This window comes from Rhipicephalus microplus, unplaced genomic scaffold, assembly GCF_043290135.1.
Source record: "Rhipicephalus microplus isolate Deutch F79 unplaced genomic scaffold, USDA_Rmic scaffold_49, whole genome shotgun sequence".
Lineage (NCBI taxonomy): Eukaryota > Metazoa > Arthropoda > Arachnida > Ixodida > Ixodidae > Rhipicephalus > Rhipicephalus microplus.
The window spans coordinates 2,021,593-2,093,681 of record NW_027464622.1 but is presented as its reverse complement, the minus strand read 5'-3'; the positions used below and the strand labels follow the sequence as shown (position 1 = coordinate 2,093,681).

At 44.7% G+C, this 72,089-nt stretch overlaps 1 protein-coding gene across 3 annotated transcripts; it reads right to left on the bottom strand.

Annotated features, from left to right (window-relative positions):
* Positions 1-18,012: 18,012 nt before the first annotated feature.
* On the bottom strand, positions 18,013-69,176 carry LOC119162321 (uncharacterized). Of its 3 annotated transcripts, XM_075884858.1 has the most exons (7): positions 68,971-69,176; positions 44,062-44,461; positions 41,179-41,291; positions 32,420-32,520; positions 27,973-28,134; positions 21,804-21,901; positions 18,013-19,064 (listed from the first exon to the last, which is right to left on the bottom strand). In XM_075884858.1, exons 2-7 carry the CDS (start codon positions 44,454-44,456, stop codon positions 18,695-18,697), a joined length of 1,239 nt encoding a protein of 412 aa, XP_075740973.1. In that variant the 5' UTR covers positions 44,457-44,461; positions 68,971-69,176; the 3' UTR covers positions 18,013-18,694. The 3 variants fall into 3 exon arrangements, with proteins under 3 accessions (XP_075740973.1, XP_075740974.1, XP_037270653.2); XM_075884859.1 differs by lacking the exon at positions 68,971-69,176 and having other exon boundaries at positions 32,420-32,517; positions 44,062-44,852; XM_037414756.2 differs by lacking the exon at positions 68,971-69,176 and having other exon boundaries at positions 44,062-44,851.
* Between the last annotated feature and the right edge of the window lie 2,913 nt (positions 69,177-72,089).

Below are 72,089 nucleotides of genomic sequence, written 5' to 3'. Positions count from 1 at the left end.
TTTTCTTCGGAAACAAATATCTTTTATAGTGTAATTAACGTAGCCATTAAACTAACGAATAAAAACCGCTTGATGCCGAATTGGTTACCACCAGCTGAGCATGTTTCCGAGATCTTTGAATGCCAAAAACTGGCCTTACTACTGGTGGCAAAGCATTGCGGGAGCTTCCACTTGAGCAATTTTTTAAAATCTCCTTGGTCTGAACGCTCAAAGAAACGTGAGCAACCAGAGGAAGAGGTAAAGAAGAAGAAGAAGAGCAGCAGTCACGGGTGCTCACTCGTGCGGTTGGTTCCGATTGCTCTTTGTACGTAGAATTCTTCGTGCTGGTCTTATCTTCTTGTATTATTGGCGATAGTGAACCTTAGTGCCGACTTGGACGACTCATCTCTCGAAAAGGCGAGTTGTTTACTCGAGTCGTCATGGCCAGCCAGTCGGACGAAGGGCTTACGTGAGTACGATTTCTAAAGTACTTGGAGTGAGTTTGGTCGTGACTCACATGGTAGAGTCGCCGGTATCGGATATTCCCAGTTTTGTTCTCCTAGCGGCAATGACATTACGTTGGTGTTAATAGCACCTGAGAAAACGCAGCGCAAGCATGGTGGGCCAGCTTCGGTACGATGGCCTCTTGTGATTTTTAGCGGTTGCACCAGGCAAGGGGTCTTTACTCCTGTTTCGCCCCCGTCACGCTACGTACTTTTAACTAGCAGTTGATATTTCTAGAGAAGCATTGCGGCGTAGGTGACCTTGCACACGAAGTTTACACGTCCACATTGCCAATTTTCTTTTGTTTATTTTATGCACTCCTCATGCGCTTCACACTTTAATAAACGATCAATTCAGTGTACATTGTAATCCGCCGTGTTGGAGCAGTGGTTATTGTTCTCGGCTGCTGTCCCGAAGATCCCAGATTAGATCCCGGCCACGGGGTTAGCATTTCAATAAATGCAAAATGCCAGCGGCCCGTGTACTGTGCCATGGCCGTGCACCTTAAAGAATACCAGATTGTGAAAACAGCTGGCACCCTCCACTCTGCCACATCTCATATCGTATCGCAACATTGGGGCATAATATTGTTACTCAGTTATTAGAGCATTCATCGCCATGTCGGTGCAATGCGGCGTTTTTACACTATTTAACTGGCTTAGCTGAGTTAGTAAGTGGAACACTGATATTCCATGCAATACCACCACTTTATTGAATCAGAGAAAAAAAAAGATGACAGATTCAGACTAAAGGCTTTAAAGAACTCCGGCTTTCTTCCGTCTTTCCTGCTTTGCACACTTTTCTTGTTATTTATGTGAAGCACTGAGAATTCACGAACTCACATGAACGCGTTTGTTGATTTTTGGTGGACATACAAGCGTGAACGAACATAAGATTTTCTTGTAGCTTTAAGGGCCAGTAAACAGCCCTGAGATCTAAAAATTTTAAAAAGAAATATATGTGAAGTTTTTCTTTGCGAACATGCTACCACAAAAATTTTGGGAATACGTGCTATAATAAGGGAATTCCAGGGGTTAGAACATCGCTCTAAGCGAGTATCAAATTTTCGCGTGGCCTCACCCCTCTTCTGCCTTCCATGAAAGGAAAGGCGTAGCCCATCGTCGTGGCTCCACCCACTTCGGCAACGTGATACCACGTCAGTGATTGACGTCATCGGCAAACGCGATCAGTCGCAATGCACTTCCGCTTGCTGCGAAGCTAGGTTACAGTAGCCACTGTAGCTTGGTTGTTTGTTTACCGTTTGCCGCACCAGCCGCGGGTCAACCATGTAACCGTCAGGAGCGAAGTGTCGACCACAAACGATCAGGTTCCCGACGCACGTTTCTCGATGGCCGATTCGCTTCAGACATGCAGCGCGCAGGCCCCATCGTGAGGCACGCGGTGCCGATGCTTCTCCGCTGTCAAGTCGCTCGATTTGCAGACGATGACTGAGCAAGGCTTTTTACCCATGTTGCTCATGTCAAGGGCGAAGTACGTTCGTACGTGCGCACAGGCGCTGTAGTGGAGTGAGGAGTGTACACGTGCACGCGACAACTGTGAGGCTGGTTCTTTCACCGCAGTGCCAAGAAACAAGGGACTGTTTCGTTGCTGTGGGTGGGAACAGGAACTGACGTTAACTTCACTACTGATTTTTCACACCTGATTTAGACCAATCGGTGAGCTGCGTGTACGTCACGTCATCGATCGCCGAGCTGACGTCACTGTGTGTGCAAGAGGGTTGGTCAGGCGTAGGAAAGATGCGCTGGAATCGTTTTTCAAAACAGAGGCTCTGCGCGGCGCGCAACGCTGTAGAATTAAAAAAAAACGTGATTGCTGCGGTCTAATCTACGAATTGCTGAACTTGTATGAGGGTGTAAAAAAAGTCGTAACCTGTTTACTGGCCCTTTAACATAGTGGGTGATAAAGAGAAATCGTACAACAGAAAAATATTGAAAAATGACGCGCAGAAAACACACATTGCTTCTACGGGGTGTACCTCGCTGCAATTCGTAACAGCAACCATTTGTCATACCAGTCTCGCTCAACAAATATAATCTGCTCTGAGCGGTCCCTCAGACTAGAGTCACCGAAATTGCCTCAGTTGGACACACTCGGACTCCGAATCACCAGCATATTACTCGCCAGGGCTCGCAAGGACTCACACTCAGTGCGAGGCAAGACACTGAGTGAGTTGACCCATAAGTTCGTGAGCATAAAATTGTATTTCTCAATGAGAGCGTCAATCATATTTAATGTCAATATCTCACAAAAAGGTGCTCTATCATACCCCTCTTGATAAAATACGGGTTATCAGTTGCTGCGATGCCCTAAGGTCATTGTTATGGAGTACGCGTGACCCTCGAGATATTTTCAAGAACCTCAATGGAAAGAAGTAGGGGAGCAGGTCGAATATGTTACCGCCACCTCCTAAGTCGGGCCTCTCAGAAATAAATACTGAAGGGGCACGTAAACGCGAGAGCGTAGACACATGTGTCAACGGACTTTATTATTACCGTAAGCCAATACATGGCTCATAAGAAGGCTGCGGAAGACAAGTAGATGGCACTCTTGCTACACGTTCTTTGGTGCTTGTAAAAAAAGAGCTATTGGGCAGAACTTTTCTGGAACAAAGAAATAGCCTTTACAGAAGAACAGCGAACTTGCCACAACGTGTTCATGCTTATTTTTTAATGCAGGTCCAGGCTTGTGGAAGATGCGTGCGAAGAGATAAGAACAAAGATACATCACGTCACTGAGATATGGAAACAAGTCGGGGTGGACTCCAATTACGCTCGTTCACGCCTGCACTACGTGCGCAAAAGAATGTCGAGGATCCTTGCCGAGACACTTCTTGAGGGCATCGAAGACCGCGATGATCGTCCTCAGAGAAGTCCTGCGGAGCCGATTGACTCCGATGCTGTGTGAAGTTGATTAAAGAAGGTCACTAATGACTTCACATCTAGGTCATGCATAGCAAATTTCCAATAACTATTGTAAATGTTTTGAGCTTTCACAGGGTGGGGAGCTTAATAATTTGCTAAACATCGCCAAAACAGGAAGAAAAAATGAACAAAACGTAGCTCATGGGGTGTATTGCAGACCAGAGTAAGTAAATAGTTGTAAGACAAGCAGATACATTTCTAGCCGCATTTGTCCCCTTTCAGCACAGTTTTATTATTCGGTGCCTACGCAAGTCATTGTAATCATCATTATCAGACTGACTACGCCCACTGCAGAGCAAAACCCTCTACCATGATCCACCAATCAACCCGGAGTTGTGCTTTCCATTGCCACGTTATATCTGCAAACTTCTTAATCTCATCAGCATAACCAGCTTTTTGTCTCGACTTTGTGCATTTGCCTTTTCCGGGAATCTGGTCAGTTACCCTTAAAAACCAGCGGTTATCCTGCCTATGTGCTTGCTCAGCCCATGTACATTTCTTCTTCTTGATTTCTACCATTATATTCTTAACTCTTGTTTGTTGCCGGCAGACCCACACTGCCCTCTTCTTTTCTCTAAAGGTTTCTCCTATCATATTCTTGTATATCGCTCGCTGCGTCGTCTTCAATTTAAGCTGAACTCTCTTTGTAAGCCTCCAATTTTCTGCTCCGTAGGTAAGTACAGGCAATATGCAGCTGTTCAATGTCTTCCTCCAATGGGTAAGTGGCACATTACCATTCGTGATTTGAGGACGCTTCCCGAATGGGATACATTCCATTCTTATTATTATAGTTATTTCACTCTCATGGTTCGGCTCCGCGGTTACTACCTGTCCTATTTAGACATAATTCTTTACAACTTCCAGCGGCTATACACCCATCGAAATTTGCTGTTTTCGGCCGAGACTGTTGCACATATCTTTAGTTTTCTGCATATTAATTTTTAGACCAACTTTTTGGCTTTCCGTGTTCAGTTCAGTAGTCATGATCTGTAAGTCGTTCTCCGAGTTTCTCGTGAAGGCAATGTCTTCAGTAACTTTACGAAGATTACGAAGGTTACGAAGACATTCTCCATTAACTCTTATCCCTCACTCTTCTCATTCTTGTGTCCTGAAAACTTCCTGTAAACACGTGGAGAATAGCATTGAACAGATCATGTCTCCCTGCCTTACAGCCTTCTTTATCGGGATTTTGTCGCTTTCTTCATGAAGATCTATGGTGGCTTTGGATCCACTAAAGATTTCTTTCATTATGCTTATGTAGGGTTCTTCGATACTCGGATTCTGTAGTGCCTGCATTACTGCTGATGTCTTGACTAACTCAAACACCTTTTGTAATATATGAAGGATATGTATAGACATTGAATGTATCCACGAATTCCTTTATTACCTGATTTATAGTATGAATAAGGTCTGTTTGGAGTAGCTCGTACGAAATCCTTCTTGGTCCTTTGGTTGATTGAACTGTAGTGTCACATTAATTATAATAGCTAATATTTTTGTAAATAGTTTGCATAGAACGAAAAGAAAGCTGATTGGCCTGTTGAAGTCTTCGACTTCTTCTTTCTTATAAATACAGATTAACATTAGATTAAGGTTTTATTGAGGTAGTTTTGATTACATTTCACGAAATGCACAACACTGATTAGACCTATACCCAACACTGATTAGACCATAGAAAGATTATGTTGGAGTTCTTTGAAAATTTTGGTTCCCTTCCCGTCAAGAGACACTTCGTATATATAATGGTGGCCAGTTTCCTTAACCCAATTTTCCGAAATATTTCAGGACGCCGTTGTTACTTTATCCTCACCAGTGGCTTCTCCTTTACATACTTTCTAGAACATTTCTAACTTCTCCGGTCGTTACTGGTAGGATGTCGAATTCTTGTAGACAATTATAGTTTCTTACGATATCATCCTGGTTGTTTCGGCTTCTGTACAGCTCTTTGTAGAATTCCTCCACCTCCGTGATTTCGACAATTATACCTGGTCTAATAAAGTATTGTTATTTTTTCTAGTGTGGTACAGTTGGTAGGAGTCGTGAACTCATGCCCATTGTGTTCCATCAATTACCGGAACCAGCGACAAGATGCAGCTAAGCAGCAGCGTCTCCCCTCAAGCGCCAGTGCTGTTGCGACAAGGTGCTGCGGAAGAACCTCGCAAACACATGGCACTTTTTACCCACCCTAGCGCACACTGATGGTGGAAGTGATTCAGCTTTTTTTTAATTCACTACCATCGGAAGAGATGGAACATTTTCGTGCTATGAGGCAGCCGGCACCTAGCTTGAGTGCCCAAAAAGACGAGCGCCTGATTAGGCGCATGAGTTCTGAGACCAGCCGAGAACTGTTTAAGAGACTGCTGTGCTTCTCATGAGGACGCCCGCGCTTTTGTTGGCAGTGCATTCGCTCTTTTTTTTTCTTTACTGGGTGTGTGTTTTTATTTGCTGTCTGTTTTTATTTGGTACTTTGTCAAATATTCACTCGGTAGTCTTTATTAGACGCCAGATTTTCAGGCACTAAAAAGTGTGTTTTGGGTGCCAAAGGCAGGCAGGTAAAACACCGTTTGAGGCCCTAAAAGTCGTAATTATAGGCACAATAAACTTGTACAAAAATTGAAATATCACAAAAAATGACATTGGTGACTTGTACCTACGGCAAGAAGCAAACAAAAATGATATTGTTTAGGATAGCAAAAAGATACCAACGGTTCAACATAGGCATGCATTTTCCCCGCAATTCGCAGTATGTGGTTTTTCGTTTTAGTGTCTAGCATTGTGCGTTAAATTTCCACCATTCAATTAACGCCCTCCTGGTTTTCTTTCGTTTCGTTGTGGCTGGGAGGGCAGCGCAGGAGCCAATAACCAGACCACTGACACCCCAGAAGAGAGGGATCCAGGTTTAATCGCGTTAGAGTCATTTCTCTCCTATCGGTGAACACCATAAAGGGCTCCTCAATACGTTTGGGCATTTTGAGCTGACAAGCGTAATGGTGCACTGCGCCCTCCAGATCATTCCTGTTAAGATTTGCAAAATTACATGTCGCAGAAAAACGCTCGACTTCTATAGAATGCCACTTGCCCTACTCGCGCACGTGAGCCTCAAGATCTAGGAAGTGACGTACAGCAAAGATTGGTCCTGTTTTTACGACGCTCCTTTAAGTTGACATTGGAGGGTTGACGTTACATACCGTACGCTCTTCATCAGAACTTCAGTAAGTGCTAGCTATGTTCAGAAAAAATGGACAAAAAATATCCCGTCTCCTGATTATATCTTTCATATTAAACGGTGCCTCATTAAGAGTGCTGCACGTGACATTAATTAATATTTGTGCTCTGTTGTGTAGCATGAATGAGGAGTACTTTGGCTTGGGCTAGCTGTATCATATCATATTGAAAGGGAAGCGCAAAGAAAAGGGGAAAAGAAAAACAGCGCTCTTTCTTTTTGTGTCTTTCTTTTCCCTGTGTATTTGCACTGCCCTTTCAAAAGCAGTATAATAAATGAAAGCCGACAAAAATAATAAAATGGTCAATTGTGAAATGTGAAATGAAGTACAGCCGCAGCCACGTCTGTGTAGAGCATGCGATCCGTCAGTTTTTACTCTGCGGCACGAAATCTTGAGGGAGCATCGGACTCTGACGCAGTCAGCCTGACAACTAGACCATGCATGCTCCTTATACCCCACTTCAGAGCCCGAAAGTGCCTCAAGCTTTTGCGCCTCCAGGCGAAATCTGGCTGCTCGCGTCTTCTACACAGTTGTGGTTGTGGCTGAACATTGTCCCTTCAGGGGGCCAGAAATTTCAGCAGCTGAGATTGAAAAAACTTCGTCGTGCCAGAGGCACCAGAATACCATAAATGCTCTTTGAAATGTTCGACATCACGGATTACAAAGTTGTGAAAAATTTAAAAATGAAATTTAGATCTTGATTTTTTTCTCCTAATAATAAATCTATGGTGATGAAGAGAATGACACAAGAGCTCACCGACCTCACTTTGTCAATGTAAACCCAGTCATTGTTTCTTTTTAGTGTCCTTTTTAACCCGCTGGTGAGTCAGAAGGTTGGCCTTTTTAATTTCTAAGGTGTGCTTCGTATACAAGTAAACGTTTCCTCAGTCAGTGTCTTGTGCATTGACTTCACAGTAAAATTTACTCATTGCCACTACTTGACGTCACCATGTGTTGTGCCAGAAATGAGGGATGAATATAAGTTTTGAAGGATTTACAATGTTATGAATAACTTGCAATACATCATCAATGGAAGGAAAGAGTTCAATGCCTAAGTTACTTGTTGGAATCTTGTACTTCTTCATGCGCTGAATAGCTCATTCAATATGCACACATGCAGCGGCTATGCTTTGATTTCTTTCGGTTCCACGTTTTGCGAGTCGCTTAGTCTTACGCAAGAACAGTGGTCTCACTATTTCAATGTGGTAATCTAGGCAAATTCGGTCAATTAAAAAAAAAAAAAACTCTTCACCATCACACTATCGATAGACAGCAGAAACTTCTCCATAATATTACTCTTTTTTTGTGATGAAAGAGTAAGATGCTCTTCCGCCACACACCTGGCTTACGTAGCTTATGTGGCCTCCAGATGTTTCACATAATAATAAATTTTTGTGCAGTCTAACACTTCCCTTCCACTAGTGTATTTTTGAAAGTGCACAGGTAAATTCTCCACAACAGTTTCTTTGCTTTGCCAATACACAGCTTTCGCAAAAATTACTGCTAGAATTGACACGGTGGACTTTAAAATTTTCGATGATGTGTCGATGTATACCTAAATCCACAGCAATGACCGAAAAGGACATATTGTGGCGTAACCTAATCGGGGTCATGTCACCACATTTTCATTGGAGAGGCAGATTTTACATTGAGAAAGTGTGCTACTTTCTGTGTAAAGGACACAATTGTTATAACTCAAAGCAAGGGAGCCCAGTGAGTACGTTGAGCTCTCTTTCTTCTTGTAGCATTGAAGAGCTTAATGGCTGGCTAAGGAGCCTGGTAGAAAAGTATACATGACAAGTCATAATTTTTTAGCCATAGTTGTGACTTCAGAAGGCACACCTTATGAATAAATGTCAATTTATGCAATAATCACTGAATATAAAAACGAAAAAAACTATAGAAAAGAAAAAAATTCATGCATTTGCACTCAATGTGAAATCTGTAGGAAGTGCGGAGCAGTAGTTTACCTGCCCGTCGCTGACGCTCGCATTCACAGGCAATAACGGGCTGACTTTTCGAATGTGCAGGCTACTCGTCGGCCTCAGTCAGAAAGGAAGCCTTTATTCAGAATGCAGTGGTGCCTCCTCCCATTCTAGCAACCCTCATATCTCTCCCGCTCACCGTCACTTCCCTTGGCCGCCTCTTTGTTACGCTATACAGGGCTATGCTATAGAAGGTTTTGCCTGTGTGATGTCAAGTGACATGAGTCTACAGTCCGATACCATAAACGTGGTTTACAATTTTTTAAAAACTACAAGTACCTTGAATGCCATCGTCAATGAGGTTAAATTCCTCATTACCAATGTCCATTGCAGTGGTGCTGGGCTGTTCCTCACAAATGGGCAATAAATCCAAGCTTTTAAGGAAGAAAAAAGCCAGTGGTCTGTGCTCTGCAAATATATGTTGAGAACTTAATAATACTGAAATTTCTTCATTAGTGGCCCTACAGCATGCGGATGTATTTATGGTTTTATCACAACTCCCGGTTGCACATTTATGAATTTTGGTCTAGTAGACAAGCATGCAACACCCTTTTTTGGCAAATCAAGATTCTTGTTAACAATTTAGGTTTGGGTGAGTAGCATAACAATTCCTTTCAAAATTAATAGCTAACATCTTGTGCCACAAGTAATGAAAGCATGTTATGACAAACAAGATGGATTAAAGGCAACTTAGAAGCTATACAGGTGTATGTGCATACAATCTGTGAGGGCATATGTATTCCCCTACATGGGAGAGCCTGCTAAGATAAATGAATAAATACTACATAGAGCTTCCTGGTGAATGAATCATCACCGTATATTTAGTAGGCACTGATCACTTATCTATGTGATTTGATGGTGAGTAGAATGTAAACAGGGCTTACTGAACACGTGAAATCCCTGCACTTCATAAAGAAACCCGTTCAAATGTAGGCACTTCTCAAGTCTGAAGACGAACGCTCATCGCAGTACATCCGCTTCCTACTAACTCAATCTATGGGACAGATTTTTCGCCACCCCTCTGGCATAACTAGAGAGGTTCCCACCCCCTCCTTCTGGCGAGCGCCTATGCAAAGAAGCCAAAAATATTTGAAGTGGAGGAAACAACACAAGACTCCCAAAAAGCACAACAAAGACAACCTCAACAGATGTGATCCATGTACAGCACCTCAACAGATCTGATCCATGTCACCCTATGTCTGCTCATTTGAAAGCAATTACTGCGCATCGGAATTTCTAGGAAATAGGGTGACATACGAGACAAGTTTCGATAATTTTTGTAAAACGAGTAAGAAAAGCGAATGGGGTGTACAGATGGACACCAGCCTTCGTCATTGCTATCGTATCTCTTTATTTCTCGATTCTTCATAACAATCTGGGTCTTCATAACAAACTCGACCATGCGGTGAAACTACACTTGCTCACCTTTGTTTTGAGTCTTATTTGGAGTGCGCTCGGAGCGTCGCGGTGGGTCCGAAGGGCGCACAGAGAGGTTCAGAGACGGAACAGCTTCGGGCACAAGCCAACGCATGTTCCAGCCTGCCACAAATCAGCTTTCGTAAGTGACACGGATGATACACGAACGCGATAAGCTGCGAGGAGCGCTCGCGCGCACCAGTCAGCTGTTACTTACCGAACATTTTTGCTGCGGTGGCGTACTCGAAATCCTCCTCGTGAAAGTGTTTGCTGCACGCTCGAGAGCTAGCGCAGGCGTTTCCACTCATTTTCTACTTCACGGGCTCAGTTTCGAGCTGTTTTAACATTTGGAATAATGGTGAAAGCTTACACCGGGCTCCGTCGCATACGTCCGACACCGTGGCATTGAACAGTACACCACCATAACTGCTGGCCTGAAAATTAGGCCCGAATCGATAATACCTCCAAGAGGTGAAATGTCCAGGTGGGCGAAAATGCGCTTCACAAGCTGACACTGCAACGTCGCACACCGCAATCTCACCCGGGCCTTACTTTCCTCGAGTCTACAACCACACAGTGGACGAACTGGGCGAGCATTTGCATCCTATGGGTGACGTAAAAACGATCGCAGGGCCGAGCCCTCCAGTGGAGGCCCTCTAGGCCAATAAGGGACAACGCACAACGCACTAGCATATAGAACTTGAGGTGCTTCACCCTCTAATAAAACGTTTGGAAGTCTACGCTTTCTTATTACCAACAGCCTAAGTGCGAAAGGTGCTATTTGTTTCGCTTTCCCACATGCAACACCAAGCTGTGCCGAAATCATTGAGGACACAGGGCCCTATACTTCTTACGTACTTTAATGCTTCTTTAAGATTCATTTTGTCGTCAACCACCACAGTAAAAGCTCGTTAATTTGAATCTCCTTGAATTGAGATGTCCGGATAATTTGGACGCGTCTCAGCCAACATATACATTATTTAATGGCATCAAACTCTACCTAAATAAGTCGTAATTAGCAGGAAACGGAATAAATCGGATGGCTTTCGGAGCTCGTCAAGCATTTGACGCAAAAGAGCGAGAAAGGCGTTCGCGGACAGCCGGAACAAAGTGGCGCAGTCCGCATCGCCGTCTTTATCTACTAGTGAGCTTGGATTCGTCCACATGTGGTTGCGGCCAGAAGCCCTTTCATTTTGTCGTGCTGATAGCAGGTGAACATTGTCACAACACTGAAACATCACAGAAGCTGTTAGGATGAAAAGCGTTCTGCCACTGTCCGCTTGGGGGCGTTAAACTCGCTTACTAGGACGGGAGTATTGCGAACCAAGACATATCGGGCCAAATACGAAGGGGTAGACACAGTATGCAGTGCGTGTGGAGAGGAAGAAGAAACTGCTGAACACTTGATAATGTTCTGTAAAGGGCTTCACCCTATAGTTCAGGATGATGACGCAGAGTTTTTCAAAGCACTGGGGTTTAGGGACAGGGAGGGCAAAATAGACTTTAAGTGGGTAGAATTAACTAGAAGTAGCTTATCTGATTGGTGGCGAAAGTCAAGGCACGAGTAAAATATAAGCCCATTACTGCAAAGTACGAATCCTCAACCTCACTATTTAAAGAAAAAAAAGATAAATCTAATGGTTAATGCACTAAGTATTACGGCTAGGTGGCGTTAGCCGCCACCCGATGTAAAGGGTACAACCCCATCCATCCATCCATCCATCCATCCATCCATCCATCCATCCATCCATCCATCCATCCATCCATCCATCCATCCATCCATCGATCCATCCATCCATCCATCCATCCATCCATCCATCTATCCATCCATTCATCCAACATCGCGATGAACGAGCGATCCATTGCCCACCGTTATGCCCCCGGAAAACTATCGCGACGTGCGCGTGGTGGTGTCAGTAATGGCACAAAGCATGTTTTGCGCTAAATAAACGTGAAGTCCTGTGCAGTGGTCACATTTTGAGAGATGTCACTGGATGACCGAAATTTCGACTATGCCAGATAAGTAGGAGAATCACGCATTCATGAAGAAGGTAAAAGGGTATCTGATATAAGAGATATTTGTTTCAATTATTTCTGACATTTTTGCCCGGTCCCACAAAATCTGAATTGACTCTATCGGTTATACGTTGGGGTTTCTTTCATTTTCTTAGTCGGCGTTTTTCAAACGGAGCTAGAATGATAATTATTTATTTATTTATTTATTTATTAGAATACCCTCAGGGCCCGTAGGGCATTACAGAGGGGGTGGGTACAACATATATAACACACAAGAAAAAAAAGACAAAATAAAGAAACAAGTATCAGATGCGCAAATCAGGAAGGCAACATAAGTCAACTAAAAATGTATAAGGATTCAAGCACATACAAGACAAAGATAGATAATGGAAACTGCGTATAGTTACAAGCATTGCTGAGAAATTGCAGTCTTGAATAACAAAGGGTCTGTTATTGATACAACGGAAGAGGGAAGGTGGTTCCAATCGGCGGCTGTTTTCGGTAAGAAGGCTGCTGAAAAGAATTTGGTGCGGCAAAACGGAATGACAACCTTATGCTGATGATCAATGCGCGATGAGTGGTATGACGGTTGTGAAATGAGGTCTCGCTTCATTGATGGATTGTGAAAAAATATCTTATGAAAAAAATGCAGTCGCGCCAGTTTCCTCCGGACAGTTAAATTTGGTAGGTCAAGGTTAGATTTCATTTCTGATATGCTAGCAGTACGGGAATAATTAGAACAAATGAACCGAACTGAGCGGTTCTGAACAGATTCTAACGCGTTAATTAAATTTTCTGCACGGGATCCCAGATAGCGGACGCGTACTCAAGCTTTGGGCGAATTAGTGATCGGTATAATAGAATTTTGAGGGACAGCGGAGCGCGAGAAAAGTTGCGGCGTAAGTATCCTAGCGTTCGGTTAGCGTTATTACAGATGTAGGTAACATGCGTGTGCCAAGATATATTGTTGGTAATGTAAACGCCGAGGTACTTATATGAAGAGACATGCTGGAGGGGAACGGCGTTAATTCTGTAGGTACAGGGGGGAGAAATAGATTGCCGGGTTATTAACATGCATTTAGATTTGTTAGAGTTGAGAGTCATAAGCCATTTATTGCACCAGGTTGAGACAGTGTCAAGGTCTGACTGTAGAAATTGGTTATCATATTCATTGTTTATTTCGCGGTAAATTACACAATCATCTGCAAATAACCTTATAGCGGAGTTAATGCTGTCTGGGAGATCATTAATATATATAAGAAAGAGTAAAGGGCCTAATACGGAACCTTGGGTACGCCGGATGTTACTTTAGAAAGAGGTGAGTTATAGCCATTAGTTGTTACAAACTGAATGCGATTAGTCAGAAAGCATTCAATCCATTTAAGAATGTTCGGGTCAATGTTTAAGGCACTAATTTTCAGGAGGAGTAATTGGTGAGGTACTTTATCGAAAGCTTTTTGAAAGTCAAGAAAAATGCAATGCACAAGTGAGCCGCGATCTAAAGCCGATGCTATGTCATTAGTAAAATAAAGAAGTTGGGTTTCACATGAGTAACTTTTTCGGAATCCGTGCTGGTAGGGAGTAAAAAAGAATTTGATTCTAGGAATGAGACAAGGTTGGAGTAAATTATATGTTCTAACATTTTACAAGGAACACTGGTTAGGGAAATTGGTCTGTAATTGAGAGGAGACTGTGTGTTACCAGATTTGTGCAGAGGGACCACCTTCCCCACCTTCCAGTCAAGCGGCAAAGTGGAGGTCTGAATAGATTGCGAAAAGATTAAGGACAAGTAAATTGATGAATACAATGCAGTGTTTTTTAGAAACTTTGAGTTGATTTCATCTACGCCACAAGAAGAGGATAACTTAAGCTTGTGAATTAAATTTTGCACTCCGACGGCATCAACGGTAACAGGATACATGGGTAAAAAATCACGACTAGGCATTTGCGGCAACGCAGAAGCAGAACAACTTGAAAAAGAAGTAACAAAAAAAATCATTTAATGCAATACAACACTCTTCACAGCGAACTAGCTGCCCGTCTGAGTTCGTAAGCGAAATGTTTTTCTTTTCCCTAGGTTTAACAGTTTTCCAAAACTTAGAAGGGTTGGTTACAAGAATTGAGGGAAGGGTATTATTAAGAAAAACGCGCTTGGCTTCTTTGATAGCTGCTCTGTATTCGGAAAGGACAGATTTGTACACGTGCCAACGGGCTAACGAATTAGTCTGCTTTGCCTGACGGAACAACCGTTTCTTTTTATTCCGCAATTTTTTTAAGTCAGTTGAGAACCAAGGGGGGCGTTGGCGACCCTTGATAATGTATGTGGGAATGTATCGCGTGATTAAAGATTCAACTTTCATTTTGAACAAGTTCCAGTTTTGTTGAACGCTGCGATCAAAGAAGCCATTAGCAAAGCTCTCAAAATTCGATTCGAGTTCACTGTTGATTGAGTCATAATCGCCGCGTGAGTAGTCTCTTATTGTTTTCCAATTGTTTGACCGACGCCTTAAAGAACCTGTTAGATTGAAGTGCACGAAACAATGGTCACTTATGCCTGAGATATATCAAATAGAATGGACAAGGTCAGGTACAGTGGTGAGAATCAGATCAAGAACATTTGATGAATTGGGGCCCATTCTTGTTGGTTGCGTTACGAGTTGGGTAAGGTTAAAGTCTTCGCACAGTTCCACGAAATGTAAACTGTCGGCTGAAAGTGAGCTTAATGAACAGGAAGGAAGTGACCAGTTTATTTTCGGGTAGTTAAAATCACCTAGAATAAAAACAGGTGTATGCGGGTGCCTTTTGACAATATCATTCAAAGCATCATGCAGTTGCTCGCAAAACTCTGGTGTCGCACTCGGAGGGCGGTAACAGCCACAAAATATGACATTTTGATAGTTGACATGGAGGGAAACACAGACAAATTCTAAAGGTGATGCTATTACTATATGGCTAGAAACTATATAATCAGCTACGGCTATAAGTACACCACCTCCTGGCGATTCTTCTCTATCACATCTGTAAATGGTATAATTATTTTCACAATCGAACAGCTCTACACTTGCAATGTTAGGGGTAAGCCAGGTTTCCGTTAACACTACAACATCGGCGGCGCATTCATCAAAAATTTATTTCAACTGCCAATAACTAGCAATTTAGCAAGGCAGTTTTTTTTTAAATGAAGCTTCCAGAAATGATATATACTTCACGTACGTAAACCATTCTCGCTCAGCAGCTTTGTAGCGTTATTTAGTTTATTCATGATGGTAAATAACATCTTTTTCTTGTTTTAGGATATTCCATTTTTTTCAAAGATGTAACGAGCGATATTTAGTAGCAACTAGTCATATATTCATCCCACGACTCTGCTTTAAACTTTAAACTTTCTATTTTCTCTGTTCTTTGGCTTGTTTTTGTCATTTTATGGACAAAACTACAGTGGGTCGATATCACCTAACCGCCAAGCGTTACATCTTGGTGACATGCCTAATGACCTTCATAACGTTCAACTGGGAGATGCAGGCCTTTTTTAAATGTTACAATGGTTTTAAAGGCGACAAAGTGACAGTTCTGGCAATTTCTAGTGAACACGTGTGTCATTGTTCCTCCCCGTTCAATAGAGACAGTTACTAATTACCCCTTGTACAAACTCCACATCAATAAAATGGTAGTCATTGTTACTTCAGACAAGTGTTGGTCGTTGCGGCGACGTGGAATGGAGGTGCTGAAGTACTCGCATGTGTGCGCCCGGTCTTGTTTCTTTTATTATTCTAACTGGGTCGATTTCTAATTTCACCGCGCTTTCTAAACAGTTTCTTTGATTCGTCAACATGAGAATATCATTTGTACCTCAACAAAGGCGCAGGTAAACTCAAAATAAATGCAAAAACTCCATCTCTCTCACACAGGGCAAATAGTCTATGTAAAAATCCAATATGTTAAATAAAGGCACGATGTGCCTTTAGGTAGGCAAACTACTTCTTAAAACCTGCTACACTAAGGAAACATTTTTTTTTATTTTAACAAATTTACTCTAGGAGAAAGCTCGCGTTGTGCACAGCATGAAAAACGGCGTAGTTCTTTCCTTCATTTAACCTCGAAAACCTGGCCCTTGTGGCTAATTCAAAAGTCGGGTGCAGTGGGTATTGGTAAAAAAGGCCTTATACGTGGCCCCGGGAAGTCAGCGCTAGTTACAATTGCAAGGAAAATGCACACTCGCAGAGGTGGCCGGGCCATCTTGTCGAATGGAGAGAGGTTGACGTGAATGTTAGCTTTTAGTGTCTTTCAGCAGTATTTCTAAATAAATACATGCGATATTTCTGTAAAATATCTGGTTTTGTTTGTTGTCTATTTTTTGAATGTTATCGCCGGCGAAGCGCAAGACGTGGTACACTTGAGTTTAGCGCTTGCCTCTGTTCTTTCACTTCATTGCTCAGCGATATGAAAAGTTCGGTGGTGCTCATTTATCTTGCTCGGTTGGGGTGTCAAGCATAGAGAAACATACCTATGTAAAGAGCGGACACACTCGTAGCACCAAGCGGGTGAGCTAATGCACTGCTTTCAGCACCACGAGCAGCTGGTCAGACAGATAATGTCTTGGGCATAAATGAAACAAAAAAAATTGATGCTGAATTTGAACCCGGACCCTCTAGCTCCGAAAGCAAGTGTCTTCTTCACTAGGCTACACACCCATACTTCTGGAAATGGAATACATGTACATTTAAACCACATGAATGTATACCTTTGGTGCAAAACAAATGCTGAGACACAATTTTCAGACACAAGTCATTGATTTTTGTGGTAGCGCAATAAACGCCTCATCTGGACATGATGTGCGGCCGACATGAAGAATTGAACAAATCAATGCAGAACGCTTTTTGAAAACAATTTGATGCCAAACATTGGTCTTCGTGGTCTTCCTGAGGTCTTGAGGAGGCTATTTTATGCGTTGACTAACGAGTAAAAGCAAGCCTGGGTACGTCATCTAGCGGTTGTTCAAACCCTTCCTTGCCTGGCCGCAAATTGTTGCAGTGGCCACTCTCTACGAAAGTATATTTCTCTGTGTGCCAAGTACGAGACATATAAGACAAAAAGCTGTATCGTGAAAAAGTCCAAAAGCTAGAGTGAGCTACGCCGAGCAAAACAACCATTCATTGAAAAAAAAAAATTAAATCGGGCAACACCTGTTTTTCGCGACTGCGCGTTGTGCTAACCCGGAGATCTCCAGCTCTGTGAAGGTATTTCAGGTTTACAACTGATAAAGGGTGCGCGCAAATATTTGGGCATTTTGTTGGGGCATGTATTGGTTTACACGAGTACACGAGTACGCCTACTTCTCTGCAAGCCAGGATAAACAGACAAAAGTGCCATGCCGCCAGCCAAGCTGCTGTCAGTAAAAGCATTTAATGAAAGGCTTGTATTCCTGAGGCTCGGATAAAAAGTTTTTGCATCTCTCCCTTTTGGCGTGTACTGTTTATTGATGTGAAGCAATTGGAGGCTCCTTTTTGCTCAATTTGTGTAGTCGTGGTGTAAAACTTTGTGGCATTACTCAAACAATACTGACACAATATTGCATGTGATGAACTGAATGCTTTTAGAAATTCCTTTCAGGAAATGTCACATGAGCCAAGGTTTTCACAAGTGAACTTTTCATCAAGGCCATGCTGTTACCCTGACGCTAACAAGCCAACTTGCCGAAACCGTTTACAGCAACGTTCTCCGAAGTTTCTGATCGCTTCAAACCTCTCCATTTCTCTGAACTTAAGTCTTATTTGGTACTCAAGTCCTGTAAGAAAGTACGTGCGTCGATATAACAAACATGATTTACTCACTGTTAGGGAGCGTATTTATGAAAATGGTTTATTACACGCAGAGCATAGTAAATGTTCTCACGAGGAGCCAGCGAACTCCAAGTAATCTTGTTTTGAAAAATAAAAAATGGACCACTCGGGGGTGCTTTTTTTTATTAGGTCAACGCGTGTGAACAAAACTGTGTATAGAAAGTTCTTGAATATACACTCCAAAAAGTGTGAAGTGAACAAAAACCGAGTACGGTTTGAAATAAGAAAAAAGACTGTCACAATATTGGTTTATTGAAAAGCGAGCACTAGAGGGCGTAGGAAAAGGTGGTGTGCTCCAGAACTGCGCATATCACGTTCGACTGCAGCGGGAGTAACTTCGCTTTGGTGCCACGCGAGCTCGTCTTCGAAGCCAAGCATGCGATCATAAGGTCGCACAAACACAAACAGACTGGCTGTTTTCTGCATGAAGTAGAGTTTTAGGCACCTGAACTTGTCCATACAATAATTAATAAAGAAACACTGCTAGTAGCTACACAACATACGGGCGGTTATTTCCGAAGATGAACTGAAGTTATAGTGTGTACTGCAATCACTCACGCATTCCAGTGCTGCCGTTTCACTTGACACCGACTTCTAAGTGCGCTAACATTGCCCGCCGAAACTTGGGTAAACGATTAAAACTAAATAATATTCAAACTAATTAAATTTCAACTTAATTTACAAGTATGTCCACGCTAAATACATAAATAAATGCTAAAAATATTTAAAATATTACTAGAAAAATATAGCGTCTGCGATGAGCAAGCATAGCTCCCGTCGAGATGATTTTACTCAAAAGTAGTTTCATCTGGCATAGCGAGATGCCCATCGTCCCAAAGACTGCTACTGCACTGCTGACGGTGACTCTCCCCAGGTGGCGTCACCGGAGGACGGCGCTGGCGCAGGTGTAACTGGCGTAGGAAAGCCTCGCCATCCAGGTCTCGGAAGAAGTTTGTGCGCCCTCTTTCCACAATGACGTGGTCACTGCTGAACGTGGCTGCAGACAAGAAGCCGGTACTGACGAGGTTCTCGGAAAGTTCCGACTGCGATTCTTCACGGGTGCAGAACTGCGGGGTCACTTCTTCCAGAACACGCGTCACTGGCATGCAGACTTCTTCCGGCCGTGGATAGCAGCTGGGAGAATCCAACGATGAGAACCTGGAACGAGAAGCCTGTTTTACTATTTCTACTATTGGTATCGATCAATATTGTGCGTAGAATCCATAAGTGGCCAGCACACCATCATTTTTGCAAGGTATCGCGTCAAGTCACCTACTGCGAGGTTAGCTTATACGATGACGCGTTGTTTATGAACAAAACGGATCTGGTCACCCGCATAAATTGTGTCATGTTTTACTCAATTTTAAACAAGTCCTCACCATTTGTTTTAATTACTTGCATATTTTGTTTTATTTTTTTGTGCGATCTTCCTTTAATGTTTTTCCCTCTAGAAAGAGCAGGAAGGCGTGTTCGATGCAGCAGCTGTCAGGCCACTTTCTACTACTTCTTCTGTTCTTGTGTACATGTGAATGACATTGCAGAGTACGCGGGTTTTCTATTATTTCGACCTCAATATAAAGCGACCATCATGGCCGGTATCCAACTCGCTTCTTCCAAGCCAGCAGCTGAATGCGGTAAAAACTTAGCACCACTGCGGTGGCTGCCTTCAAAGAACCAGAGATCATGAATCCAAGGGTGTACACAACAGTTTCATAGTTTGACGATGTTCCGATATGCACAACGTGCCCCTTGCGACTTGTCACCCTCAGTTATGTCAGTGTTCATGTCAATTCACCCTAGTGTTCACTTGTGTATCCCGAATCGATGTATACACATACACACACAACATGTGCACCACTCCACACCTCCCGGTACGGAACTGTGGCACTGGTTTTCCAGGTAGATTTTATGAGCAATCATAGTGCACATAGGTTGCCCATCTTTCTCGTATGGTGATGCACGAGAGGAGAGAGAAAGCTAGGGACCGAGTCTAGCGGAGTGAATTCTCGAGCATAGAAATTAAAAATGCATGAAAGTATAATAGTAGGACAAGTATCCAAACTCGATAAAAATATAATTTCAGTCGTGTTATAAGTGACCTCGTGCTCGTGCCTCGCGAAGTAAGTTGCGAGAGGAGAGGCCTGCACAGCCACATTCCTGGAAGAAAAATGCGACGACTCCTCCATCTCGAACAAAGACCAACGCACGGGACATTGATCCGAAGGGCAATGGAAGGCAGGATTAATCACCGCTCAAGGCTCGCCGTGGCTTACAGGCAACGAACGAGATGCATTCGCTGGCCACGCCAGTGTCCCGATTCTTGGAATCGCCTGCTGCTGAGCGTCGGCAGTTTGGCTGGAGGCAGATGCGCCACGTCGTCGGGCTGGCCGGAATTTTCAAGGAAAAGCCAAATTCCTCGGACGCGCATGTTATCAAGAGGCCGGGCATCGAAGTGTTGTGGTGCGAAACACGTTCGTAAGCTCTTTCTGTGGACTTTCCTTTTCTACCCCACCGTGCGGAAAGGTGGTTCCACCTCAAAGTCACCTGGCCAGTCATCGAGCATTGCATTGCATTGTCCGAAAGAGTGGACAATGCGACAAGGCTGTACTACGCTGCTTTTAAAAGAAGGGGACGTGCGTTTTTCAGCTTCTCTTCAGCGAGCTTCGTTTAGAGCGAGACGTTGAGCCGGAGTCCTCGAGCTTGAGTTCTCCGAGCTCATTTTTCAGCTTCTCAGCCGTGTAAATATATTGCTGATAATACGAGCACCTCATCTGACTTTTTCGACGATGGTTCCTACGATGGGAGCCTGGTACCAAAAGAGACTCGCAGGACCTGGAGTCGCAACAGTCAGTACAGCGCACAAGCAGACTGACAGATGCTGTAAGAGATGAGAACATGCGCTACGAGACTGCAGAGGATTATTGACAATAGTGTTGCTGTTTATTCACACTGACGCAGAGGTACGTGTGTTGAAGATGAATTTTGATGTCCTCGCTTTATTTATGTATCACAAGGCTCATATCTTCCATTCACTAGTCTTCTGACTTCAGCTTTGATAACTCTTGAAATGGCTCACTTCACTCAACTTCTCCAAATGCTAGTGCTGAACTCATATATACCACTTGTTGCGACCAGACTTTGGGGCTACTGAAGATCCGGGATGAAGGTGGATGTCGAAGCAGGAGAAAAGTGAACTTAACGGAAGGTTTGTTTGCATTATATACATGGTGAGCTATCGTTAAAGGTGAGCTCCACTACATGGCGAGCTCCATTCGAATGAACCGGGTGGCTTGTTATAAAGGGTACGTTTTCCCCATATCCCTAGATCAGGGAATGGGTGCATATTGCACTGTCCAATCATGGGTCTAACAAAACCTGCGAGGGTGACATCCATACACGACCAAGCAAACGTCCAATATTGAGGCGTGGTCGCTGCACTGCACTGTGGCACCAACGTGTCTCTTTGTGTGTGTGCCGCTGGGTGATGGGTCCCAAGCTCACGACAGCATACATCAAAAGGGCTACCACAGTGGTTCAAAAGGGTCCGCCGAACTGCTCGCTCAATTAGCGGGACGATTTGTGGCTACCGCCGCTGTCTCTTCCAAGGAATATGTTGCCACCACGTGAACACTTGTCTCGTGAATCGGCTTACGGCAACACACGGCACGGCGCCTCACTTCCCGGCTGGTAAGAACAATGCACATGACAGACATAAGCCGCCAGCAGTTCAGCGACTTGTTTGAGGATCAAAAGAACGTCACTTCCTCGTGAGCCCAGGCGTCGGTCGCATTACTTCATTTAACTGCTGCTTCAACTTAAAAAAAACGTCGTCGACATAGAAAAAAAATGAGCTGAATAAGCATGACGTGCAAAGTACACAACTTTAAGTTCACCAACCTGTAGGGTATGAGCGACATGCCTGAGACCATTGGGTTGTCACTCAGACGTGTGACGTCCTGCATTCCAAAAGGAAACACTCCTGGTTGATTCATTCTCTGCAAAACAGGTATAACGCAAACGTGGCATTTCTGTCTTAATGGCTCTTTGATTGTCGCCAGGAAGGTAAAAAGGTGAAGCAATGAACACGATAGCAACAAATTGGAAGGTCACGCGCAGAATGGCAAGAAGATCGAAACGTGCCCCGTGTTTCTCACGCACAAATGACGCACGAAACGTACTCACAGGTGCAGATGAACGCGAGGTGTAAGTGATTTTAAGTGAAAAGAAAAGTGAGCCCCGTAACTGTCTCTCAGAGTGAGGACACCTCAACACCAGATCACGAGGGGTGGGAGTAAATGAGGGATTAAAACGATGGGACTAAAAGGTAAAGAGAGAGAGAGGAAGGAGAGAGCGAGGAGCAGGGACAGTGAACAATGGAAGTAACGAGCAGATAGGAAAGATGGAGACAGTCCCAGGAGTCCCAGGATGGGGCACCACTGGCGAGAGCCCTAGTCGGCGTCAGGAGATGGTGTAGGCGAGTCCAGTCGGCCATATCTACGCTGTCGCCGAAGAAAGGCGTCAGGAGATGGCGTAGGGCCAGCCCAGTCGGCGAGAGCTACGCTGACGTCGGAGATCGCGAGGGCACAACCGGTCGGCACGAAATCCAGCGGGCGAGTCAGATGAACGTGAGTAAGCCTCTCAGTTGTTACTTTGCTGTGTCTGAAAAGTGCGCCCTTTTCGCAAACAGAGGCTGTGTAACGATTGCAGTGACCATTGTGCGCCTGGTATTCACAACGGAATCGTTCCCACAAAACCCAAAAGATATCCAAGAGGTAAGATTCTCCCCACTTGAAGAGGACTCGCTCGCTGGATTCCGTGCCGACCAGTTGTGCCCTCGCAATCTCCGACGACAGTGCAGCTCTGGCTGACTGGGTTGGTCCTAGGCAACCTCCTGACGCCGGTCCACGACGACGACGACAGCGTAGCTCTGGCCGACTGGATTAGCACTACGCCATCTCCTGTCGCCGACAAGAGCTCTCGTCAGTGGTGCCCCGTCCTCGGACTCCTGCGATCGTCTCCATCTTTCGTGTCTTCTCCTCACTTCCATCGTTCGCTGTCCCTGCACCTCACTCTCTCCTTTCTCTCTCTATCTCTTTACCTCTTAATCCTATTCTTTTAACCCCTCCTTTCACCCTACCACTCGTGAGCTACTGTTGAGGTGTTCTCCCCCTTAGAGACAGTTATGGGGCTCACTTCTCTCTTCTTTTCATTTGAAATCACTCCCCCCCTCACACACACACTGCAAGATAAGGGCGCACGAGCGAGCGAACAACCCTTTATTCTCTACACGGGCCAAAGTACCCGTGAGAGATGAGAGCCACTGCGCACTCACTGCGCCATTTTGCTGATAATACTAAAACACGATAGTTTCCCTCCGAGACACCTGCCAACAGCAGTGAGTGGTAGATATAAATAAATTGCGGTTTGAGAGTTGAGGAGGTACCCTTCGGACGCTCCGTCGTTAAAGCCACGCATGCAATCAAGACGCGGAGGTCCTACGTTCTATTCCGTTCGCCGGAGTCATTTTAATGCGATTTTTTTCTTTGTTGAGTTTTCATATATATAGATACGTATACATATACGGTGCATGACATCGACACCGGCGAAGAAATGCAGCTTGGAGTGTCTATATAACTGCTAACGAAATAAAAGGAAAAAATGAGAGACCAAATACACGACAGATCAAACTACCTGCTCGAATAATACAGCAGCCCCGCCACGTTGGTCTAGTAGCTAAGGTACTCGGCTGCTGACCCGCAGGTCGTGGGATTGAATCCCGGCTGCGGCGGCTGCGTTTCCGATGGAGGCGGAAATGTATAGGCCCGTGTGGTCAGATTTAAGTGCACGTTAAAGAACCCCAGGTGATGTAAACTTCCACAGCCCTCCAGTATGGCGTCTCTCATAACTATATGGTGGTTTTGGGATGTTAAACCCCACATATCAACCAAATAATCAAGCAGGCTTTGCTAGCTGTTGTGGTGACGAGACAACTTAAATGTCCATACCGCTATAAAGTTTTTAAAGCCAACTTGTAGATGAATCGAACTGATGAACATGTGCTGATACTTGGTTCTTTAATTGAAGAGTACGTGCCTACGTTTATAGGACTGTTTAACTGACGAAACCATAAGCCTCCTACAGACTATCATCACAAATAGCCTGACAGAGAAGTTGACGTCTATATTTAAGGCTGGTGTAACAGGAACGTTAGAATGAGGTGCTTTATTTGGCGTTGCACGCTGAAACTTTTCTAACAAAAGAAAAAAATAAGAAAACAAGAAAAAACACGATAAAGGCAGCCTACCTTCGGCAACTTATGGTTGACATATTTCAAAAAACTGATCTTCGACCCCTCTTCATGGATCGTCAACCTAAAATTCACGAAAACGGCTGTCGACCGTTCGCTCGCTTACACATTTCAAATCCAAAAAAAATGTAGCATCTGTTCCTGAATATTCACGACAATGCATTTCACAGCTGTTTCAAGGTACATAGCGTTAGAAATGTAATGAGCCAACGTGGCGGAGACGATTGGAAACAACTGTCTTGGAATTATCACGTTTTCGTAGACTTATTTGCTCCTCGTTGAGAAAAAGACGTCCAATCGCTAATAAAAGAACGAGTTTGAAAAATTCACGTTTTCCTACACAGTCACATGCATTCTCAGTTTGCAGTTGACAAGCTGCGCCTTTAAAAATTTTTGATGGCGTCATACTAGTAAACTAGTACAAGCCATGCTTGTCGTCTTGGTGGAATAAGATCACAAAATTGAAGTTACTAAAACACGCTAATGTGATATTTAATGGACAGGCGACGTCTATTCAATTACTTTTGCTTTCCATCACGACCAGTTGCGTTTGTTAAAGGGGCACGGCAGCACGTTTCTAAGTAACAGTGGAATAATTTTCCTATTTGCGCGAGACGCTTAGCGAATCACATGTAAAAGAATATTTTAGCACGTGTTAAGTGGGACCGGTACTCTAAGGGTTGGTCGCCTGCTTCAAGCGCTTTCTTTCTCCATTTGATCCAGCGAGTGTTCCGAATGCTACAAGAGGCGAAAATTTCCTCCCTTTAGAGAAGGCAGGCTCAAGTTTGCGAAGCGCCGTTCACCGCTCTGGCGGACAGAGCTCTGGTCACTCGGACGGGTTGCGCTTGCTTGGTTTTCGCATTGCGCGCACAGAAAACATGTTCCTTTTAACGCTTATCTCGCATTTTACACGTCATATGGAGTGCTCTTTTGTCATTCTGCAGGGCAGGCACGCACAACTGCTGCATTGCGAGCTGATGAAAAAAGGTTAAACATGACGAAGACCTTAAAACTGCCCGTCAATTTCTACCGTTTCCAATGCAAGCAGCGCGAGAAGCAAAGGCGTCAAAATGGATTATGGCAGTTTGCCGATACTCCATGCTCTTGTTACTTTGAAAATTTTTGGTCGTGCCCAGTACTACAAGCTATTAATCACCTGAAGAAAACGCGATCACCGCACTCAATGAAAGCGTGTTTGTAAACTAAAAAACAGCAAACAGACAATTTGCGATTGGGCTCTCTTTTCAAGGCAACCATTGGTAGTGCGAAAGCGGTGGAGCTCGCTTGCGTACTACACATAAAAGACCATGCTGTGAGCCCTGCAAGTGATTTATTTAGCTGATGGCTGTAGACTTCTCGTCACCGCTCAGTGTAAACATATTTGTGCTGTGGGTTCGCGCTGAACGTTTATACGTACAGGTCTTGCAAGCAACACCCACCGATAAGTTAACATGATAAGGTGTTGTGATGCTAGTATTGAAGTCATGAGTTCGATTCCCGCACACACCAGCTGCATTTCCACGGTAGCGAAACGCATTAAACGTGCGTTCAGACTTTGGTGCAAGAATCACAGACAGGACGTGTCGGTGTTGCATATTTCAAGCGTACAGTGGTACGACGCTTAATGTAAACGGAAGTGACGATCGGTGTGTGTGCAACCTCTTTCCGTTCTTATCGCACCGTATTAGCGCGCACCGTATTAAGTGCACGTTAAAAAACCTCAGGTGGCCGGAATCAATTGGGAGTCTCAAACCACGGCGTGCCTCCTACTGATATGATGGTTTTGGCTCCCAAAATATGTCCTTGCATGCGCCCGAGTGGCGCATGATATGTAACTGCCGCTATAAAAACGAGTTGGGGAAAAAACCCAGCAGAAATAAAATTTGCCAAGGTTTCTTGAAATTTGACGAGGTTATATGGGCTGACTCTCTGCGTAACTAAAAACTTGCTCGCTCTTTAGCGGGCATTGTGCGATATGACGACCACCAAGCGAGATGTCCTGTAATCGATATTCGAATCAGTGAACACGCTGCGTGATAAGGTGCGGATATTATTCGAAATGAAACATGCACTATGAGAAACATGCGTAGTAGAAGTGGACATAAAATACTCTTTTTTGCGCATCATTATACTTTCAAAAGAGCTGCGAAAAATCAAAGGTGTCATTGAACTTACGATACGACCTTGTTAACACCCGATGAAAACCTCGGCAAAAGGGAAACTTATGAAACTGAACACACCGCATTGAAATGGTGCCTGGGACTGAACAGGGAGACGTAAGTTAAGTCTCTTCACACTGACCTCCTAATAAATTGAATGCCGCGAGGCACATTTGGCATTCAAGCAATAGAAATCCGAACGCTATATACAAATGCACGTGAAATCATGGTGGTAGTTTGCCCGCAGCTCCGAGAAGAAACGAATGCCGCAGCAAATGCGCGCTTTACCGGTAACATGCATATAGAATTTGCGTCATCGCCTCAATTTTATTGTTTGATATGTGGAGTTTAACATCACAAAACCATCATATGATTATGAGAGACGCCGTAGTGGAGGGCTCCGGATTGATTGATTGATTTGTGGGGTTTAACGTCCCAAAACCACGATATGATTATGAGAGACGCCGTAGTGGAGGGCTCCGGAAATTTCAGCTTCCTGGGGTTCTGTAACGCGCACCCAAATCTGAGCACACGGGCCTACAACATTACCGCCTCCATCAGAAACGCAGCTGCCGCAGCTCAATTTTATTATCATAGAAAGGCAGCTGTTCACCATCAACATTACCATAGCACTCGTCAAAAGAGATCGTGTTTAACTTGTTTGGTCCCGCAAACGTTGTCAATGAACTGCTCTCGGTTCTAACAAGATTCACACCGTCAACACGTTTTTATAATCTTTTTAGACTTTCTGAGCAAGTCACAGATGACGCTGCACGTGGAGGGTGACCAAATTAAAAAGCGTGCAGGCGCATGAACGAGCTTAGATAGCGCAGGCAGAAGGCGAGAGCGGGGTACCGAGATACCGGCTTTTGCTAAAAGGGCCATGAAACACGCGTGGTGCATCACCCCCTGGCCAAGGTTGGGAGGCCCTTTTCAGCGAGCTTAGTCACAAAAGGCACTTTTTTTTGAACACGCGGTTGCTTTAAGTCTGACAGCGAGCGCGTGTGCACGGGCACGTCAGCATCGCGCGGCGCGGCTACGACTGCGCAGCACGCGAAGCTTAAATCAGACAATACACCTTTTTCAAAATTCAGCGCCCCCGAACGAAAGCAAAAACACATTTTTCCACCATGTCTTGATCACCGAAGGGACTTCCATTGGCGTACCATTCAAATGCGGTAAACGTCCTGGGGGAACGCAAGCGGTGTCTTTGTGCGCTGCAGGAAACGCACATCGGCGTCGCCGAGACACACAGCCCGCAAGCTCGCACGAGTGAACAAGACATGGCGGAAGAGCCATGTTGCCAGACTGAATTTTCTAAAGTGTCTGAAGCCATGGGCTTGAGTATATGGCGCAGTAATTTGTGTAATGCGACCATTGGGAGAGAGTAGCTGCAATTTTTAGCTTACTTAGTGAACAGTAAATTCTTGGCTATGAGCGGCGCTACATCGTTTGGCTCACGTGTTCGCGGAACTGACTACCGATTAGCAGCGTTTTCTCATCATGCTCAAAACCTATTGCAGGGCCCTGTTAAGAATTCCTATTCTGTGCATTGCCGCCAAAATAATGCTGTAGAGACTGCGCTTGAATCTTGACTCACTTGCTGTCTGGCTGACAGAATATCCACGAGGGGGCCTTCTCTCAGAGTAATCAGGATGGGCTCCACACCGGCTGGCCAGAAGTCGTCAGACAGTTGGAGAATGCGAACAAAGATTTTGTACCGGGCGTTGCCGCAATCTTCAGCAGTAGTGCAGACCGGAACCTATGGCAACGGTGTCACAGCGTAAACGTAACAAAAACGCAATTTTTACAGAAATTGAAACGTTATACAGACGACACTTTGTTTCAAAGTGGAGTCGAAGTCAGTTTTAAATTGATTGGGAAAGTAACTCAAAACAATACGGAAATCAAATACGCCAGGCTTTGCATGGCACGATTCAAAACTTAAGCGGGTGCAGTGTTTCCCTTCAAGAACTGGTACACCCTCCCCCATCATCGCACCCCGTGGGCACTCCTGTGCCTTGGAATATCATCTCATAGTGCTGCTGCTTATTCAATGCTCTGTTCCAGTTTTTGTTGCTTTGTGTATTCTTCGATGGCCACACCAGTGCTACCATGACTAAATAGGTGCCAGTGAGAGCCATTTTAAGTGTAATTTATTTTCTTGTGGGCTCCAGAATACAACCATCACTGTGCTTAGAAAACATCGCATTGCCGTAAATTTTTCTTTCGTTAGTATTACTATTCACTAGATTTAACTGACAGCTCGCGTGACATAAAAAATAACGTTTTTTGACAAAATAATGACATGTGACCTATACTGAGTGGACTTCGTTGGAAGTGGACGTGGCGGCTACGTGTTTGTTCTGCCCATATGAGAACTTTTGTACTCGCCTATATAAGACTGTACATATGTATATATATGTTATTTTGTTTTTTTAATTCTTTGTTTGTTACAATTAGGTGCAAGGAGATAGCCATCGCCAAATAATGGCATCAACTTCGTTTATTTTCTATTTTAATAAAGAAACCTTTAATTTCATTACTCTCGCTTTGAAGCTTTTAGGACTGACTGATAATTTATAAGACATTTGTACGTTTGGCAAGTCATGATACCCCTATAATTCTACGCCAGCAGAATCACTGAAATAAATCCAGCTTTATTTTCTCTTTATGTTTCCGGAAAGTACGCAGCTCACACCAATACAATACCATAAAAAATAGAGGGGAGAAAGAAGGGCGTTAACCTGGTGTCGGTTTTGAGGCTGTTATCGTTGCCTCTGAGAAAAATGTTTCAATGCGAATTCATTATACTGCCTTTCTCCGTACTATTCGTGGGCGTATATTTTTTGTAAAGCAACCAAGTGCATCTATTATGTATACGAAAGGGAAAAAGTGCAGCATTTTCACGGAGTGAATGATGACGAGCGGGGTGAAGCATCCGTTCGTCCGTCCATTTGTTCATCGAAACATGAATGGATGTATCCGGCTGTGCCCTATGGATCGGGTGGTGGCTCACGTCACCTACCCATAAAGTTAAGTTTACTATCACTATGTGTTTAGGAATTAAATTTAACTCGCACCTTAATTGTTGCAACCAATCAGTTAGCCTCTTCTTGGTTATTTCTAAAAGTTTAAAGGCCATTTCGCCTTCACTGTTCGTAAGCCACAATGCTTTGCGAAATTCCGCGCCATTATCTTGGACTATAGGATGGGGCCTTTACGGAACATTATCAAATGTTCAGCCGCTATCTCCTCCTCTCCACACGCACTACATGCCGCGTCTGTGCCTTCGTATTTGGCTCGGTACGTCGTGGTCCGCAATACTCCCGTTCTGGCCTCGGACAGCACAGAACTACCCAGAGAACTATTGTAGACCTTTTGCAATTTCCTGCTTGAAAGTCCGATAGATCTCCAGTGATGATTTCGTAAGCCTACCAATCTTACACATGTCCTTCTCTGTTTCCTTCTCCTTCTTAACCAATGTTTCCTTTTGGCTTGGTATTCCGTGCTGGCTAATTACTTGCTCGAGAGTTTTAGAGTTCGCTTCCTTCATTTGTATCAACATTCTTTATCTACAAGTAGGTCAAACTTTCCTAGCTCAACGCTCCTCTCTGATTTTGCATTGATTTGTGGTGTTTAACGTCCCAAAATCACCATATGATTAAGAGAGACGCCGTAGTGGAGGGCTCCGGAAATTTCGACCACCTGGGGTTCTTTAACGTGCACCCAAATCTGAGCACACGGGCCTACAACATCCATCGGAAATGCAGCCGCCACAGCTGGGATTCAATCCCGCGACCTGCGGGTAAACAGCCGAGTACCTTAGCCACTAGACCACCGCGGCGGGCCTCTCCGATTTTTCTTAATCGCTGCTCAAATTCTATCTTTCTGCCAGCTTTCCTGCACTCAAACGATTTCCATCTCATGACACCCTGTACCACCTGATTTAGGATAATTCAGTGTGCTCCTAAGGCAAGTATGCCTATGCCACGTTCTTTAATTCTTAATCCTGCTTGAACCTCTGATTTCATGCACAAGACCGCATTGCAGAACGTCAAACTCGGCATCAAGACATTTTCAAAACCCTTTCACAACGTCATACCTGTTAAATGACGTTGTACATTAGGCATGAAGTTCTAAGACGTCATAAATATTGACGTCTCACAACGTACATACATATTCACCTTCTCACCTCTTGAGCGATGCGAGCGCCATCTAGTGAACAGTTGTTATATTAGGAGTGGTTACGACAGACGACTATAGAGTAACATAAAAATGACAAGAGTAGTCACTCGGGCTAAAAAAGCGACTGAGCTATACGCAGCTTCAACTCAGCCGTAAGGTGGCAACACATCACTTACTGCTTCAAAGAAACACGCATATTATTCAATACAGTACCTTTTATAGTGCATTATACGTGTACATGTTTTTGCGTATGGCATAGTGGCTTGAATCCCTCTGTATCGTATGCGATTATACGGTGCGATAACGTCGGGCTGATATGGGTCATGAATCAGACGCGAGAGAAGTGCCCATGGTGTTGTTGCAACGGCAACGTTTTCATGCTCCGTTTTCATTAGCATTTGCGGCAATGAAGAATGGGCAGCAGCAGGGAGATGCCATAAAAGAAGTGCGATAACGTGGCTGGCGTGCGTCGCGGACTTCGCTTGTTTTGGCTGCCTCTCAGCTTGGCTACTGGTAGGTCGACGTTAATACTGTGTTAGGTGCGTATTGAATTTGTCATTGAAGCTTTAACCTAACGTTTCTGGCATTGTGCTGTTCAGCGAAAACATCTTTTTTGTGCTATTCACTTCGCATACTGTGTTCTTGGATTGCTTCGCACGAAAGAAAACTGTCTGGAATGCTTTGAACCAGGTTTGCGAGAAAATTTTTGGCTCAAGACATTGAGTCCCCGCTCGCGTTGTTAGGTTTTATTTGTGCTGCTACACGTATTCGAATTCACTGCATGAGTGAAATTTCATGAGAAGTGCAGCTATGCTCAGTACCGTTATCTGTTTCGTCTCCAAATTGCTTAAAGCTCAAACTAACGCGTTAAGAGAAGTGGTGAATCTGGAAAAACGCTTGCTCTATTGCTAAAGCTAGAACGTAATCTTTGATAAAACACTCCTGTCTCGTTAACGGCTTGCATGACACATAAACTTGCTTTCTTTTTGCTGTGGAAACTGTTTGTGGATGCTTTTAGCGAAAGAGGAATGTACAGTGTATTGGAAAAAATTAGTCCGGATGTGGGAAAGAAGATGTAGCCAACATTTTTCTTCTCTTTTTTTTAGTTCAAGCTGAAGTCAAGTGCTGAGGCAACTACTGCCGTGTCGCATCGTGCCCTGTATGCGTATTTGTGTGCGTTTGTTGCAGTTTTATTCGGCTGCAGTTCTTGTTATATTGTTTCCTATGCGTTTCCTTCTTGTGTGTAAGTTATATTCATTATATGGCAGCTGTTACCTGTCTCGCAGTGCAATGAGCCTCTCTTTGTGCTTGCATTTATGAAACATTAACCAAGCTGGCATGCGCTTACCAAAAATATCACTTGACAACAAAGGTTTTCGCTCCGTCAATGATTCTCATGTTCTAGTTAAAATATGCATAGCTACACATTGGCATTGTGTGCTTCCCGCTGTAGCGGTGCAGCTTACACGAAGCTCATCGATGCATGCAAACGACGCGTTAAAAAATGAAAGTATGGTCTCAGAAAGGCACACGCATGTAGGAGTGGTCTCGGAGGCTCTAATATTTCTAGCCACTATAAAATGGCCTTCGAGACTGTTTTCTGCGTCTGCCATCTCAGGCGCTGCAAAGCTTCACCACACCCATTCAGTGCGCTGCGAGCACAAATCAGCTGAAGGAGTGTATGGAAGTGTCCTCTTTGGACCTTTTATATTACTCTATGCAGGCGACTACGCCAGAGAAGCCCACGCAGTAAGAAGCTTCGCCCATAAAATAGCATAGGGTTCTAGGACACCTAGTGCGTCGTTGTTTAGCTGAATGCTCTGCTCTATGCCTGTCATCACGCGTAGCACAGCACTCACCAATGGGTACTTCTCGAGGAGTACAGTCACGTCAAGGAACAGCGTGCTGTTTGTCCAACCTAAACCGTCGAGCAGGTTTGGCTCAGGTACCACGTAACCTGCTGCGTCAGTACAGAAAAGGAAGAAAGCCAGATTACAGGCTATAAGAACCGGCAACTCGGTATAACTAATGAACAACACCACTAACAGTGAAGAATAAAAAAAGAAAAACACCAAGACACGAATGGCAAGCATAACAAACTGCGGATTCGGGAGAGCGCACTGGGATGAGAGAGCTGTAGGGAAGTTAATGAATGATCGCTAAGATGGCACTTTCTTGTAGAAGGCCCTGCGTACATACGGCTTCGATCACTTTCAGTGCTTGCGAATAGAAAATGTGGGAGATTTACTGAATATAGTATGTACCAAAGTGCCTTGAACAGCTGCATCGTCTAATTGTTATGTAGATTCTTATAATAAAACCAGAAAACCAACGTGAAATAACGAATACATTTAACAATCAGTACTGCCCCAAAGTTCTTACACGGGAAGGTACAACAGAATCATTTCACTTTTCTCTTAGAGTATTACCCTTTGCAACGGCACACTAAAAAAGTGATTGAGTGCCTGAAAACAGTTTGTTTGTAAGTAGTTAAAGAAACATTATGAAATTGTTGATGACGTATGTCATTGATAAAGATTACTGTACACTCTCCGTAAACAAGGTAATTATGGCCAAGAATAATGCACATTTCCGTCCGTACTGCCGTTCACGTTGCAAGAAAAGAAACTTGCATGATGCTTAATAATATGCAGGATCTTACGTTCTAGATTGCTTATGCTTATAGGGGACGCCGTAGTGATACGCTCCTGAAAATATGGCTGTCTGATGTTCTTTAACGTGCACCAACATCACCCAGTACAGGTACGCGCCTCTATAATATTTCGCATCCAACGAAAAACCGACCGCTGTGGCCGGGATCCAACCCGTCACCTCCAGGTGAGCCCCTGAGTTTTGTGACCACCATACTACTTTGTTTATTGAGAAGAAATATAGCAGGTGAATCCGAACTCTCCTCAACACATCCTCAAGGAATTTCTGCTGGTATGGCTGCTGGGAAATATTTTAATTCATCACGTTTTTTGAACGAAGTATTAGGCTGTTTGAACCACACTGTTGTGCCATGATATTGCCATATCGAAAAGCAAGTCGCAAGGTCGTACATAACATACGCTTTTGGGTTTCTTTACGTGCCAATATCACGATATGAGTGAAGCCCGTTGTAGGGGAAGGCTGCAAAAATTCAGATCATGTGTTCTTTACGAATGTCGACATCATACAGGAGACGGGCCTCTGGCATTTCATCTTCGTCTGAAATGCGACGGCCACGGCCGGGATAGAACCTGCAACTTTCGGGTTGGCAGCCGAGTATCGTAAGCACTGCACCAAAGAATCAGAGTGTTGATTTATTGTTCATAGCTGTATAATATTACGACCAAATGCCAGCACAGAAGGCCTGACTCCGTTGCTCACTGGAACCATTTATTAAGCAATTATGAGCAAGCATAACAATTTATTACATTCGAAGAATTTCTTTGCGTATGGCAAACACTGAGCATTTCCTTCCATTTATCCATACACAAACACACACACACATATCTATGTACGTCGCGGTGCCCTTGTATTCACCTCATTAACGTTGAGTAAACAGATATAAGTATGAAAGGGTAAAAAGCTTTGACTATTATGACTCTGGTTGTGACATGAATATTATGAAAATTCCGTCGCATACCACGTTGAACCCTTCTCTCCACACACGAGTGTCATATATCCGTATACCACGTGCCCTAGTGGGCGAGTACGCGTCACAGGTGTGACAGTTTATATCTACAGAACAACGGCGAAAAGGGAAAGTGATAATATAAATACGAGAGCATTAAAAATAATGACATCAACAGCATTGGACCGACGAGTGGAGGAATAAATGTTTCGGTCCCAGCAGGAATGAAATCCAAACATTCTGCACATTGACATGCCAGGCCTCGGATCTACTTTGGAAAACCCTAGGCAGCAATAATGTTGGTGTATCGCCAATTATGGTCGCAGTGCAGCCTATCTGATTTGATAAAGATTCCATACCCCACCGTGGTGGTCTAGTGGCTAAGGTACTCGGCTGCTGACCCGCAGGGCGCTGGATCAAGTTCCGGCCCGGCTGCAGCGGCTGCATTTTTGATGAAGGCGAAAATGCTGTAGACCCATGTGCCCAGATTTGGGTGTACGTTAAAGAACTCCAAGTGCACTAAATTTCTGGAGCTCTACACTACAGCGTCTTTCATGATAATGTGGTGGTTTCTGAACGTTAAACCCGCTCATCAATCAATCAAACCATTACATGGGCACTGCAATGAAGCAGGCTTTACGCCTGAGCGTCATTGGCAGTTAAGCACCATTCGTTAAAGTTGGTTTACGTAGAACTATCCAGAGCTACCGTCTTCCCAGGCACAAACACTACGCTTCAGCTTACCACATCTGGTGTCGGTAATACTTATGTTGTTGACATCGTTACGCAACAGCGGTTGTACAAAACATTTGCGGCTGTTCAATATCCTTGTCCGTGCGCATAACATTTGTACATTTGTTCAGTGTCATTTTAACGTGTTGCTCAACAACAGCAACAAAAGAGTTACACCACTGTCACTTTCGCCCCACACATTTCGCATGATGTCAATACTCGTGGTAGGTGGGATCTGTCGAATTTTGTTCTTACACCTCAATCTATTGCGCACGGACGACGAAGATTTTTCCCTCACAACCAACGTCAGAATTTCTCCTACGTGGGCTTTTTAACACGCTGACGTTAAAAGTCTTAGCAACACCAAGTTCTTGCTGATTTTTGGTCATGCTTCGGTCACCCTGAGTCAATTGCATGCAGTGTTTCTAAACACAAATGCACGAGTAATAAAGCGCCTGCGATCTCTGTCACTTCGTCAGCATATCTTTACGTAAATTTTGGCCTTTGATGTGGCAACATTGTGAACAGATGAGAGGGCAAGTCATAGTTTACGATTAGAGATTATTTTGACCATCTATAGGACTAATTTCAATATTGCGCCAACGTTGGTCACTCTTCGTGTCTAAGAACATGCAAGACAGTTCTTGTACGCAAGAACGTTAAGTGTGATCCAGAGCAAACATCGGCAGCACCAGGATAGTCTTATCAGAAAGAGGCGCACCTCGCAAAAATATTTCGCTCTGACCAGAATGCGGACAGCCAGTGTGAGCACTGGCATTGATAAAGCTGATTATGTGTGTTGTTTATACTTTTCATATTGTGATAGACCAGTAAATGTACCTAGGATTGAAGATGAAAATTGAGCAAGGTGCTGTATTAAACTAGCAGCAGAGTTTATTGTAAACGCTTGTAGTGGCGTGGTGGAACTTTATATGGCGGTGCGGAATAAATACGGCTAAGTTAGGCAAGAGAACACTGTGTTTTCTACAAAATTTCAGTTTCTTCAGGGCTGCCTGAATTGCCACGCTTTCACATGCTGTCGATGAAAGAACGCACTCGAGTCGCGCTGTCCAGGACACCTGTAAGGCAGGATCGCGAACGCTGCAGCGCTTGCTCCGCGCTCTACGTCAACCGATTCATTGGTGAGAACTTTCAAATGATCGGCGTACTTTTATTCAATGTATTTAAGTACCGAAAAACCTACTTCTGCTGTTGGTGTGGAGTGCGTATTGTGCATTCGTGTAATCATCACCCGAGAGTCGACATCCTCATGCGACCAAGATGGGTGTAGTCGAAGTTGTCTGTGTTTGGGGAATTCCAGGCAGGGGTGACGAAGTTTTTCAGAGAAAAATAAGTTGTGCTGTTTTCGGACAGAAAGCTTGCTTTCCAGCGGCTAAAGCACGGATTTATTTTGAATCAGTACACTCAAAGATTGCTGTGAATTCTATAGTATAGTATAGTAATAGGCAAAATCACAAGGAACACAAATTATTTTTTAATAGTACCAGGGGTGAAGCGCGGGCATAGAAGTGTTCAGCACACCTAGTGGTCGAATGGAAATGTATCTTTTGCAATTTTTCTACCCCTCGTTCATACTAGTGTGTTACAAGTAATTGTGAAATAAATAGAAATTCAGCTTTTAAACTCATATTGCTCATGACAGTACGTGAACATAAGTCCCTGTGTGTTAGTTCATGTGAGGGTTACAGGGTACTCATGAGGGTTACCATGGTACAGGGTACTCATGACCATGACTTCCAGTGCCTTTGGGTGTGATAAGCCAGTATGAATGCAAGTTTTTACTTACCTGCGAGCACATGCGAGTGTGAGTAGACGCGAGTAGGATGGTGAGTGCCTACAAGTGAAAACTAAATGTTGAAGTGGGCAAGCTTATAATTGTGAGGAGCTGAGAGTGTTAACGTGAATTCTTTTGCGATAGTGAGTACACAAGGGTATTAACACCGAAACATGTGTGAGTAAAGTGAGTATGAACTTTTCACGTACTATATTGATTGCAGTGGGATAATTGAAAGTCCTACTAAATACCAGAATACATGAACTCGACCCTTCACTGCAACTCCGACTTCCATTTGACCTACATCAACGCTAATGTTCGCTTCTCTATCGTCTTTGGTTGGGAGTTGCTATCAATAAGGCATATGCCATGTTAAGTATCCGGAGTAACTAACAGTGTGGCATGCAATGTTTGAGGCACCGACGAATATATCAAATCCCTGCTGGTGCCAGTGTCCTCGACTTGCCTCGAAGAGACAAGTACTTGCCAATGCATTGCGGCCACTGGATGGTCGGCCACTTTATGTGCAGGTGCTACCGCAGCACCGTCCACATCTGTCGAAAGCCTTCGTGCGCTTTTTGAAGACGACGAATTTCTGCGAACGCCACTGGTTCGCGGTGTAGTTCTACGCGCTGCAGTGAATGTAATGCCGGTCTCTTCCTTATTTTCTTTTCCGTCTTTTCTTTTCGCCCTCTTTCTGGTATCTCTTGTCAACTTTCCTAATCTCTAAGTTTATGGTAGTCAGCCGCAAGTCTTTCTGGTTAAACTCCCTGATGTTTGCTGCTCCTCTATCAATCAAATACAGTCCATTCAAAAAGAAACAGGCGGACTTTCTAAACGCTAACACAAAAACGCAAAAACAGCCTTGAAAACTTTTATCTTATTACCTCGCTCTTTCGCTGTGCTCGCACGGTTAATGGCTTTCTATAGGTGCCACGTGCTCTGGCAGTGAAGTAGGAGAGGAGGCAGTAGAGGATGAAGAGAGCACGTGCCAGTACGTTATAGCTTTTTTTTTACCGACGACACGGGGCAAACCATGGCCATAACAGCTCTGCGGTAGTAAGTGAAAACCAGGACATGAGTATGAAGGATGGCTTTTGTGGAGGACTCTGAAAATTTTGACCACTTTTGTTTCCTTTAGTTGAGCCTAAAACTAAGTACACCAGCCTCAAGCTTTTCAGCTCCACTGAAAATGCCGCCTCGAGGGTTGGGATTCAATCCTGTCCTTGGGGTTTATGACTAGTCAAGTACCATACAGCCACGAGACCAACATGAAGAGGGAGGGAAGCATGAATGCCTCTGAGCATGAATAGCCGAGAGAATTGCAGTGAGTTAGAGAACGCGAGCGAGAGCCCATGATGGTGAGTAGGCAAGAGTAAGGGGAGTCTGACACACGGCGAGAGCGAGTGAATACGAGAAACAAGTGTTAGCGAACTATGTATGAGCACGAGTACCCATCGCTGAGAGTGGTGATGTAATTGAGCGTTAATAAAGTGCGCGAGAGAGAACGTGACTTAATGCCTTTAAGTAATAATAGCCGAAAGAATGAAAGTGAGGAATGAGGTGAGTGAGTGAGCGCTTTTGAGCGAAGGTAGACGTTAATATATGAACGGGGGTAGCTGTGTCAGCTGATGCTAGTATGAGCGTGAGTGAACATGTGTACATCTGAGACTGAGTACTCACTATTGTGAACGTAAGTAGGTTAGAACGTAAGTATACCACAGTATGAACAGAAGTGAGCACCTATGAGTGGGAGGCATAGGTTGGCAAAGCCTGTGGAGCTCTTTCAGACTCACACATTTGGTGCTTCAAACTCCTTTTGACTCAAACTCGTCAAACTTTTTGTGAGCCAGCTTCCCTCGGACTCGCACTCATGGATCTTTTATTCAACCGAACTCACTGCGACTCAAAACTAACTAAAATATTTCGCACCCGGACTCAGCCAGGCGGCCGCAACTCGATCCGAGTCCTGAGCGAGTCGACTCACTAGTCCATTAGCCTATAATACGCTCTCTCGACCAAGATGTCAATGCACTTGAACACCATTATACCCCATAATCGGTGCTCTTCTAGACGCCAATTAGTATAGCACCTTCAAATTCGAGTCATTCATTCTCGCATACCAGCTAGGTCATTTTTTAAAAGAGATGACTACATGTAAGATATATTAATTAAATTTTTTTCTGCAAGAAATGAGAGAGGGGGACGTTGGAGTACCCTCTACGTAATACATGCCTCTGGTCAATAAATATTGAAATCGTGATGAACAGAACTACTTTGGAATACGTGTGAATACACGTGACTATAAACGTTAATTCAGATAAGGCTGATAGTACGCTGAAGATGAGAATATAGGACCGCAGGTTGGCAAAATAAAGTGAAACTCACTCAGACTCAGTCAAAAAATATACCTTGCGTTTTGGACTCAGTGGAACTCGGACTCGTCAAATTTTTGCTGGGCCAACCTCACTCGTAATCACACTCACGAAAGTTGTCTTCAAGTGGACTCTCCCAGACTCAAGCTTGCCAAAATACTGCTCACCCGGACTATCTCAGACTCGTGGCTTGAGCTGAGTCTGAGTCCGAGGGAGTCGACAGATGAGCGAGTTCGCTGACCTATAGTGTTAGCTGATGCGAATATGAATATGAATGTTTGCAAGTGTCAATAGACATGAGTATGAAAGCGAGTGCGTACGTATGCGGGGAAGCAGACATCAGTATCAACGTGACTGAGCCGGTTGGAGTGTGAGTATATCAGTATGAACGTAAGTGAGCACGTATGAATATTAGTGCACGTGAGTATCAACATTCGTGAAAGAGTGCCAACTAAAAAAAAGCTTTAAAAGAAACCGAAAAATCACAGCATATTCATGGAGTGATCGACGGATGATGATCGATTAGGGCGAATCTTTGTAAAGTTTTATCGGTAAGCCGTGAATCCGTCCGTCCGTCAATCTGTCACACTAGCGACACCTACTGAGTCATCCATAAACTAGGCGGTCACGAATTGATCCCAGTAAAAACGCAAACCTACTGTTTTACGAGCTTAGCCCATAAAATAAAAAAACGACGTTTCGGCTACCGTATGCAGTAGCCGTGTTCACAGTAAAGTTGCCCAGTGAAGCCGGCCTATGCGAGTTTTAGAACTCTGCTGAGACACCTGGCGTACGCTGATGGCAGATCGCCGTAATTTCTTTTCAGTGTTTGTTTCGTAGTGCGAATCATACGGAATTCTAGATATTGATGTGAACACACATTTCTTCCCTTTGCCAATACGGTTGGTTTGGTCAAGTCATTGTTCAGATAAAATGTAGCCACTTGTTCTGCAAGTGCGGTAAACACGCCGTTCTTTTTCTTCACGTCATTCATGCGGTCTTTTAGCTACCACTTTACCGACATAAACACATTCGCAATATACACATGAGATTTCACAAACGATGTCTGTGAACAATGCCATATCATGCGGAAACCAACTTGTCATTTTTAAAATTTTTAGCCATTTTCATTTTGGTCGCACTCTTTCAGTTCAATTTTAAATACGAAGCATTTTTTAGTGAACTTTGGCGCCTTTGAGGCTATTCATCTATTCATCCATTAATCCACCCACCCGCCCGCCCGCCCACCCGCTCTGAGCCTGAGTGAACAGACGTGATTTTAAACATCGGTGTGTACTTATGTGTGCGAGTTCCCTTAAGTATGAGCATGAGTAGCTTGAAGTGCGAGAATAAGCAGCATGAGTGATATTGTGCTATTTCCGTGTGAATAGATTCGGATATGAACGTGAGTGAGTAGCTGCAGTTTAGCGGCGAAAATATGCGAGTATGAACGTGTGTATATGTGGGCGTTAGTGCACGTTAGTATGAAGCTGAATGAGTAAATCAGATTGTGCGTATATGTGAGTTTGAGCAAAAGGTATTACGTATGAGTGAGTGCACACGAGTGTGAACTGGAGTGTGCATCCTGAAGTATGAGAATTTTTCAGCATGGACGTGATTTAGTGGCTTATCGTATGAATAAAAATTAGGCAATTGTCAAAGAATATTTATGGGCGTGAGCTTACGTGAGTATGAACGGGAGTGAGCATGAAGCTTGAAAGAAATTAGGGTGATTGACTCAGATTTTGAATGGGCGAATAATCTCTTGTAGTGCAAAGTTATGATACTAATACACAATGGAAAGGAGCACGAAAACAATGAAGAAAGCCTCTCTTGTGACTTTCTTATTCTTGTGGCATGTTTTTTTTCGCGCTCGTTTTAATTATTTTGCCATTCCAATGTAGCTTAACACCTTTTCTACGACAGATCCGTGCTTATTGTCTAGAGGTAGACATTTTACGCGAAGTAAAACGGTGAAATTCAAGCAAACAGTTTTCGTTTAGGCGAACTATTTTTGCCTTTGTGAATGGGTTTCTTTAGATAGAGGTGAAAAATCCCGCAGAAATCTTGGCTTTAGTACACGCTATTTAAACTCACCGACGTCATTGTCTCGATCGCTTGTATCGCCGCCACACAGCTCGACATTGATGGAGACGAAGTAACGATGATTCGACTTCATCCCCTGGAGTCGCATGTAAATGTAGCGGGGACTGAAAGTGGAGGACACGCATGATTAAAAAAAAAACTGTTTATCGCAACCCAACAAGAAGCCATTCAACTACACCTTCGGTAAGAGATTAACGCATCGCGGAATGGTGCGGTTGTGTATCTCACCAAACAAGTTTCATAATTTCTTTCACTAGGCGTTTCTGACATTAGGTGTGGTAATTCGTAGTTTACTCAATGACAACCTTCGTGACAGCGAGATAAGATGAACCACGAAGGGGAGCGAGACAGCTCTGCAAGCAGAGGCATTTAAATAAAGCAAAAACAAACGAGGAAGTCATTCGAGCGTACATAGGTGTCTACTGTTGAGGGGAACTTCAGAGGGCGCGGCTGCCACCGCAGGCCGGGGGCTGAAGCGAGTTCTACGCAGGCGTTTATAGCCCCGTGCACGTTGTTCGTTCGTCTAGCGAACGGTTCGTCTCGCGACTATTCGAGGCACGGCAGCGCGTGTTAGCGGACGATGAAGTAGCTCCCCTCACAGCAGGGGCGTAGCCAAACATTTTCTTCGCGTGGAATAGGTGACCAGTGAAAGAGCGAGGGATTGTGGGATACACCGTCTGCATCCGGCTTCCGGTTCGAGAAGAGCAGATGACGGCGAACCGCTCCACCGCATGCCTCACATTTTTCGGGATTCGCGCGCGCGCTCGCCGGTTTATCTTCCTCCTCACTCTAAAAAAAGAGCGAGTAAAAAGGGCGTCTTTTTGTCCCACAGCAATAATTGTCATCTGTATTGCGTTCCATGCTTGGGCTATCGCCCCGCGCCCGGTACTTTCTGATCACGATAGACATGCCCATTATCAGGGTTACATTGCATTCTCGATAGGAAAGTGGCCAGCGCCGAGTTTTCAAGAAAGGCAGCGCAAGCCTGATGACGATTATTGTTGTGGGACAAAAAACACCCTTTTTACTCAATATTTTTTATAGTGCTGATGAACTATGTTTGGTTCAGCCGTTGGCTTCTCCGATGAGAGCGTGAAAGGCAAACGTAGGTATTGATTTCCATGGATTGAAGAAAAAAAGATTAGGTCGACCACGGCTGTGAGGTGAGCCACAGTGACAGGTAGCCTTTTAATACCAAACGTTGAAGCCAGAGTGTGCGTTGAAGCCAGAGTGTGCGAAGACCATTTTATAACTTGTACGTGTATTTTTCGCTATAATAAAAAGCTTACGCATGAATTTGCTGCGAATATTACACCGAGAAATGAATTGTCGCGCAGGTGCGCCTAGCAAAGATATTGTTACGTGAAAATAACAGTAGACCGTCCGCAGCCACAACGCAGCTCACCAACAACGCCAACTTTATTTTCGGTATGGTGTGCACTTTTTTGGTATGTCTCACTATGCACTGTTACCGTCAGCCAAAACCTTGTAACAATATTAGAAACGCGCGGGCGAAATCGGCCTTCCGTACGAGATCAGCGCCGGCCATTGCACTCATATATATTACAAAAAAAAAAAAATGCGAAAGCTTCACTCAAGAGTAAATTTACACGTAGTGCTGGACAAGTTCATTTGAGTTTATTTTGGTCAAACTGTGCGCCAAGACGGCACACAAAGGAAGAAAAAGAAGTGCATTAAACAAGTGCCGCATTTTGATTATTCGGCGCCATCCATGTATGAGTGTAGTGTTTTTGGGCCACCGTGCCGTGCAGCTTGACCAAAATCAGCGTTCAAATAAGCATCTGGCTGCGACTAATTGATGTATCCAATAGCGCGCTGAGGGCAAGTAAAAAAAAGGAAATCTCAATGCACTCAACAAGTGCTGCGCTTTATGCCGATCGACCGACGATGTCAGCCGAAGCAGTGACCCCGAAATGAATTCTTAGCACAGTGATGCAGTCATCGCCGTCCCCTGAGATGTTTAAAATGGTGATTTTTTATCTACAGTAACGTATATTACAATGAAAACTGTCTTCTGTATATTGACTGATCTGCTAGCCAAACTGATAGTACCCCTGAGCAGCACAAAATCATTGCAAATCATTTTACTACGATAAAGAAGTTTCCTTACGGTTCATGGTTTTCGCAGCTTGTCATCGTCACAGTCAGCGTTAGCAAAACAAGACAATCAACTCCTAAAACACTGACATTTTTTTTTGCAAAGGAGATTAGAAAATCGCCATGGCACTTTGGTGTAGAATACTCTGCGGCTACGGAGAAGGTGTAAGTTTGAACCCCGTTCTATCCTGGATATTTCTTAGTTCTCGTGTTTTTTTTTCTTCTCGTGGTAGCGGTCCTGGATACTCACGGCGGTGCTATAAAAATGGCCCTTTCTGTGATAACAGCTCTCGCCGTAAAAGGGTATTGACAAATCCCACGCCAGCTGGTATTTGACCCCCTCACGACCAGCTCAGGTGTGCTTAGTTTTGTTATCGACAGCACATACTCATTACCCGGCTTAGAACGTGCTCATCACTGCTCAGCCAAAATTTACGCTACAATACGGTAAATAAAAGCAATGACGTTGGCAGGAATTTAGGCGTTTCATTTCACTTCTAAGAGAATGGCGGAACGCCGAGATACGAGTATGATGAAAACAACGTTTGAGCTCATGCGTAAGAACATCTCTGCAAACTTTCTTTACACTGCGGCAATAGCATGGATGACAATACTGTTTGCAGGAAATGAGCACAAGAAATGGTTTCATAAGGCAGGCACTCCCTGGAACAGTACAAGTACACCCATAGCATAAGCACAACACATGCTGGTGATAGACACAGCTGCTCACCCACCTGGCACAAAAAAAAAGCCTACCTTGCGTTGACTCTCGCCGAAAGGCGGCCATCACTGCCAACGATGCACTCAAAGTTTTCTCCGTTCCGAAAAAATCGGCCACACCTTGAAGTAAACATCAGATGTAGCGGACACTGTTTCAACTGAGCAGTGGCCACCATATCGGCGATGATTGCGGACGCCGAAGTCATAGTGGGTGCCCCAAGGATCGGTGAACATCGCCCTGGCGACGTGGCAGGTTGCAGTTCATGAAAGTCTTGAAGGTGTTCTGCGCAACATTGATTGTTTTTCGTTTCCTCCTCGGAAAATCCAGGAACTTCCGAAGAAGGTGGGCATGCGCGCTCTGAGACTCTCTCAATCGCTGCCCACAGTAAGCTCCTCGGGGACGCCCTCAGATTCTCCGCTGACGCTTCCATGTGAACTGGACGAAAACAGACGGGAAATACTTCAGGGGGGACACACGAAACTGCAGACAGAAAGTGTGAACTGGTGCAGTCGCGAGAAGCTGTAATTCCTCAACGTCCTGTGTGCCGCCGCTGTTGCTTCGGAACGCCGATGAGTGTCGAAAAAATGGCACGAAGAGAAGCTGTGGGGTGTCTTGAAGTAGCCGAAAGGTGCACGTGAATCACAAACAGTGACACCTTCATTGCGGTAAAATGTCGGCGCAAAGCACACGGAGTGGTCTACAGCATGAATCGCCGATGTGACAGCGCCCTCGTCAATGTGACAACACCGAATTTTGTGACGGCAATCCAGTTGCTGCGAAAGGGTACCCTGGTTGTTTTAGCGTGCAGAAAAATGGAATCTCGGCGGCGCTAGTGATGCGCAAAATTATCAAGTCATGGTAACAGATGCACACCTTTATCAGCGCTTGTTTTGACCACCTGTACTCAAGGCCCTCGTGTCAGCATCGCAGCGCATGCGATTTCAAATTCCAGGTGCCATGCCTATCCCTGTTTAGATAGGAAGATTTAAAAACGTGAAACGGGGGCTTCAGGTTGGTGGCTGTGTTTTGTGGCACTAATCACAAGCAATAGGCTCGTGTCCGACTGAGATGTGACTGAGATTGCGCTCACAGTATACTTATTGTTCAAAAAAGTGCCCTTTACAGATGCATTCTAACGTAAGCTAAACCAAGAACTTAAAAACAATAAAAATTGGTGGAGCTTAGCATCACATAACCACTGTGATAAACATCGCAGTGAAGCACTTCGGAAATATTGAATGCCCGGGTTTCTTTGATTAATTGGCATACGACGTTTAACGTACCAAATCTCTATATATGAATATGAGAGACGCCATAGTGGAGGGCTCCAGAAATTTCGACCACCTGGGGTTCTTTACGTGCGCGCAATTGCGAGCACACGGGCCTACAGCATTTTAGCCTCCATCGAAAGTGCAGCCACCCAGAGCTGTTTAACGAGCACATATACCTAATCTCGCGGGCCTCTCTCATTGTGCTACCACCGAAAATACCACTGGGCTTCAACCCAGTGACCTTACTGAACAGTCGAGTACCATAATCATTTGATCACCTTGGCGGATGAGCGCATTTTATTTGAAAAAAATATATATTAAAATAAAAGAGCACTGACACAAGTATTTGGAGGCCAGGTATTGAGTCAGATAGATTTATCTGGAGACATACACAACATCTACAAAATCTCAAGGGCAAATGTAGCCTATACATAGGTAAAGTAAATTTTACAGTGCATGCTGAGCGAGATTCAGGTCCCTCGCTGATTCGACATCATTGCGGCGGGTGTAAACAAATCTATGTCACAAGTTTCTGTTGGCTGTTTGCTTCCACGCGCTTTTCGCTTGAGCTACACTCGATTTCTTCCTCCGCGCCTGTGACTTTGCGAGTCCTGGCTGCCAGAGCGGCGCCCACTGTTGGGCAGGCCACCACGTCACAGTTTTGCGTGGTCTTGTGGCCAGCTGTGTGTACCTTGCCTCCGGAACTGCTCTTCCCCAGCTCTGTACTCTTCGAAACCGAAGCGGCTGCTGGGCGCTCTCAAAACGTCTCTAAATAAATAACTATCGTGCACTTGTGCAAGCACAGTTTCCAGCTGCAATAAGTGGGTACTAGCTCCCAATTGCGAAAAAAAAAGTGTTGCAGATAAGCAGATGAATTCAACCATGACGGCATTGGTAGGCCTTGATCTACTGCAATACGACGGGCCTTCCGGACGGTCAAGTTGTTGATGTCCTGGACTCCTGAAAGTGGGTGGATGAATTCCCAAGAATCTGTGCTTTTAAGCGAAGAGGCGTTGAAGGTGGGCGCACCCGGAGAATGCCTTCAGATTTGCAACATTCTTGTCCGCGTTTTTGAAATTTATGTGATGTTTCCTTATTATAAGTGCATTAAGTCAGGAGTGGAGAAAGAAGAAAGAAGGAAGAACAGTGAGCTTAGCCGATTCACCGACTGACTGGCTACCCTGTGCTGCCCTGCGATGGAGAATGAATGCTTGTTCGTTTCAAATCGGAATGGCCAGCAGCCTGACATGGGCAACTGTGGCTGCGCGAAGACTATTTGCCATCTTCTCTACGAGTGTCCTCGCTTCAGTGCCCGAAGAAAATAACTCTCAAAAGCTCCATATAGACTCAACAATCGCCAATCGCCGGATGAAAAGATACTCAGACACTGGCCGAGGCCGTCCTCGCCAAAGAAGGCATTCAGAGCGTTGTTCCATTAAGTGAGAGAAGTGAGCAGCAGATTAGGATCTATTTTATTGCCTAATAAGCACAGAGTAGGTACTGGTAAGTTTGCGTTGTGGCAAGGAGGAGGTTACCCGACAAAGCTTGTAAATAGTGGTGTTCTTATGACGTGTATTGAGTGCGTATTTTTTGAATTTATGCAAATTCGTCAGGCCCAAGTTCATCTGTGCAACACTGAGGACACGTCCAGACAAATTTGTCACTGCTACTGAGCAAAAAAGTGAATACTTATCACAAAATAGGTACAACACAAGTGGAAACTTGGTAACTTTAATTATTTTCAAGAATCTTACGATTGTCTCATTTTATGATTAATAATGCATTCAAATGCGAAGCACATTTTAAAAAAACACCTAACTGTTTTGTGCAGCGAAAATGTGCGGGACAATGAACGAAAGCACATAGCTACTTCTGAACATTGTCTCCTGCAGGCACTCAGTTGAAGGCACGATCGGAAGCACATGATCCACATGATTAACGTTATCTGTCGAACTTTATATAGGTATACACGCCGGCTCGTTGAATTGGCTTCATAGCAGAAAACAGCACAGATACACGGGACAGAAAAGAGTGACAGGACTTGGCACTGACTAAAACCCGAGCGTTTAATTCGTAGGTGCAGAAATATATAATGCTTTTTTCCAAACTGAAGTTCTTAGTATTTCGGCTTCCCAAGAAGCGTATAGAATTGTTCACCAACGAATCAAATGTTCGTGTTTGTTTGTCAGTGCCGAGTCCTGTCAGCCCTTCTAGCACATTGTATCTACGCTCTTGCCTGAATGTTACTTATTGATTCCTGTACTGTATGTTTGACTTCAACACTCGACCATAGGCATGTGCATGGGGGGCGGGTCGGGAGACACACGCACTTTCTCCTATCGTTTCCTAAAGGAGAGGGTATGTGCCCCATACATTGACTTAGTAGGTCGAAGGGGGAATTCTACGATGAACCTACACCCCCCTCACCCGAATGGGGATCACTGCGCATGCCCAAGCACAACTACTCAGTCATCGACAAATGCCGTATTAGCGAACGACAAGAGGGCACTGGTGACCCTGATAATTCCCAAAATAACTATATTACAGCAAAATCTTTTATGAGATAACAAGGGCCGATTTTGGCAGAATAATTGTCCACCGCCGCCGGTGCATGTCACCACTATCACACGAATAGAATAAAAACTTGGATAGAATGGATAAAATGGGATGGAGGATAGAATAGGACTTGAACCCGGGCACCCTGCATGACGACCAGTGCTGTACCAATGAGCAATGCCACTGGTTAAAATTCCATTGCAAATGACCACATGCAGGCTTGATGTCGGCGTGAGAAATAGCGTTAACGTGGGTGAGAAAGTGTTTTATAACAATAATGCCACGCTGAGACTGCTGTCGTACCTGTAGTAATGGCGCGTTCACACCGAGAATTACAGCCGCCAAGTCCGATTCGGTGGTGGCGAGATTCGCCGAAAGGGCCTTCTCCACGCCGATTGCTCTCGGACTGATTTTTGCCGCTGTTTTGGCTCACGGCGAACGAATAAGAGCGCTAGCCAAGAAATTTGAGAAAAAAAAAAGGGCGACCAACTCCGAATCGCTTTTCCGGTCACAGTGAAGTACGTGCGCTTAGCAAAAATGCTCATTCAGTTGCTGTACAACCACCCCGTCCTATACGACAAACGTCACCCCAAACACAAGGACAGTTTGCTAAAGGACGACTTGTGGAGTAAAGTAAGAAGCCAGCTCGGATTGACTGGTAAGTACGAGTTCCTGTTCCTGTGTTGCCTTGCTCATTAAATCACGGGCATCTTGTGATGTAGTTGCTTTTCTCTTCAAAGTTGCAACGAGCGTTGAAACGTGCAAAACACAAGGATCTAACTCTTCAAGGCCCACTGAAGTTGCAGGCCGCCGACAACATCCTGGGAACAGCAGTTCCATCCCGTGCTTGCCCCGTCATTGAATCTCCACTCGGCAGGTGGGGCGCTATTGCTAAAGGACTTTGTTTCGGCGGATTCAGTGGTATGGTGCTCGTTCAGTGCGACCAACACTGCGTTTCGGTGACAGGATAATTTTGCTCGCTGTAGAGAGTGGATCCTTCTGTGTGAGCTAGGGTATTGTATCAGCTGTGTCGCTCGTTTACACATAGCTAGCGACCAAGTACGTTCTCACTGATCCTCTCGGTGTGATACATTTTTTGCGACTCGCTGGTCACCTCTCGAAAAGCGTGTTGCGTCCTCGTTGCAGCCATGCCCGTTGGCACACTTTAAGGCAAAATTAACCGAAAAAGAAGTAACGGAGCCCAATAGGCGCACGCGATGAACGGATCGACCGTTGAGGAGTAACCACAGAGGGATGCGTGCCGCGTGCAAACCACACTTAGTCTTCACAGTGATGAAACGCACAGGAGAGGCGGGCAGTGTCTATTCTGTGGTTAACGACACCAGCTTTCCTCCTCTCTACTTGCTTAGTCCTTCCTCTTATTTTGCTGGTGACTGTTGGTGTTGTGGCGTGCTCGGAGAGCTGGACGAAAGCAGCAGCACATGCATGAGCGTGTGCTGCTGCTTTCCGAGACAAGCCCGCTCTTCTTTTTAAAGCTGCATTAAAAAAATTGCAAATCCTACACAAACGAAAAGTCGAAGCATGCGTTCAGGTGACATTTTCGTCCATGTCCTTATTGCTGAGGCCTAATAAACACATGGATCACTCAAACGAGCCGAGGCCTTTAGGTTGATCAACTTTAGGTGATGCTGTGTATAATTCTGCCATGAACGACTCCTGCGCCAGCTGTTTTTTCACAAGGCCGTAAAGATTTTGGAAATGAATGAATTATGGCAGAGTGTATGATGTGTTTATTGAATGGGGTGTTGCAGTATCGCTGTGGTCATTATCTTTGTTATGTCAATTTTTTCAGTGTCTAACTTCAAAGGCACGTCTGTGCTTCTTTCCAAGTGCACCTGTCAGTTTTCTTCTTTGAAATTCTATTTATTTGGCCTGCAGAAATACTGCATATGCATGGCTAAATGCTGCAAAATTTCATGTGTCCTTTGAAACTTTTTTTGCAGAAAGATGAGGGGTTGTGGCACAACCACTGGTCCTAAAAGGATAGAATGGCTGTTTTATTGGCAGCTGAATTTTTTTCTCGGATCACTGCCAATAAACGAAAGTGACCGGATCGAGGAACGTTCGGAGGTAATCAGCTGTTTTCACCATAACGCTACAACTTCTAACATTTTATTGCTATAAGCCAGCTTGGCGCCTGTTCTCAGTATGCTATACAACGTTGCATGTGATGTTGCTAGAGTGCCCCAGTGAAAGTTTATCAAGAAAGAACTGAACATAGCATTATTTATTATTTCGATACAAAACATTCAAAACATTACAGCCACCAACATAACCATTGAAGCTGCATTTCGTTATAATCAAGCTCATGCATAAATATGGCCATTGTGAATTTCGTTTAAGCTAATTAATAGTATTTTGCGAGTTGCTGTAACAGGTCAATGTTCAATCAAAGACGTTTCTTGCTAGCGAGCTCCAAAGAAGTACACTTTTGTTAATACATATTTTCCTTTCCAGTCGTGCACAGGTGCCCCTAGTTGACGAAACACCAGCAGCCACGCCGCGCTGGTCTAGTGGCTAAGGTACGCAGCTGCTGACCCGCAGGTCGCGGGATTGAATCCCGGCTGCGGCGGCTGCATTTCCGATGGTGTCCGAAATGTTGTAGGCCCGTGTGCTTAGATTTGGGTGAACGGTAAAAAACCCCAGGTGATCGAAATTTCCAGAGCCCTCTACTACAGCGTATCTCATAATCATACGGTGGTTTTAGGATGTTAAACCCCCGCTATCTATCTACCAGCGGCCAGTTAGGTTGTAGCTGTATATGACAGCGAGGTGAGGGGAACCACTGCGACAGCTGACAATGAAACCAGCGTGCATGAGAATTCTACAGCGGACACCCAAGGACAGGCAGCAGACTGCGGCACTCTAGAAGTATTAGCAACGGCACGATCAGCAACGAGAGCAGGAAAAGGCAGAGTAAAAAGCGCCCAGCAAGCGCAGTTCTGCACGACCTATGGCACTTCGTGAAAAAGTCGAGGAACATGCCGTGAAGACTCCCAGTAACAGCTAGCTGTTCAAGAAAGAGCTCGTTTCACTACAAAAGTAATCTAATGGCGTGCAGAAACGCATGCTTCAAATTATAGATGCATTTGTTTCTTCGAAGCAAACTTTGTGATAACTTTAATCTCATAACACCTATTTGTTAGTTGGAACTTTATAAACTAGAGCACTCAGTGCAAAATTGTGCAATATGAGAACGTGCTTGTTTTTTAAAACAGGGAATTACGAGACCGCATTCGGCCGAAAATACCTCCCTTCATATGTGCATATTTCTAGGCGTGGGAAATGGGGTATCATAAACTACTTAAGTTGCGAAAAATGGAGAGGTGAGCAGGCTAGCACTGATTCATTGTGGCGTAAAAGGAGCGCGAGAAAAATACAAGAACATGAAAGAGAACACCACAAGCGCTTTTGAGCTGAAAGCATTACTACTTGAACCGGAAATATATAACAACTAAACTTGACACTCGCATAAATATCGCGCACGCACGTCATGGCAGATGCAATAGGCAAGAAACCATAACAAAAACACACTTCCTGCATAGCTTTCACCCTTACAACTATGCCAACACCTTAATAAAAGCACGTCATCTCCATACATACAGCAAAATATTTCACAAATATTTCACAAAAGGGGAAAAAGAAGCACTTCACTTTTTTTGTGGCCGTAATAAATAGCAATAACAGATCATCTCCACAAACATTCAAAAATAAATAAGAGATGTGTAAGCACGATTAATACATGCGTACCCTGCAAAGTGCTCCTCCACCCCTCGTTAACTCTAATACAAGTTAAGATGTTTTCAAATACCTTCACGCTGGATGGAGTAAGACGCTTTTCTCCCTTCTGGCCTCAATTCAAAGTTGTACTAACAATGCCCAGGACAAGTGACCAATCCTAACACTTTCTGCATTTTAACGCGGTAGCGTTAGAGAGCTCGTGTCGCAGTAAATCCGCCATCGGCACAGGCCCCGTTGGTTGTTAGCGAAAAATCATCCGTGGGCGAAAAAGCTTGTTACTTAGATCACCGTGGGAGGCCGGTACTTGTTCACGCGTGCGCGTGCAATCTCACTGAAAAAGGCGCGCATTCGAAGAAAAAAAGAAAGTGCTCAAGGTAACGAGGTGTGGGTGACGTAGCTTCTCAGCCCCTGCCGCCCCTCCCTGTCTAGCTTCCGGTGCTTTGGTCGGGACAAAAGAGAGCATATCCAACTTTTCTGGACACGTAACAGCCAGCGCCCCTGGCGGCCCGGCTCGAAGCCAGTGCGTTTTCAATGGAATCAGTGAGTTTTTCTCGAATAATATTTGTTGAAGATTAATGTTGAAAAACAGACAACAGCTAGAGCGCGCCTGGGAACCTAAACGGACGAGAATGCTGCAGTGATCATATTGGCGTAAGCTTCAATTTTGTTTTTTAGAGCAGTAAAAGATTGTATATTGAGAGTCCATGGAAAATGCAAAAAAGTGACCTGTTTTTCGAGACAAAAACTTTCACTGCAGTAAAACTAAGCAGGTTCTAACAATGGTCAGTGCGCTTTATGTAGTCCTGACTTTCAACGTTCGATTGAAGTCATTTTAAACGCGCCGTAATTGGCATAACATTGTTCCCTAACGCGTTTTTTTCGACGCAGTCCTTCAAACGCTTGTGGTGCATTGATAAACTCTTGCTTATCACCAGCGGCTCGGTGACTTTCGTGGCCGAGTGCGGTAATCGCTCAGTTGCGGGGTGCAACATCAACGCGCCGTCATAGGTTTTCTTGCTTGCTTGTTCCTTTCTTTTGTGGCTCTCACCCACGAAGGGGGATTGGCCAAGAAGCCGGTGGTTAATGCTAGTCAATACCTTTAGGTTATGTAGACTAGGGGAATATGATTAGTGTGTTTTGACTGTGAAAATAATTTGGCGCAATGTAAAAAAAAGAGAAAAAAGGGGGTGGGGAGAATTAATAGAATTTGTTGAATATCTGAAGTGTAACCGTTATATGAAATTCTTCTGAAAGTTGAATCATTGCAGTGTATCAGCTAAATAGTAAGTGGTAGTGTGGCTAGTAAAATTCGAGAGCTGATCACTGACTCAGCAAGGTAATCTTTTTGTGTTATATAGGGATTCGCAGAGAGCCCCGCAGATGTTCCTGTTGCTGTGTCCCAATGAAGCGGCCCCAAAAGACAAAATATTGGGAGTATTAAATGATATTCGTAGTTTTTTAAATAAAATTTAGAAGCAATTTTTTCTTTGATTTTTGAAACGGTGACATGTGATAAGAAAACGGTCAATATGTTCAGGTTCGTTACACTTGAGCACAGAGGGGATGGCACCAGACCAGACCTGTTTAAGTAGAAATTAAGAGGTGGTACACGGCAACGTAATTTTGTTATCATGACTTCCAACTTACCCATGGGACACCATTTATTATTCTATGTGAAGTGCAGGTGCGGGAAATTTGGATTCGGTATCGTGATTTTTGATAAGTCTTCATATAAGTCTTCAAGATGGGAAAGTTTTCTAAACTTCGCTGCTGTTCCATAAGCTGTAGGAGGCATGATTGGCACAATCGGAAGATCAAGAGATGTTCGCACAAGTGTGTCAGCCATCTCATTTATAAATATACTACGATGGCCTGGCACCCATATCATTCGAGCTAGACGAATATTTGTTGGGATTAGTAATTTAAAAGTCTCTAGTACTGCTGATGCCAACGACGATGTTAAAATGAACACACGGAATACGAGTCAGTCACTATCACAGCAGTCGAATGAGTCGCAGGAAGTTTACGTATAGCTAGTATAACGGCCATTAATTCCACTTCAAATATTGGTGTATAATCTGGGAGGCGTAATGAAAACTACCAGAATAATGAGAGAGAAAAAATACCCACACTTGCCTTCTCGCCACTCATAGATGCATTCGTTGCAAGTACTATATTAGTACCTAATTGAGACAGGTGTTGTTCTAATAAACAAATCAAATATTTAGAGGGCAAGTGTTTAGCATTCATGGGGAAGATATCGTCAAACTCTATTCGCACTTGGCCGATTGGTTTGACAGATGGTGTGATCTTGAATATATTAACATTTAAAGCATCTAGAAGTGTTTAAACAAATAGCACTTGGGGTTTATATACACGGGACCAATGCTCATTGAAAAATACACTAGGCTCGGCAAAGAATACAAACTGTCGCCTTCTTAAAGTGGATTCAAAAAATTTTAAATAGGTTTTGACTGTTAAAATACGGACTCTGCAAGCAAGGGTGGGTATCCGAGCTTCTTGATACAAAACATTGTTAGCCGTGAGTTTGGGCACACTTAAACAACTACGGAAAGCTTCCCGCTCTAAGAAAATCAGGGGGTTTATTTTGTATGCTGGTCCACCAGAGAATAGTACACATCCGAATTCAAGAATAGGACGAACGTACATGCGATAAATCATGATCAGCGTATCTCTGCGAAGACCGGAACGTAGGCGACCAAGCCTACCAATCATCCCAACAGCGCGTGTAACCTTAATTTTAATATATTCAATGTGGTCACGCCAGCTCAGTTCATGATCGTACACTACACACAGATATTTAATACAGTTAAGCTGGTGAATTATTTCTTGATGGTACTGAAGAGAAATAGTATTTGGTACGTCCATTGAAAAAACTATTATAGCACTTTTAGTTACGTTCAGGTTCATATGAATTTTCTGAAACCAGGTTGCCAATGTGGCCAAATAACACTGTAAAGTCGAATGTAGTAAATAAATGTCACTGTCAGATGCCAAGAACGCGATATCAACTGCATATAGATATACTTGTACCTTATCACTCTGTGGTATTGAACTTAACAAAATGTCAAATAGCACAGGCGATAGAACAGAGCCTTGAGGAACACCTCTCGTTTGGCTATACTTCGGTGTGAAAACACCTCGTTGGAAGCAATAAAAGTTTCTGTCTTTTAAAAATTCGTATATCCAATTTATGTACTGCGGGAACGTAAGCTCTTTTAGGGCATTGATAGAAATAGCATGTTCAACACTGTCATATGCCTTGGCTAAATCAAGGGTTACTAGGGCCGCATATTGTCGTCTGTGGCGAGCAAACTTTATACGAGCCTCTAAATCAACATGCGCCCACCATATAGAGTAACCTGGTCTAAATCCAATCTGGCACGCACTGATTATCGCATTATCTGTTATGAACTTCGTAACTCTAGTGTTAAGTATTCTTTCTAATAACTTAACTACATGTGATGTTAAAGCGATTGGCCTAATGTTATCTATCTGCATTCCTAGTCTCTGTTTTTTAAGAAGCAGTATTATTTTTGCAAGTCTCCAGTCAGGAGGTATCTAACTATTTTCAAGTGAATAGTTGACTACGTTAAGGAGGTCTTCAGGAGAGATGTCGAATAATATTTTTAACATTTCTGAAGTGACGCCATCTGGTCCAGGACCTGTGTTTGCTAGAATACGAACAACGTGCGCAAGTTCATCCCTACTTACTTCAATAAAATCATTTCCTAATGACGGTTTTGCACACTTTATTTTGATTTGTGATGTAAATCTTTTTTCCAATCCTAATGCAATGTCAGTTATTGTACCTTCCAACTCAGTTGGAGAAAAAATAACTGAGTCAATATTTACGTGTGCTGGAATAGCTTTACGATTACGGAGAAATCTGAATAGAGCTTTCTTGTTGCCGCTCTTGGATAGATAGCTATACCGTTTTTCTTCATAATCGTCTTTCGCTAATGAAACTGTTGTCTCGAAGGTAGCTTTAGCAAACAAACAATTCCTCCAATTAGTCAGACATTGGTTGGTAAGGAGTTTTTTCCATGCAGCGTTGCTGCGTCTATATTCTCTGGCACAATTCAGATTCCACCAGGCAGATATGAATTTTCCCTTTGTTGAAGATATAGTGAACTGTGATTTTTTATTGTACACTTTAGGGTGGAACAAAGGCTCATAGCTTTTATATTTGCTTCCATATTGGGCAAGGAAGACAGTGTTGACTGTAAACTCTTTTTAAATTTAGAGTAGTTTACAAAACTTTGCACATGGCGATCTACCGTCACCAAAGACATGCTGATTTCAAATACCAGGGGGCAGTGATCACTACTTGTAGCGGTATCAAGAACAGTCCAAGACGATATTGTCACACTTGAGCTAGCAAATGTCAAATGTAAGACGGACCTCGAATTACATCGAACGAATGTTTGAAATGTGGAATTCCAACAAATAAGGTTATTCCGATTAGTCCAGTCCCACAACCGTTTTCCAGATGAATCAGTGCTGGATCCTCATGACACGTGATGGGAATTGAAGTCTCCCGCAAATAGTATACTGTTTCTGCAAAAACTCAGTCACGTCATGGGCTCTTTCATCTTGTATTCAAGCCGGAAAGTAGTTGTTGGCTATAGATAGTGGCGCGCATCCGGGAAAGTGAATTTCCAGAACCAATACTTCATAATCGTGTGATATTTGTTGGTAAACTAAGTGTGCTTTATGACAAATTTTGGATGAAGTCAAAAACATTAATACTCCACCACGTGAGTCTCTCTCCAGTCAAAAGCACTGATAATTTTTAGATAGAAGTTTTGATCAGCAGACAGCCAAGTTTCTTGTAACATTATGACGTCTGGCGATTGTTAAGAAACTAGGGAAATAAGTCTGTAGTTGCAGAAAGAATTGAATGGCAGTTCCACTGAAGTACTCTAAGGCACGCTATGATGATAAGCAAGCAGTAGCAACTGCTTGATCTAAGATACTGTCTTTTATGAAGTCCGCTTTAGTTTTAGGTTCTTTACACTGTTTTTTGTTTTTAGATGATCAGAATTAATAAGTTTGCTAGTGGGTGATCTGGTGCGTTTCAAAAGGCGAGCATCCATATCTACATCCCAATTACTTATTGATTCTGAATCAGATATACCTTCCTGCTCAGTTGTGTTAGGTCTGGAAGGCATTGACTCATTATCAATAGAGGCATCTGACTGATGTTCGGCAGGTTTATTAATTGAGGCACTGGGAGGTTGGATACGCTTAGTTATTCGATCAGGTGCGCCCGACATCTGTGAATCCATGATATTATTGAGTGAGTCATACAGATTGAGTGAAAATTTTTCAAATACTTTTTCTATGGCCTTTTCTGTCATAGGAGAAATGGACTGAGAATGTGATGCATTCATAGAAAGAGGTGTACGAGCTGCTATGCCGGCATAACCCTGATTCCTGCTTTGAATTTCTGCAGTTGCTTCTCTACGAGGGCATTGTCTCCTTTCAATAATTTCTATCACCTGAAGTTCCTTTGATCTTGCAGGGCATTTAGGATCGTCTGCAGCGTGATTGGCCTTGCACAAACAGCATGTCTTATTGTCTGATTGGCACTCAGCAGTACCATGACCAACCCCGTATACGGCCCCGCATATGCGGCATCGAGTCTCCGATCGACAACCTTTAGTACTGTGTCCAAAGCGCCAGCATTTAGCACATTGCAACAGATGGGGAGCTAAAGCCTCGACCTTACAGATAAGCAGCCATGCCTTGATCTCCGAAGGGCGATCTGTTCCAGCGAATGTGACAATTACAGTTTCAGTGGGAAATTTCTGTTTGTTTTCCTTTTTTGTACAGCGGTAAACAGAAATAACACCTGCTGGGGAAAAGATGTCCAAGACTGCTGCTGGGCTTGCACTTGCGTCTACCTCTCGAACCAATCCTTTGCAGCAAGCTAGATGAGGTGGGATAAAAGAGCTCACCAGATGTGATGCAAAAGTAGTGCACTTCAGAAGATCTTGGATGCAAGCCTTGTCTGGTGAGCAGCATAGTATCCCCCCGCGTCCAAAGTGACGAACCTCTGTTATCAGTAGAGAGTGGGGAGTGATCGCACGAAGTTCCGTTTGGATTGTCTTGGGATTTTTCATGTGAATGAAACCACCGGTGGTCGGCACCAAAGTGACAGGAACGCTACGGGTTCCATTGCGGAAAAACAACTCTAGGGGAAGATCTTGAGGGGGAACAGAGGCTGACCAGAGGGCAGGCCTCTGGCCCGGAGAAGAAACAGACATGAAATAAGAAGTTACACGTATTATAGCACTAAAACAGTTGCGGAACAAGAGGTAGATCTAATAAAATAAAAGTAACCACCGGCTACTTGACCGCAACCCTGAGGATGGAACAAGGAACGTTGGAACCTGTGAAGCAGAACAGCCCTGCACGGGGTCCAGCCGCTTCTTCTGACCTGTGATGGTCAGAAGGTGCACTGCCAAGTCAAGTCAAGTCAAGATCCTTGCCGATGTGGCGCATACCCACGCTGGAGGATTGGCCAAGAACTGGATAGTTTTCATGAATTTCTTGTTTATTAACAGATTAAAGTTAATCCATTAACGAGTCATAAAAATATGCAACACGACAATTTTGATGGTTGAATTGTAAATGATCTGTAGTGTAATGCAATAAAGCGTCGTGTTTGAGTTATTTGAATTTGGAAATTTCAAAATCTACCGAACATTGATTTCAACACTTAAACCTCTTAGAACTTTTGACGAACTCCTGCAATGCGTCAACCATCTTCCCGTCGCTGTGGCCTAGACACAAAGCCCCGAAAGAAAGCACATTTACAGCATTTAAATCTATTCCAAGAAGGGGGGCAAACGGCTCCTAAAGTGTTTTTACGTAAGACAGAGAATCTATTACAATAAATGAGATAATGTTCTGTTGACTCATTTACTCCACAAACAGGACAATGAGGGGAGGCGGCGAGACCAGCTCTGTGTAAATATAAATTCAGCTGTGGAATTTGACAGCGCCGTCTAGTGATTGCGACTTCCGTTCCTCGCGTTTGACATATTTTACTATTCCATTGGTATAACAAATGCTTGAATTCTGGTGTGGCTGTTAGTGAAGGTGTAGAAAACTCCTCTAACGGTAGTTTCCTTCTTAATCTAGCGCCTATCAAGAATTTCGATGCCGGTACAGGCCCATTTAAAGATGACTTGCCCAACGCATCTGCCATTTCATTCATATAAATGCCCTTATGTCCAGGAACCCAGACCAGTTTAATCGGATTGAGATGCGAGGAAACTAATGCTTTGAAAGCATTCTGAGCATGCGAGTTCTCATCTGCAGTAAGGGAGGCACATACTGATAGTGCATCTGTTAAAATTATTGCGGTTCTTACTGAAGCAGTTATTTTACGGAGAGCTAAAATTCTCGCAAAACATTCTGCGTCAAATATGGGCACATAATCAGGAAGGCGAAGCGAAAAGGACCAGTCTAGGGCAGGAGAAGAAAATACCAATTCCACATTTTTCTTCCTTTTGTGACGCATCAGTTGCTATGACTGCTTGTATTGGCGTATGTTCCAGGTAATCTCTTAATACAGCTTCTAAAAAACTGAGCGGCATCAATTTTGGATTTTTCGGAAATATATCATCAAAGTGTTTTTGATAGCACTGTTATTGGTACTGATTAAAGGAACAGCATCAATTTGAACATCTAATTCATCTAGAAAGCGCTGTATAACCAAAATTTGTGGTGTACGAGTTCTCGGCCAGTATTGTCCAAAAAACAAGTCAGGACGGTCAATAAAAATCGGTTTCTAAGCGCCTTGCCGGTGATTCAAAGAGCCTAAGAAATGCCTGTGTAGCTAACGATTTAAAACGGGTCGCAAGTGAGGGAACCCTAGCTTCAAGATAGAAGATCTTGATTGAAACAAACTTGGGGAGACCTAAGCATAGTCTCAAGGCTTGTCTCTCTATGACTACCAGAGGTTGTATCTTGTAGGCAGGTGCCCCCGCGTATAACACACACCCAAACTCAAGCACCGGGCGAATGTACATACAATACACTGAGATAAGAGCATTTCTCCGCATACCTAAGCGACTATTACTAATTTTGCTTAATATTCCCATCTACGACCTCCCTTTGCTGCAATGTTTTCAATGTGTGTCTTCCAAGACATTGATTGGTCATAGGTCACCCCCAGATATTTCACATTCACTACTTGAGGGATATGATGCAGGTGATAGGAGAGCGAAATCTGAAAAGGGTCTTTGAGTGGAAATGTTAAAACAGAACATTTCTTGACATTTCAATACAAATGTAAGCTATCAAGCCACATTTCTATGGCCGATAGGTATGTCTGTAATATTTTAAATAGCCTATGAATGTCCTCTGCTGCTGAAAAGAATGCGATGTCGTCCGCATATACATAAGTGTGGACTTCCTGGTGCCGAGGTACAGAGCTCATCAAGATATTGAACAACACCGGGGAAAGGACGGCCCCTTGCGGGACACCTACTGTTTGCACATATTTGTGAGACGAGATGCCGTTTTTGTAACAATAAAACGTTCTATAGCGTGAAAATTCTGCTATTCATGATTGTATATAGTTTGGGAAATTAAGGTTGTGCAGCTGGTTGATTAACACTATATGCTCAACGCTGTCGTACGCTTTTGCTATATCGAGAGTGACGAGCGCAGCATATTTTCCTTCCCGCTTAGCTAACTTTATGCGACTTTCAAGGTATATATGGGCCTGCCATGTGGAGCATCCGGATCTGAAGCCAATTTGGGATGGATTCAGAATTTCTCTCTCATTGATGAAATTTGTTATTCGAACGTTCAAGATTCTCTCAATTACCTTTACAAAGTTTGAGGTTAACGCAATGAGCCTAATGTTATCCAAAACGTATCCCTTACCCGGAGCTTTCAGCATTGGTATTACTTTTGCTATTTTCCACTCAAATGAGAGCCATGCCGTACTTAAAAAATAGTTGATTATATCCAATAGGTATTCTTGGCACTCTTTATGCATCAGTTTCAACACGAACGAGGTAACACCGTCAGGGCCCAGAGCCGCTGATGGCAAGTTAGTTAACATTTGCGATAATTCATGCCTGGAAACGTCTGTGAAGTCCTCGTACCTTCGCGCCGATGAAGGAGGTGGTGATAGTTGGCTGGAAAAACGTTGCTCTAATCCCTTACCAATCACTTCTAATGAAGCTTTTGTTTCTTCAGCCGACAAAATGATAGAGTCTGTATTTGTTGATTGCGGAATCATTTTCTTTCTACGTAGAAATCTAAATAACGCTTTTTTATTCTTGGATCTAGAAAGATAATCGAACTTCCGCCTTTCGTAATCTTCTTTTGAATTGGCAACTGTACGTTTAAAAACACCTGCAATGAACTGGTAGTCTTTCCAACTTTTGAGGGCACTGATTGTATGAAAGCTTTTTCTATGCTGCCTTTCTGCGTCTATAGTCCCTCGAGCAATCGTCATTCCACCAAGGAGAATTCGAGTTATGATTCGCTGACGACACCACGAATTCAGATTTTTCACGGGAATTCTTTAAGAAAGAATATAAGCTCCGAGCCTTTGTCATCGAGCTATTATCTGACAATGAAGACAGTGAAGAAAGGAAGGAATCCTTAAATTTTAAGTAGTTAATATGCGTACGAATAATACAAATTGATGAGGCTATCTGACTTTCAATTTCGAAAGTAATCGGTAAGTGGTCACTGTTTGTTGCGCAATCAACGACTGACCAAGATGAAACATTAAGGTTGGAGCTTGTAAAAGTTAAATCTAGCACTGAAGAAGTATGACTGCATACGTATGTTCGGCTTCCCGAATTCTGACATGAAAAATTATTATCTCGGGCCCAATGCCACAACCGGCTGCAACACATATCAGTTTTCATTCCCCATGTGACATGGTGGGAGTTGAAGTCACCTGCTAGTAAAACGTTTCCTCCACACGTGGTTATTAAGGTATCTAATGGCCGAGTGTCATGTACGCCTGAAGGAAAGTAAGCATTTACTACTGACAAAACCTGCCCGCTCTGGAGAGTTAAGCCTACAACTAATATTTCGTATGCCGGAGAAAGTAACATTACCATCAGTTTGGATTTGTGGCAAAGTTCGTTCAAAATCATTGTCACTATTCCGCCACCTTTCGTAGGGTGGTCTAGTCTGAACAAACGGTAATATTTAAAATGAATATCAGTATCAGGAGCAATCCAAGATTCTTGAAGTAAGAATAAATAGGGATTTAGTTTATCCCACAGGAAATATGTAAATCAGTAAGAGCAGCAAATAGAGAACGACAATTTCACTGCAGAACTCTTAGAGACGCTATTTTGGTGTAAGAATTGTTGCGGAGATAGGTTTCTCCAAAATACTTTCTCTAAGTAGTTTACTAGATAGCGTCTTTTTGGGATTTGACGTAAGGGAACTTGAGACGTCATGGTTCAATGGGGACCAGCTGCGTTTCTGTGCCCGGGCATCAAGCTTGACATCAGTAGACACACTTAGGTCCAACACTTGATCTCGTTCAACGTTTGTTATGCACCTTGAGGAGCCCTGGATTTTATCCGCATTATTCAGCTCATCATTACATACTGCAGTAGCATCACTGGTAGTCGGTGTTTTATTAGGATCAGGATTACCCGAAGCAGTTGGAATGAACAGTTTAGTAATTTGATTACTGAAAACTTGTGCTATGCATTCCGAGATGCTAGCTACCAATTGGTTCCTAACTGTAGCCATAGCTCGTCCTACCGCAACCTCAACTGCCTGCGCGATAATAGTGTCACGGGGTCGTGACGTGGCCGAAGACAGGAGACTTCTTGTTGGGATTTAACTGTTTATTTGGGCGAACCTTTGCCCGGTAAACAGAAAGTCTAATTACAGCAGCAGTCTCGCAGAGATAGCAGTCTCAGACTGATAGTGGCGAACGGAGCGTCGGCCTTCGATCAACAACTGACAAGCGGCGAAGCGCGTCGGCATTTATACTCCCGCCGTCGAATGTTCTAGCGCTATCGCTGGCGGCGGCGTGCGTTCCAGAACAATCTGTACCATTCGCACAGTGGACGTGATCTTATCGAAATGATCTACTACAGTCCGGAACCCTCTAGAAAACTGCAGGCGCGGTTTGCGCTGAGAATCGTGTGGTGTTTTGGGACGATAACAAAAACTTGGGAAATGGAACGTGGCATTGCCCCCCTCTGAAAAAGGCATCGTCTCGATGCTTTAACTAAAGATGAAGGTACAATAATAATGCAAGAAAGTACAATGAATAAATTACGATACAACAATAATACAAAAAAACACTGTTTCAGTTTGTTAACGCGCATGAAACGGCTTGAGGCGTGCGACATGGACGACGTCAGGTCGCGATCGGCGTCGTTGAGAGTTCGTGATGCCGTCGGGGACAACCTCGTAATCAAGTGGGCCGAGACGTCGAACCACCCTGTACGGTCCGAAGTACCGTCGCAGAAGCTTTTCACTTAGTCCACGTCGGCGTATCGGCGTCCACACCCAAACACGTTCACCGGGCTGGTATTCCACATAGCGTCGTCGAAGGTTGTAATGGTGGCTGTCGGTCGTCTGTTGATTTTTGATACGGAGACGCGCAAGTTGTCGGGCTTCTTCGGCGCGTTGAAGGTACTCGCTCACATCGAGGTTTTCTTCGTCGGTGACGTTGGGTAACATGGCATCGAGCGTCGTTGCCGGGCTCCTTCCGTAGACCAATTTGTATGGAAATATCTGCGTCGTCTCCTGCACCGCCGTGTTGTATGCGAAGGTCACATACGGAAGAATGGCGTCCCACGTCTTGTGTTCGACATCGACGTACATTGACAGCATGTCGGCGATCGTCTTGTTAAGCCGCTCGGTGAGGCCGTTGGTCTGCGGGTGGTACGCTGTCGTCCGGCGGTGGTTTGTTTGGCTGTATGCCAAGATCGCTTGAGTTAAGTCGGCAGTGAATGCCGTTTCTCTGTCGGTGATAAGGACCTCCGGGGCGCCGTGACGTAGGACGATATTTTCGACGAAGAACTTAGCTACCTGGGATGCACTGCCTTTTGGCAGGGCTTTTGTCTCGGCGTAGCGGGTGAGGTAGTCGGTAGCTACCACGATCCACTTGTTTCCGAAAGCCGACGTCGGGAACGGCCCCAGTAGATCCATACCAATCTGCTGGAAAGGTCGGCAAGGTGGATCAATTGGCTGCAGAAGCCCCGCTGGCCTTGTCGGCGGTGTCTTGCGTCGCTGACAGTCCCGGCATGTCCTCACATAACGAGTGACGTCGGTGGTAAGACGCGGCTAGTAGTACCTTTCTTGTATCCTCGCGAGCGTGCGAGAAACACCGAGGTGCCCTGCCGTCGGATCGTCGTGCAGGGCCTGCAGGAGTTCTGGTCGCAGAGCTGAAGGCACCACAAGGAGATACTTAGCCCGAAGCGGTGAAAAGTTTTTCTTTTGTAGAAGACCGTTTCGTAGAAAAAACGACGCAAGTGCGCGCTTGAATACCTTCGGGACTTCGGCGGTCCTGCCTTCGAGGTATTCTATTAGGGCCTTAAGTTCCGGGTCGGCCCGTTGTCGTTCAGCGAAGTCGTCGGTAGTTATCGTTCCCAAGAAGTAGTCGTCATCCGGGTCGTCGGGTAGCGGTTGGTCGACAGGCGCACGAGAGAGACAGTCGGCGTCGGAGTGTTTTTTGCCGGACTTGTAAATGACAGTAATGTCATATTCTTGAAGTCTCAGGCTCCATCGTGCGAGGCGACCTGAAGGGTCCTTCAAAGTGGCTAGCCAACACAAGGCGTGGTGGTCGCTCACAACTTTGAAGGGCCTGCCGTAGAGGTATGGACGAAATTTCGACGTAGCCCAGATGATGGCGAGGCACTCCTTTTCTGTTGTGGAATAATTTGCTTCTGCTTTGGATAGCGATCGGCTGGCGTAACTAATAACCCTTTCAAGTCCGTCAGCCCTCTGCACAAGAACCGCGCCAAGACCTACGCTGCTTGCGTCAGTATGTATTTCTGTCTCGGCGAATTCATCGAAATGGGCAAGTAACGGAGGCGTCTGGAGGCGATGTTTAAGCTGCTGGAAAGCGTGTTCCTGTGGCGTTTCCCACTTGAACTCGACGTCGGCCTTGGTAAGGTTAGTGAGAGGATCGGCGATGCGGGCGAAGTTTTTCACGAACCGCCTATAATAGGCGCACAAGCCCAGAAATCGGCGCACGGCTTTCTTGTCAGTGGGCGGCGGGAATTCGGCGATGGCGGCTGTTTTCCGTGGATCAGGACGAACTCCAGACTTGCTGATAACGTGCCCCAGAAACAAGAGCTCTTCATACGCAAATCTGCACTTTTCTGGCTTCAGTGTGAGTCCGGAAGTCTTGATGGCTTGAAGTACAGCTTCAAGGCGCCGAAGATGCTCGTCGAAACTCGAGGAAAACACGACGACGTCGTCCAAGTACACAAGGCAAGTCTGCCACTTCAAACCTGCCAGTACTGTATCCATAACGCGTTGAAAAGTTGCAGGCGCTGAGCAAAGGCCGAAGGGCATCACCTTAAACTCGAAGAGGCCATCCGGTGTTATAAACGCCGTCTTCTCTCGGTCTCTTTCGTCGACTTCGATTTGCCAATAGCCAGTCTTGAGGTCCATTGACGAAAAGTACTTGGCGTTATGGAGCCGATCAAGTGCGTCGTCTATTCGTGGGAGAGGATACACGTCCTTTCTTGTGATTTTGTTCAGGCGGCGATAATCGACGCAGAAACGTAGGGTCCCATCCTTTTTCTTCACTAACACCACGGGGGATGCCCATGGGCTCTTGGACGGCTGGATAATGTCATCCCGCAGCATTTCATCAACTTGTCTCTTGATGGCCTCACGTTCTCGCGTCGAAACCCTGTACGGACTCTGACGGAGTGGTCTGGCATTTTCTTCGGTTATGATGCGATGTTTCGTGATTGGGGTCTGCCGAATTTTCGATGACGACGAAAAGCAATCTTCGTATTGCAGGAGCAGGGCCTTGAGCTGTTCTTGCTTATCGTTCGGAAGTCTGGGATTGACGTCGAAAGCTATGGGAGGGGCTTGGTTCCTCTGAGCAGGTTCCGCAGAATCGGCGAGGGCGAAAGCACTGGTGGCTTCGACAATTTCTTCGATGTATGCGACCGTTGTTCCTTTGTTCACATGTTTGTACTCATTGCTGAAATTTGTGAGCATAACCGTTGCTTTGCCTCCCCGCAACTCTGCAATTCCTCTTGCGACGCAAATATTTCGGGTGAGCAACAGATGCTGATTGCCTTCAACGACGCCTTCGAAGTCAGGTGATTCAGGAGCGCCGACTGAAATAATGACGCTTGAGCGAGGCGGAATGGCGACTTGTTCTTCCAGCACATTCAAGGCATAGTGTCCAAACGGCGTGCGCGGCGGTAGTGCTTCTTCTGTGGATAACGTTATCGACTTTGTTTTTAGGTTGATGACAGCACCATGGAGGCATAAGAAGTCCATGCCAAGGATGACATCTCTCGAGCAACGCTGTAGGACTACGAAGTCTGTAGGATAAATACGGCCGTTAATGGTGACTCTCGCTGTGCAGACTCCTGCAGGCGTTACGAGATGACCTCCGGCTGTGCGGATTTCAGGGCCTTTCCAAGCTGTCCTAACTTTCTTTAACTTCGCGGTGAACGACCCACTGATGACAGAATAGTCGGCACCAGTATCGACGAGAGCGGTCACACTGTGGCCGTCGATAAGAACGTCGAGGTCGCTAGTTCGCCGTCTCGCATTACAGTTAGGGCGTGGCGTCGGGTCACGGCTGCGTCGGCTTGTTTCACTGCTTCCATGTTGCGTCCTCAGGCCACCTTCGGTAAGTGAGCTTTCGCCGTCAGGGCTTTGCCTGGTTGGCGTTGTGTTCGGAAAGCTCCGTCGCGGCGTCGTCGTCGTCGGAGGATCTTCGGTAGTTGGTCACACAGCAACCGCACCTCCATCGGTTGCTGCCCTTAGTTTCCCGGATACGGGCTAGGAGACCGGCCCCGCGTTGGGCCGGAGTACAGCCGGGGGTGCGGTGACATGCGGCGGCTGGGCGACGGCGAACGCGAAGGGCTTCGTGGTGTCCACCGAGTTCCTGTCAGGTAGTCGGCGATGTCACGTGGTCGTTCTCCTGGCTGTGGGCGCGGTGCATTGACGGCGAAGCCACGCAATCCCATCTGTCGGTACTGGCAACGGCGGTATGTGTGTCCGGCCTCGCCGCAGTGGTAGCAGAGCGGGCGATGGTCAGGGGTGCGCCAGACGTCAGTCTTCCTCGGTGCACTGCGCTGGGCCGCTGGCGAACGGTATGACGTCGGTGGGGGTGGTGGCGGCGGTGGCGTCTGTCGACGGAAGTGCGATGGGGCGGCGTTTTGGCGTGGACGGGGAGGAGCGTTGTGGCGCAGTGCAGCGGCGTAGCTCATAGCTTCCGGTTCGGGCAGCGGTGCGTGGGGAATTTGAAGCGATTGCCGAACTTCTTCTCGCACAATGTCGGCGATCGAATCCACTTGAGGCTGCGCCGAAGGCAACAGCTTGCGCAGCTCTTCTCGCACGATCGCTCGGATCATTTCACGCAGGTCTCCGGAGTTACTGGCTTGAGCAGCAGCGCAGTCTGCAGTCAGGCGACGATTATACTGTCTGGTGCGCATGTCCAGGGTTTTTTCAATAGTGGTCGCTTCGGCTACAAATTCTTGGACGGTTTTCGGTGGGTTTCTCATCAGCCCCGCGAAGAGCTCCTGTTTGACCCCTCGCATGAGGAAACGAACTTTTTTCTCCTCAGGCATGTCTGGGTCAGCGTGACGGAATAGTCGGGTCATTTCTTCTGTGAAAATGGCGACATTTTCATTTGGTAGCTGAACCCGGGTCTCTAATAAAGCAGCGGCCCTCTCTTTTCGAGCGACGCTCGCGAACGTTTGCAGGAATGCGCCGCAGAAAACATCCCACGTTCGGAGCGTGGACTCCCGATTTTCGAGCCAGGTCCTTGCGGTGTCTTCTAAATAGAAGAACACACGACGCAGCTTTTCGTCATGGTCCCAGTGGTTGAGGGCGGCCACACGGTCGTATGTCTCTAGCCAGGACTCCGGGTCTTCGAACGATGACCCATGGAAAATTGGTGGTTCCCTAGGTTGATGCATGACAATCGTGGGCTGGGACGCTGCGGTTGTCATTGTGGCTGCAGTCGCGGTCATGGCCTTAGTCTTCCGCGGCTTGTCGTGTAGAAGCCCGTACTCCGGTGGTAGCCCTTGCTGTCGGCGGCTTGTTCGCTGCTCCTGGTTGGCGTCGGCGTCTTCTTCGCGACGTGGGCTGGGTTCACGGCTTGACGGGGGCGTCCGGTACATGAACGAAGCAGCACCTCCACCAAATGTCACGGGGTCGTGACGTGGCCGAAGACAGGAGACTTCTTGTTGGGATTTAACTGTTTATTTGGGCGAACCTTTGCCCGGTAAACAGAAAGTCTAATTACAGCAGCAGTCTCGCAGAGATAGCAGTCTCAGACTGATAGTGGCGAACGGAGCGTCGGCCTTCGATCAACAACTGACAAGCGGCGAAGCGCGTCGGCATTTATACTCCCGCCGTCGAATGTTCCAGCGCTATCGCTGGCGGCGGCGTGCGTTCCAGAACAATCTGTACCATTCGCACAGTGGACGTGATCTTATCGAAATGATCTACTACAGTCCGGAACCCTCTAGAAAACTGCAGGCGCGGTTTGCGCTGAGAATCGTGTGGTGTTTTGGGACGATAACAAAAACTTGGGAAATGGAACGTGGCAATAGTATCCTGACATACATGACGTGCTGTAACGCCAGCATAGCCATGGGCTCTCTCCTTAACAGCTGTAATGGCTTCCTTTCTAGAGCATCTCCTTTTGTCTAGGATTTCTAGTATTTGTACTTCTTCATGGCGCATTGGGCACTCTGCGAAATCAGCTGCATGATGTCCACCGCACAAGCAACACAAGTGATCTTGGGCCTTGCAATCTTGATCTGAGTGGCGTTCACCACATCTACGACATCGACCCTCCAATTCGCAGCCACAAGAGTTATGTCCAAACCTCCAGCAGTTCTGACATTGCAATGGGCGGGACGCTAACTGATCTACTCGAAATACTAATGGCCATGCTTTAATTTCTGACGGACACGACGTACCTGCAAAAGTCGCAATCACTGACTCTGTGGGATGTTGTTTGTTGTCAACGAAACTAGTGCACCGGTAAACTGTAACCACACCTGCCATCGACAGCTTCTCGAGCGTCTCCGCAGGGCTTAGTTGTGCACCACGTACAATGCTTTTAGTGCATGCGAGATGTTGTGGTACATACGCACTTACCGGGATCGAAGCAAAGGAAGAACACTTAGGAAGATCCTTTACACATTGCTGATCTGGTGTCCGACATACGATGCCACCGCGACCAAACTGCCACACGTCGGTTATGCTCTGGTAGTTTGGGTTCACGGCATGGAGATGTTCTTGTGTCGCCTTAGAATTATTCAACTTAATAAAACTTCCACTCAAAGGTGCCAGAGCGACGGGAATATTGCTGACGCCACTGCGGAGAAAGAAATCGAGAGGTAAGTCATCATTGTGTAGATAGGCCGTCCACAGGGAACGCTCCTGATCCGGAGAATTTCTCTACATCAGTACAGCGTTGAGACTAGATCAAGAAAACAAAAATTATCCTGCATGAAATAATGAAAACCACACCAAATACCAAGCAAAAAATGAAAAGTATCCAGTACTCAGCCACTCAACCCGCACCGAGAACCGCCTAACCGCTTGCGTTCGCTGCCGCAGTCAGGAACAACGTCCGAGCAAGCCACCACGTCACTTCGAAGGTTCGACGTAGACAGCACAAATGCGCCACGCTCGAGCGATTTGCCACTTCTGCTTCTTTTTCGGTTGGTCGTTTCTGCCTTGGCGCTTCAACAACTCCAAACGACGACGACGACGCCGAGGACGATGATGATGATAATCGTTCGAGACAAGGAGACGCTTCTTCTTCATTCGTCATAGGTTCAATGGCACGCGGCGGAACGTTTTCTTTTTCAGCCCGTGAATTAGTTCCACAGCATCCCACAAGATATCACTACCAAAACAAACAATACAAGTTTCTGTTTCAGTTTCGATGTGTCACTGTGAGCTAGACGAGCCTTGTTTTTCTTCATTTTCATTAGGTTTTAGTGCATTTTAAATACTTCATGCATATAACAGTTTTAAAATGTACATTTGTAATTGTTACTTTATTCTTTTACACATCCCATAGAAAACAACGCTCGATCAAGTTAGGTGAATAAAGCTCTTTTTTTCCGTACGCGTACAGTATGTAAAAGTTAGGTGAACAAAGCTACTTCGCTTTTTCGTACGCATATTACAATGTAAACTTCTTTTCCGTTTTCATGATTTCGTTCTGCTCTTCTCAGGTCCCTACAATTCACTGATGTAAAGAACACGTGCTAAGAGTAAAGAAGCAAGGCATAGGAATGTAAAATTACACGTTTTGCCGTTGTTTTTTGAATGTGAAGCATTTCTTTGCGTAGTATCTATCTATCTATCTATCTATCTATCTATCTATCTATCTATCTATCTATCTATCTATCTATCTATCTATCTATCTATCTATCTTTCTGTCTGTCTGTCTGTCTGTCTGTCTGTCTGTCTGTCTGTCTGTCTGTCTGTCTGTCTGTTACGTGAGATGTTACGTGAGATCTGCCAATAAAGTGATGAAAGGTTCTTCCTGTCTATGTTATCGAACGTATGTCAATCTGTAGAGCTTCTTTGGAGAGGCTAAAAAAATAGCGTTTCAGTAAACCTATATTTACGTGTTTTATCTCATCCGTGTGTTACCACGATATCAACCATATGGACATTCTCCATAGGATCGCCATCGACGTCACCATCGCCGTCATGTTTCCTAAAGAAGTCCCCATCGTCGTCATTCCCCTGTGTACCGTATAATCTACGCGCGCGTAAAAGCGCGAGAACGGTGGGGACGAGCATGGCTGATCAAACGTATCAGCCCATCTCCGTTCATCAGAAGGCACATGCGATAAGATTAACCGGCGGTTGAAGCATACCATAAAATGCTGCTGAAGCAAAGCGTAAACGCCCTGTTTGCTTTGAAGGTGCATGACAAGACGCGGAGGTGAAGGTGGAGATATGGGGGAGGAGCGTTCGAGCCACCGCTGTTAAGGTTGACTATAAAGATGCGGTGGCAAATGCTTTATTGATAGCCATCAGCGGACGGCTTGTATACCCTTCTATGTTTTTCGCTCTCAACGAGAAGCGACTGTGCGGATTCCCCTTTCTTACCGCGAGTGGCTGTGTTCTGGTGCAACAGCGTTTTGTAGAGTAGCGCAACACTGGATGTAAAAATTTCGCATTAGTTTGTCGTTACCGCACTCATTGCATCACCTTTGCGGTGAAACTAAGCTGTTTTCGCATAAGTTGTCACATCTAAAGTGCTGCGTGAATAGAAAATGACGAGCATGCATTCTTTCATAACCATCATACAGCTCGGTGCGCTGCATCGGATAAGTCTGTGTGATAAGACGTATGTCAATCAAAGCTTTTAGAAAGTTTCAAAGACTGGAGCTGTCACAAAAACAACAAGCCGTCATCGATAAAACATAATTTACGATAATGATTAAGTCTTTTTTCGTTGCTAAAAAGTCCAGGGGAACCTGCGCTCATGTACTTTTATCGCGTTTAAAAATGTAGGGATCTTGTATGATTCTGTCTACATTTTCTTCATGCTTCATTTGCTCCATTCCGTCTTTTCTTTCTTGGTGAAAAGCGCACATACATATATTTATGCTCGAAAGTATAGCCAGCTGTCCGCTTTCCGCATTGAGACGGCCGATACAGCAGTGTCTGACCACTGTGACAACTCAGACTTCATTTTACATGTCTTTTGATACTGTTGACAGAATAGTGGACAGCGACTATGTCTTGGCAACGACGTCAACAAATGAGATAATCAACGTCTGCCGAAAAAAAAACAATATTACAACTGAGTGAATGGTAAACTGATGAGAGTGGCTCCAACTCCGAGCTTTATCCGGCATTGAGGTACCCTCAAATTGACTAACGGCTTTTCATGAATGAGAAAAGCTTTTATGAGGGCTACCAAAATATCACTGTTCGGGGTGGGTCTCATTCTATTAGATGTTCTTTAGGTTGCTTAAATCTTAAAATTCGCATGCTTTCTTTCGGAGGTTATTGTTACTTTTTTGGGAAAATATGCCCTTTATGGCAGTTTATATTTTGCTAATCCCCAATTCTGTGAAAAATTGCCGTCTGCTTTTTCAGTTTTTCCACGTTGCTCTAAAATGAGATTAGGTGGGATATAAAGATGAGAACATCAATACATATGGAGTATAAATTAACTGTCAGGGAGGCGCCCACAAACTGAACCACAGTTAAGTTGAAATACTTAAATAAGGTACTCT

What these genes read in the sequence shown, in the direction of transcription:
- LOC119162321 (XM_075884858.1), bottom strand. Translation starts at nt 44,456, where the DNA reads ATGGAAGCGTCAGCGGAGAATCTGAGGGCGTCCCCGAGGAGCTTACTG. An exon ending in TCCTCGAGAAGTACCCATTG is followed by an intron (nt 28,135 to 32,419) that starts GTGAGTGCTGTG and finishes CCGTTGCCATAG; the next exon opens with GTTCCGGTCTGCACTACTGC. An exon ending in ATGTCGCTCATACCCTACAG is followed by an intron (nt 19,065 to 21,803) that starts GTTGGTGAACTT and finishes TTCTCGTTCCAG; the next exon opens with GTTCTCATCGTTGGATTCTC.